This window comes from Alligator mississippiensis, chromosome 11 (assembly GCF_030867095.1).
Source record: "Alligator mississippiensis isolate rAllMis1 chromosome 11, rAllMis1, whole genome shotgun sequence".
In the NCBI taxonomy this organism is placed as follows: domain Eukaryota; kingdom Metazoa; phylum Chordata; order Crocodylia; family Alligatoridae; genus Alligator; species Alligator mississippiensis.
The window spans coordinates 61,100,866-61,171,091 of record NC_081834.1 but is presented as its reverse complement, the minus strand read 5'-3'; the positions used below and the strand labels follow the sequence as shown (position 1 = coordinate 61,171,091).

The window sequence follows — 70,226 nt, the reverse complement described above, 5'->3', positions numbered from 1 at the left end:
GACGCAAGCTCTACCGAGAGGTAACACGGTCACCGGTTACCTAAGGACTTTGGAAAGCTGAGCTTCGTTCCAGCCTCTGCCACAGCCTGCCCTGCTGACCTTGGGCACATCCTTTTGTCCGTCTGTGCCTCAGTGCGCTGACCGTGAGTGGGAATGCTCCTTCTCTACCTCACGGGGAAGTTGTGAAGATACATCCACCGTAGGCTGTAAGGCACGTGGGTGCAATGGTAATGGGAGTCAGATGAACTCCTAACATTCAAAAGATAAAATGTTAATCCTTCTGTCCCCAGACTTCTGCTTAAACTGAGTTTTTTCCAAGTTCGTAGTCAATGGCTGGACTCCTCATTTTAAATGTCATTCCAGTGTCCAAGCTCTGTGTTAGTCAAGTATAAACTGGAATGAAAAAACCAAAACAGCTGAGTTTGAAGCAGTGGGCTGTAGTCCTGCTACAGGTGTCTAACCGAGATGCTCCTTTGAGATTCAATTCTTGCAAAGCCCGTCCTGCACTTACATACTCCGGTAGTCTCAGTAAGCCTGTGACACTAGTTTTCCATGATGTGGATTTGAATTCTGCTTTTAAGCTCCAGCTGGATGAACACCGCATGTCGGCAGAGGGCAGCCCTGTGACACCTCGGGGCACGGCAGCAGTGCAGGTAAAATCGAGTCATGGCTCCTGCGGGAAGCTGAGGGAGGATCAGGACTGAGAGATTGGGGAGAGAGCGGCCCTCCTGTGAGAAATGTGCCCCCATCGGTAATTGGGTGTTTCTGTCTTTGATAGATGTCCGGTGTGCGTTCGTTCTGGTGCGCAGTTGTTGTCTGGACTCCCCACGTATTTTCCATCAAGGCATTTGGTGCATTGGATGAGGTATATCACATTTCTGGAGGTGCAGCTGTAAGATCCTGGGGTGCTGATGGCTGTGTTGTGGGGTGTAGTAATAGTGGGGGCGGTGGAGATGTGGGGGCAGGTTTTGCATTGCTTGTCCTGGCACGGTCTGGACCCTTTTGGTGTGGTCTGGGCTTAAGGAAGTTTGTTTCTGGTGAGGAGGTTGGCGAGGTTCGGTGCTTGTATGAAGGCTAGGATGGGTGGCTCTGGCAAGATCTTTTTAAGAATAGGGTCTTTTTCTAATATGGGTTGCAATTTTTTGAGGATTTTCCGTACGGGTTCGAGGGAGGGGTGATATGTCATAACCAGCCGTGTGCGATTTGTGGGTGTTTTCCTTCTGTACTGCAGCAGTTCTTCACGTGGTATCTGGCTGGCTCTTTCAAACGTGTGATCTCTCTCTCTGGAGGAGTGTCCTTGCTGGGTGAAAGCCTTTTTAAGATTGGTGAGGTGGCGATCCCGGGTGTGCTCTTCAGTACAGATGCGGTGGGATCTGAGGGCTTGGCTGTATATCACAGCTTTTTTGGTGTGTTTCGGGTGATTGCTGGTTCTGTGCAGATATGTGTGTTGGTCTGTGGGTTTCTTGTATACTGTGGTCTGTATTTTACCCTTCTGGATACTGACCATTGTGTCTAAAAAGGGGATGTTGGTGCTGGAGTATTCTAGGGAAAGTCGGATGGAGGGATGGTGACTGTTGAATTTCTGGTGGAACTCAATTAGAGATTGCAGGTTCTCAGTCCAAATGATGAAGATGTCATCAATCTATCGTAAGTACAGCAAGGGTTTGATGGTGCAGTTCTTGAGGAAGTCTTCTTCCAGGTGGCTCATAAAAAGGTTGGCATACTGTGGGGCCATTTTAGTGCCCATAGCTGTTCCCATCATCTGGAGGAAATGTTGATTATTAAAAGTGAAATTGTTGCGTGTGAGGATGAAGTGTATAAGCTCAGTGATATCTTTGGGTCTGAGGAAGAAGAGAGGCTCTAGTAATATATCTGATAGAGTGGGAGGTTTCATGTCTTTGCCAGTCTGTCTTTTCCCCTGGGGCTCCCTGTAGGATCGTGTGGGTCTATTCATCGGCCTAGAGTAGGTCTATGGAGGTGTCTGGTTAGTTTTACCTCCTCCTCCCCAAGTGTCAGCGGACATCACATCTTTAACAAGCTGAGCCCCCAACCCTGCGCAAAGAGAAACAGAAGCAAACCCGATCCAAGCCCTGGACAGTATTTGTACACAGATTTTACCTGCTCCAAATTCACGCTGGAGCCCAGATCGCTCGGGCTCTGCTCTTGAGCATATTGGTCAGGCTTAAACAAGCGTACAGCACAGCTCTCCAGTGCGTTCGTAACTGGGACATTCGGTTACAACAGGAACTATCCAGGCAAAAAAAGAGACAGGCGGCAATACAACCGTTGTCAAGTCTCAAGAAAACGAGCAGCTCCCATCCACGCTGCACGTGTACAAAAACAGTGTAAAGCAATGACGTGTACAAGTCTACTCTTCTTAACTTTCTGAAAACTACAACGAACACTGGTTTCTTTAGTGTGATACCTGGCATTGTTTTTGCCTGCAGCAGTTATCAGTCCCTGCCGGCACACTCGATGTGGCGATGCGGAGTACTCCAGATAAATGTCCGTCTGCCCAAAGTGATCTTGATTTTGTTTTTATGTTCTTCAGTCTTGAGAAAAGCTGCTCCCAGCAATACGTGCTGCCAAACAGGGCAATGAACCGAAGTGCGTGACTCTAGATCTGGGAAAGAGTGCCACGTAACACATTGACTATAACATGTCAGTAGGTCCTGTTCGGCAAAAGCTCTCCTCAAGGCACCGTTATTTGGGATGTCAATTAGTGCCATTTGGATCGTGCCAGGAACATCGGTGGCATCCGCTCCAAATGCATCTGCAAACAGGTCCAGCTCGTCGCTGCGTTCCCTGAAATCCGCACGTCTTTGTTTGAATTCGTCCAGCGGACGGCCGATCGGTGCAGAAAACTTGTCGTGGGTCACAGTCCCAGCACATCCCATTAACGGTATTGTGAGATGGGTGACATTCTTCTTATTCAACTGTTTCTGAAACAACTGCAGCTTGTGAATGAAGGCTTGGACGTGTGGATTGACTGTTTATCAGTAAATCTGCCCAAGCCATCTTTCACAAATTCTCCATCGGACAGTGGTTTCCCTCTCTTCGCTATTGCCTCGGATATCAGGAGACGGATCATGGTCGCTGCCTCCGACCTCTGCCTCACAGCTCTGAAAGCAGACGGCTGCCTGGTCATGCTCCGTGTTAGAGACTTCACCCGAGCAAGTCTACTGCGCCCCACCGCGCTGCCACATTTCTTTGTGTGTTTTGTAGAATAACGGCGCTCCACGTTGTCCTCCTTGCCGACAGCCACTTTCTCTTGGCAAATCAGACACAGGATGTTCCCGTTTTGTTCAACAACACAAAAATCAGCGGTCCAACTATCCCTGAAAACTCGACATTCAGCATCAATTTTCGTTTCCTCTGATTTGCCATTTTTTGAGCGTAGCGTAGGCCCTGTGGCTAATAGAGCCAAACTTAATTTTAGTCATAGAAAAACGAGTTTGGCAGAGACAGGTGAAGTTAAAAACAACTCACCAATTAAAAATCACCATTTTATTATGATATAGTGATACTGTGGTGTCAACATGGACCCCCACCCATCAGGTATAGTCATAATATGTACGGCACAGCCTGACACGTGCAGGTGCTGCCATCATATGCCAAGTGCACCTCAAATGCCGATGGGGAGTCAGGGCAGGACTAGGACTTTTGTCTCCTGGGGCCAGTCCCGGTGTCTGTGTGTCATGGCTGGGGCAGCCCAGCCATTACTGGGTTTGGGTCCCACATGGGCAGCGCTGTCAGCTAGCCCCACAGGCCAGTCAGTTATTATAACCCAAGACAAAGACCCCTTTACACCCTCTGTCCTGGGCTGGCCAGAGAGACCCTGCCTGTGCGGCCCTACTGCCAGGTTCATGGTAGAGGCTGGTGGGCAGGGGCAGGCGGGGAGGGACCCACTCTGCATCCAGCCAGCCCCTGCCCCAGAGACCGAAGGGGAGAAATAAATGGCTTCATATCCCCATCCCTCGAGCAGAGGAACCCCACGAGCTGGCGCTGCCCAAGGGGGGCCGGAGCGAGGCGGCCGCTGCACTGGAGCCCCTCGTCCGCATGGCCCCGCTCACCGTGGTGCCCGGCCGCCCGCGGGGGCGATGAGCCCAGCCCCGAGGGGTGAGCAGCTCCCCACCCCTCCCCCACCCACCTGTCCCCAGCGAGGGACCTCGGGACAGGGAAAATGGCTTGGCGGCCTGCGGGCCATATGTTCCACAAGCCAGATATATAGAATATATCTAATGTGTGTGTGCATGATGCTGCATCAATAAAGTTGCACTGTGTATTTGGTCTGTAATTAGCAGGTAATTCTTATTCCTTGCAATGGCTGTAATTTGGGATAAGTATGTGCTCTCCACCTAAGGTGGAGTCTCCATCTCTTGACATCTTCAAATCAGGATGGGATGTCTTTCTGGTAAACGTGCTTTAGTGAAACACAGGCGACTGAATTCGAGATAGGAGCGTCTGCTCGGGACAGCAGCCAAGGGAAGATGCCCCAAGTGGCGCTGCCCCGCACTTCGGCTGCCCGGGGCACGCGCAGAAAGGAGTACGGGAATTTCTGCCGCTGACTTCCGGCGGCGGGTGTGAGCTCGTGTCCTGGTGCGAGGACAGGGCAGACATGGCTCTTGGGGTGAATGCGATCTCTTTTATTGCATCAAATAAATAGGTGGGAAAATTCTTCTTTGCAGACCTTCAGGCACAAACTGCCTTGGTGAGGCTGAGGCCGCGTGTGCAGATGGCCTGTGCTGCTCCTGGGTGGAGCGGTGAAACAACACAGGCACACACAGCAGATATTTCACAGAAACCAACCTGGGGCCCAGCCTCTCCCCCAGGCTCGAAACAAGTCCCCAGCAGGACGTGGGCAAGCCGCAGGGGCTCGTCCAGCTCAGCGCTACCCACAGTCCCCGTGTCCTGCTTCCCCGAGGAGCAGGCAAGGACGAGCGGCATCACTGCTCCCCGAGGGAGAGCTCTGCTCATTCAGTGCCCAGGCGCTAGGACGGCCCAGGGAGGAGGGTGTGGGGGACTGGAGGCCTTGTCCTGCATCAGGAAAATACTCCAGCAATGGAGAGAGAGATCCAGATTGCAAGACTTGGCAGCCAGGAGGAGCAGACATGAGAAAACTCCCAGCAAGCTGCAGACCGGCACAGTCTGTGAACTGCTCCTTTGTGGCCAGGATGCTTAGGAAATAAGGGGGTTATTGTTAACATGATGGGCAACTATGTCCTCATAATGCTAATAAATATGAGTGCTAACTACCAACTAACTATACTAATTTGAAAGAATACTAACTCTAATTCCTAGTACTGCTAATACTACTGGCTATAGACACTAAAGAGAAACAATACAGATAATTGAATAAAAGGAACAAAAGACAAGTACGGCTACAATGAAATGCAACAGCCCGCTAACTTGACTCTTCTCCCCGTCCTGATTCTGCTTCCTCCACGTCACCCATTTCCCTAAGTACCGCAGGGCTTTGGTCACCATCTCCTGGCAAACCAGGTTTAAAGCCCTCCTCGCTAGGTTAGCCAGCTTATCTGCAACGTGACCTTCCCTCCTGTGTCCGGTGGATCCCAAGTCTCCCCAACAATGCGTCTTCTGGAACAACATCCCATAGCTGAAGAAGCCAAAGCCCTGCTGGTGACACCACCTGCGAAGCCATGCACTGCTCTGCAAGATGCGTCCACTCCCTGTAAGGCCCTTCCCCTTGAGCTCAAGGATCGAGGAGAAGACTACCTGAGCTCCTCACCCTTCAGCCTTGCACCCAGAGCCCGGGAGTCACTTGTGATCCTCTCAGGGTCTCCCTGGCAGCATCACTGGTGCCCGCAGGGATGAGCAGCGCGAGGGGTGGTAGGGGCAGCGTGGAGTCGTGGATGAGCACCGTGCAGTCAGAGCGCAGAGACAAAAGCAGAGCAGCAAGGAAGTGAACGGGCAATAAGGAGCAACCACTTTCACCTTGGCCACGAGGAGGAGGCTGAGTCCTAGCTCTGCCTCTTAAGGCTGCAGAGCCTGGGGCAGGTGGCCCTACCCATGGCTCAGCCTGCTCCGCAGGAGACCCCGTGCAGTCTGGCGACAGCACCTGGCTTGGACAGCCCCAAACCCCACTGCTGGTCCTGGCTGCCTGATCCCTTACTGCCAAGACAGCGCCTGAATCCAACCCTGGGGCAAGGGGGCGCGAGTCCATCCAGCAGCCTTGTCGAATGGATGAGGAGACGCATCTGTCTCCAAAATATGGTATCAAGAGGAAGTCCTACGAACCCTGAGCAGAAAGACAGCTCCATGCTTTCCTGCTCTCTGTCACCAGCCAAAGCCCCAAGCCCAACCCCAATCCCAGCATGAGCTTCTGCAGCAACCTCAGGCAGGAGACCCTGGGCAAGCTGCTGCCAGGCAGTAGCTGGGAAAGCCCCCAAGTACCCTGCGGAGGCCGACACCACTGCTTTCCAAAATGTAAGCCGACGCGAGGGGGTCCAGGATTCATCCCACTTCCACTCAGCAGGGACTGGGCAAACTGCTCGTGTCCTGGGAACAGCCCTCGGACAACTCCCATTGCCAAGGGAAAAGAGCTTCAAACCTTCCTGTTCTCTGCCCCGCCTGAGCTCAGCTGTCTCCAGGAGCCCCCGGGCCGTGACCACAATATCTGCATCCCCAAACCTGGGGAAAGCCCAAAAGCCCACCACTGAGCTCAGCTGGGAGATCCCTCCCTGGCAACACGCACCCGGAGGAAGAGGAGCCCTCCACAGCCAAGCCTGACCCCACCGCTTTCAACCTACCAGACCCAACCCCGTGCGGGGCCCAAGCTTCAGCCTCATGTGATTAGCACGGAGGAGGCTACCTACAGACGTCCTAAATAGCCCTCCAGGCATCCCACCAAGGCAGCTCTGAACTATCCCATTCCCTAACCCTAGCTCAGGCTACTCCAGCAGCCCCGTGCAGCACACTGCCAACTACCTGACTGAAGGGACCTGCTTGCAAAGGCCTCAAACCCCGGGGCAGAGCCCCACCAGGAGGTCCGGAGATCCCCAAAGTGCCCTGGAGCAAGAGGATCCCTCCAATACCCAAGTCTCACCCCGCTGTGAGGAGCGCTCCCAAACCCAGCCAAGGTGGGGGCCCAGGGACCCTCCCACATGAATTACCTGAAGCAAACCTACCTACCTGTGTCCAAAATACGACTCCAGGCGGCTGACCCATCCCCAGCACAAACACAGCTCAACGCTTCCCATTATCTACCCCTGCCCATCGCTCCTGCTGCTCCAACAGTTTCCGGCACACGTGTGTGAGAAGCGTGAGCAGAGGAAGAGCTCGGCACTGCGGCATGGGGGGTGTAGCCCAGGAGTTAGTTGCCCCAAGCACAGGGGTAGTCCAGATCGGCTCCCCAAGGTGCTAGGTTTCGGAGGGGCCGGGGTGGGACTGGGGTTGGAAGCTGTAGCCAAGTCAGGACAACCTGGGCTCAGACCGTGACCCAGACACAACGGCAGCCAAGGGCGAACCGGGAGCAGAAATGCAAACCCAGAGGCAAAGGGCAAACCAGCCTGAGGAGCAGGGAACGCCCCGGGTCTGCCTGGAGTCAGGGCCAGGAGGCAAAACCCGAGCAGGAGGGACGTGAAGGAGCCATGAGGAGCACGAACTCGCCTTGGCCTGGACGAGGAGACCGAGGCCTGTCTCTGGCTTTTACGGGCTGCAGAGGAGAGGCCGGGGCTGCTGCCTGTGGCTCCAGGGGACGGTGCCCGCACTGCCTCCCTGAGCCCAGCTGGCACCGCGGCCCTGCTGTGGACTGGCTGCAGGCGCCCCTTGTTCTGGGGATGCCGTGACCCCGTCTCCTCATGGCGACTGGCTGGGCCCAGGGTTTTGGTTTAGCCCCATGTCATGCTCAGTTTGTTAAAGATGTGATGTCCGCTGACACTTGGGGAGGACGAGGTAAAACTAACCAGACACCCCATAGACCTACTGTAGGCCGAAGAATAGACCCACACGATCCTACAGGGAGCCCCAGGGGAAAAGACAGACTGGCAAAGACATGAAACCTCCCGCTCTATCAGATATATTACTAGAGCCTGTCTTCTTCCTCAGCACTGCACCAAACCATGCAAAAACCCGAGCAAAAATCACCTTATGCTTCTCTCTTAGAGCAGATGATCCCAGGATGTGGGAAGTGTGTCACCCTGCAGTACGATATTCACTTAAACATATTGTTAAAAGCCCCAGCACAGTGGATTGGGAACCACTTCTCTAACACGTCACAAAAGAGCACCTTGTTTTTTCCTCGTTTTGTACCTAATTAGTAAGAAAAACATCAGGGACTTGGAAGACGTGAGCGTCTAGGCTGAATCAAACCAGTAATCCATCTCGTCAAGTAACCAGTCTCCAGCAGCGACCGGTATCGGGTGTTTTCGAGGGAGCAGGGAGGGAGGGGAGGTAGAAAGTGATCCTGCTTTTAGCGCCACAAGTCCAGACCCCTGCGTGGTGCAGGGACGCAGCGCACGCTCTGGACATGGACCTGACGAGACATGTACAGTAAGAGCCCCAGGAGGCTGCAAGAGCCGCTTTGTCTCCAATTACACCCGAAATACAGGTTTAAAATTTCTTCACAAAACACCCAATTACATTTTACTCCTTCACCTGATTTCTAATACCACTGAAAACAAAAAGCCACTTACGCACACAACCCTCCCTTAGATAACACGAATCAAAAATATGTGGAAGTGTATTTGAAGTCTTGTGGGAATATTACCGCTCTCAAGATTCATTAAAAAAAACAACACAGCGATCAAGTTTAGAAATGCCTTAATAACCCACACTTGGCGTTGCATAGTACATAATGACATCTGGAAGGGCTCGTGATGAAGCTAGGAGGGTCTTCACATGCAAACAAGATGCACGTGGAAAGGAAATACATTACCGGTAAAAACTGACAATAAAACGGAGAAGGGACAGAAATGACACGTGCTTTGTGGGAAGAAAAATTACTGAAATATATGAACAAACCTGCTTTTCCCTTAGCTTCCCGCAGGAGCCATGACTCGATTTTACCTGCACTGCTGCTGTGCCCCGAGGTGTCACAGGGCTGCCCTCTGCCGACACGCGGTGTTCATCCACCCGGAGCTTAAAAGAAGAATTCAAATCCATATCACGCAAAACTAGTGTCACAGGCTTACTGAGACTACCGGAGTATGTAAGTGCAGGACTGGCTTTGCAAGAATTGAATCTCAAAGGAGCATCTCGGTTAGACACCTGTAGTAGGACTACAGCCCACTGGTTCAAACTCAGCTGTTTTGGTTTGTCATTCCAGTTTATACTTGACTAACACAGAGCTTGGACGCTGGAATGACATTTAAAATGAGGAGTCCAGCCATTGACCACGAACTTGGAAAAAACTCAGTTTAAGCAGAAGTCTGGGGACAGAAGGATTAACATTATATCTTTTGTATGTTAGGAGCTCAGTTGACTCCCATTACCATTGCACCCACGTGCCTTACAGCCTACGGTGGATGTATCTTCACAACTTCCCCGTGAGGTAGAGAAGGATCATTCCCACTCACGGTCAGCGCACTGAGGCACAGAGGGACAAAAGGATGTGCCCAAGGTCAGCAGGGCAGGCTGTGGCAGAGGCTGGAACGAAGCTCAGCTTTCCAAAGTCCTTAGGTAACCGGTGACTGTGTTACCTCTCGGTAGAGCTTGCGTCTCCTCTCCTTTGCATGAAATGCAGGAGTAACCACAAACGCATGAAATACGCACCAGAAAGATAAGACTGAGGGCCAATGTTTCTATGATGAGGAATAGGAATGACTGGATCATTTCTTTTAAAAATTAGGGGAAAAGCCTCCATACGTTTCTCTTGCATACACCTCACTGCAGGATCACCATGCAATACAGCACAGCTTTGCTTCCCAAAGGCCAAAAAAACCCAACAATCTTTCTGCCTACAAAACAATACAATTTAAGTCTTTTCAAAGGTTTGGTTTCATTCAAATGATTTACATGTGTTGTTTCAGTACAAGACACAAGAGGCATGCAGAGGAAATGTATGAACTCAACACAAGTCGCACCTTCGACTAATTTAAGTTATAAAGTTAAAGTAAAAAAAAAAAAACGTTTTCTATCAATGACTAGACAGAGATCAATAGGATAATCAAGCTGCTTTAAAAGCCAACAGCAATCAACAGTAATTGAATATACTTTTGCTGTCATTTCATCATCTCTCATATTTTTAATTAGTCACCAAACTTCAACTAACCTTCAGCTGGGTTCTGGGTAAAAATTAACTTCCCTGGAAACCATGACAAGGTGGCTGACTGGTTAAGGCGATGGACTGCTAATCCACGTGTGGGTTCAAATCCTCGTCTTGTCATGCGTTACTTGTATAAATCAGGGCTGAAGCACTAATGACCTGATTGTCCCTCTGCTCACCACCCCGGGTGTATTGCCATTGACTTCGCCAGGGGGCAGATTGTCAAAGGGTGAAAGCTGGGCAATTTTGTGCACTGTGAGACCCTGGGCGTATGTGTGTTTTGGGGGCTTTGGGCTCCAGGCAAGTGGGGAAATGTTAGCAGCAGGCCAGTGCAGCCACACCTGCCATGCCTACACCAGGCCAGCCCACATAACACACATCCTACCTCAAAAAGTAGTCACTTCACAAGAGGTTGTGGTGGAGCAGCACAGTGGGAACACCAAGTGGGCACTGTGCTCCCCACAAACCTTGTCATCCCATTTGCAGTCTGGCCTTTCCCCTGGCGCGGCTTAGAAAGCCCCAGGAGTTTGGGGGATCTTGGGGCGGGGGGCACTTGGCAGCAAGCTGAGCAGCTGCCTGGACAGGCACCAGGAAGGAACAACCCTCCCCAGTAATGGGATTTCTCTGCCCTGCGCGCGGCAGGTCTCACCCCGCAGTGTTTTATCATGCACCCGCGTTCACCCCGCTGGCCCTTTTGCTCCAGCCTGACCCTCTGATCCCTGCGCGGCTTGGGAATGTCTTCCATTTTCTGCCGCCCAGGGGGGATTCCCTACCCAAGACGGCTCCCGTGAAGAGCACGATACCGCGTGGATGAGCCGCTGTTGGTGATGGACAGGAGGGGTTTCGGAGCAGGGGGGACCAAAGGGGTCACCTCGGTGCAAGTCCTCCTGTCCTTCCCACCAAGGGGATGAGAGGACACGCGCACTCAGGGCCCTCATTATCCCCCACGGGTGGTAAAAGGCTTTAAATTATTGTAGCCATTTCCCTGAGATGTTTGTCACCACCCTTCCCTCCGAAACGTCACACAGAGACATTTGGGGTGCAAGAGAGACGAGCGTACATTTGAGTACGCACAAGGAAGAGTTTTCCAGTCCAGGCTCACAGGTCATTTCCTGATATTTCGTACTTTCTTAAATCAAATGGCACTTTTTTTGAACCCGAGCATCCCTGGGGAGAAGTAAAACCAGGCCAGATGGCAAGTTTCAAACATCAGCCTTTTCATACAGACCACCATAGGCAGCACGAGTTACAATCACCTCCGAGGAAACACTGGCATTTCTGCCGAACTTGTGCAGAGCTGGAAGGGTCTTGCTCAGACTTCCCCAACAAACTCGGAAACATTGTGGGATGAGGCTTGTTGGGCTGACAATGTTTAAATCTTTGACCTCAGGAGGTGCTCCCCAAACTTTGCCTCCATATGAAGGACACTTACACCAGGAAACTACAGCTGTGGCCAGATTAACAGGCGCACTGTTGGACACAGGGTGAGAAGAGGTCTTGCCCGCTACGATTCAGCCGGTCTCTTGTCCTGGTAATGTCTGTCTGCTCCTGTCACCGAGCAAGTGAAGCTGAACGCTGGCAACTTGACCCAGGGCAGCTTACCTGTGAGTGACACGGGCTAAACTTGCACTTCTAGCAAGATTCATAGATTCATAGATTCATAGAAGGGAAGGGACCTCAATAGATCATCAAGTCCGACCCCCTGCATAAGCAGGAAAAAAGATAGGAGGGGACAGATGACACGGGTAAATTCAGCTAAAGAGTGGTACATTCCTGACTTCGGACTTGCAGATCTGTCCACCCCCGAATATTCTGGTTGCTTTGTTTCTTTTCTTTCTTTTTTTTTAAACGAAAGGGGAAGGAGACCAGATGAGCAGACTGGCAGCCTTGGGGTTTGAAGTCTTTCAGTCACAGATGTCCAGCCCAGTAGCATGAGGAGCTTTCCCACATCCTTTCCCAGCAAACCTCACCCTTGACAGTTTTTCCAGGCAAGCTTTTCCATTCAGGACGGACACCTGTCCAGTGGGAAGTGCACCAAGACGCTCCCCCGGGCGCCACGACAAGGCCCAGACAGCCATGCCTTTGGGGTCTCATTGACCTGCATGGGACCCCAGCCCTGAGCCAGAGGTGAACGTTTTTATAGCCACGTACTGAAATCCCTGGAGCCAACCACCTCGCCTGGCATGAAACAACCTCCCATCCCACAGTATACTTTTAAGAAAGAAGAAAGAGTGGCTGGCTATCAACACACACTGCATCTCCAGGAGGAGATACCTACCCCTGCGCAGTGAGCCGTGCATTTAGGTGCTCCTGTTGTACCAGACGATGAAGAGGGGATGAGTAAAAGGCAGAGGTTTGAACTCCAGCTGGGGAGCCTGGTCTCCTTTCCCGCCACCAAGGAAATCTTCTAGGAATACACTGAAAATAAGAGGGGGAAAACATAGTGGAGCAAGACTCCATCCTTGGCAAAGTCTTTAAAAAATTATCAAGGCTCACATATACGAGAGCCCGGCAGGACAAATTCTGCTGAGAGGAAACCAGCACGGGTTCGTGGCAGGCAGATCGTGCCTGACCAATCTAGTCTCTTTTTATGACCAGGTTACGAAACGCCTGGACACAGGAGGAGGGGTGGATGTCGTATACTTAGACTTCAGGAAGGCCTTCGATACGGTATCCCACCCCATACTGGTGAACAAGTTAAGAGCCTGTGACGTGGATGACTACACAGACCGGTGGGTGGCGAATTGGCTGGAGGGTCGCACCCAGGGAGTCGTGGTGGATGGGTCGGCTTCAACCTGGAAGGGTGTGGGCAGTGGGGTCCTGCAGGGCTCGGTCCTTGGACCGATACTCTTTAATGTCTTCATCAGCGACTTGGACGAGGGAGTCAAATGTACTCTGTCCAAGTTTGCGGATGACACAAAGCTATGGGGAGAAGTGGACACACCGGAGGGCAGGGAACAGCTGCAAGCAGACCTGGACAGGTTGGAGAAGTGGGCAGAAAACAACAGGATGCAGTTCAACAAGGAGAAATGCAAAGTGCTGCACCTAGAGAGGAAAAATGTCCAGCATACCTACAGCCTAGGGAATGACCTGCTGGGTGGCACGGAAGTGGAAAGGGATCTTGGAGTCCTAGTGGACTCCAAGATGAACGTGAGCCGGCAGTGTGACGAAGCCATCAGAAAAGCCAATGGCACTTTATCGTGCATCAGCAGATGCATGACGAATAGGTCCAAGGAGGTGATACTTCCCCTCTATCGGGCGCTGGTCAGACAGCAGTTGGAGTACTGCATGCAATTTTGGGCGCCACACTTCAAGAGGGACGCGGATAACCTGCAGAGGGTCCAGAGAAGCGCCACTTGCATGGTTAAGGGCTTGCAGGCCAAGCCCTATGAGGAGAGACTAGAGAAACTGGACCTTTTCAGCCTCCGCAAGAGAAGGTTGAGAGGCGACCTTGTGGCTACGTATAAGTTCATCACGGGGGCACAGAAGGGAAATGGTGAGGTTTTATTCACCAAGGCGCCCCCGGGGGTTACAAGAAATAATGGCCACAAGCTAGCAGAGAGCAGATTTAGACTGGACATTAGGAAGAACTTCTTCACAGTTCGAGTGGCCAAGGTCTGGAACGGGCTCCCAAGGGAGGTGGTGCTCTCCCCTCCCCTGGGGGTCTTCAAGAGGAGGTTAGATGAGCATCTAGCTGGGGTCATCTAGACCCAGCGCTCTTTCCTGCCTATGCAGGGGGTCGGACTCGATGATCTCTTGAGGTCCCTTCCGACCCTAACATCTATGAATCTATGAATCTATGAATCTGACCCCAGCCTGCTGTGTAGGGCTCTGGGTTTGGGAATTTGGCAGCAGGTGCAGGGTGGCACCATTTATTGTCAGTAACGTGTCCTAGGGAGCAGCCACGGCCTCACTCACTGCAGTCACCTCTAATGAGACGGTGCGACTCTATGGCTTTCCTGAGACAGACTTTTAAACTGGGACAAGAGCCCCATTTTTTAAAGTCATTTTATGTGCTGAGATAATCCTGGTTTTTCAAGCCAGGAGCATCTCAGTGGAAGCAGCGCACTTAGCTTTAGCCAAGATCTCTCCATTCCCGACACAAAAGGCCTCTGGTTTCCTTTATTCCACATGTTCCCATCACGAGGTCTGGGGTCAGACGGCCTGCTCGTATTGAAGATGGCCAGGATTTCCCTGCAGCTTTTCAATTTGGATGTGAAGCTACACCCTTGAAAAGACAGATGTCACCTCCCACCCACAAGCAAACGCCTGCCCTAAATTCTCTGTCTGAGTGAAGCAAGGCACGAGACTCCACTGAAAGACACATTTCACACGGGACCTTTTGAAAGCCACTTGGCATTCATCCCAACCATCAGGGAATGGCCTGGAAAGAATGGTGAAAACCTCACTGATCCTGGGAAAAGGGGTAACTGGAAAGGAGTAATATAGGGGAGGGTGTCTCCTGGCCTGAGGGAGAATCTGCAGTGAAGTGGGAAGTTATTCTGCAGCTGGCCTGGGAGAGAAATGCAAGGGGAGGGGAGTGGGGGCGGGAAGGAATTGAAGGGGCTTCAGTCAAGGGCATGCCCTGATTTGACCAGATTTCTTCCCTTCCTGTGACAATCCTTGGTCACAACCTTCCCTACACACTTTGGGCCCTGCCCCGTGATGCCATGCAGCCCCTCTGCTGTTCAGCACATCTCCCACGATGAGCGGAGCACGCTGGCCTGGGGGCAGGCGGCACTGCGGTGGTTGCGCTCCTGGCAAAGCCGGGGCCCCTTGCCCAGACAGCCCGTCTCACTGCAGTGCTGCCTGCTGTCCTCCTGCTGCAGGGTGCATTATCTAAGTCAAAATCTGCCTTCTTTAGATGTCCCCCATTTGCCTTTCCAGCTTTACTCAAGCCAGGGCCGTATGGCAAGAATATGGGTGTCTTAGTATTTTCAGTCTTCCCAAAATTGTCCCTGCTGAAAACCCTTTCCTTCAGCAGTGCAGACACCAGGCAGGGGCAGGGACTGGCTTTTCCTCTCTGCTGCTCACAGGACAGTGCTTCTCCCAGGCTGGCTACAGAGCAGGGGCCTGGGCCTGGGCCAGGCTGGAGCTGGCCACTTCCCTCCCCAATGCCTGCTCCTGCTGCCCCGTCCAGCCAGGCTCTCCCTTCCCATCTCCTTCACCCCAGGCTGGGACATCTCCGCCCTTGCCCATTCCCGGGGATGTCCACTTCCTAGGACCTAGGTCAGCTCCTGCCAGGGCTACTGGGAACAAGATCCTGAGTGCACGAGTGGATCTAGGATTTTGAAGAGAGCGATGCAGACAGTGTGGCACGTCATCACACGGTACACGACACGCATTTTCCTCCAGCTAAAGCAAAACAAGAAGCTTCTCTAATACGGTAGGGCAGAGGTTCCCCAATTTAGGATTCTCCGGCTCAGGAGCCGGCGCCGGGCTGCCCTAGAGAGCTGGATCCAGCCAGTGCAGAAAGGCCCAGATGCCCTGGGCTGGGCACCGGGGGCTGCAGTGCAGGCGTCTCCCGGCATAGCCCCAGCAGCACCTGCCTGAGCACAACCCTGGACTGTGAACACCAGGGGACTTCACAGGCCCAGGCCCACCGAGGAAACTAGAAGGCCGCACGTGATGTGTTCCTGTTAGGACAGAGGTTCCTAAACTTTTTCTTACTGCGCACCCGCTTCCAGATTGACCAGCTGCCTACGTACCCTATCAGCATACATTTTATAATTTAACCCCTTCGATGTCAAGGATTATGAGAATACACTGCTCTGTCCCCACCCTCCTGTGCATACACCCTAGCCCCTTTCCAAGTACCCCTGAGGGGTATGCATGCACCCAGTTGACAACCCCTATGCTAGAATATAGATCAGGTTTAAAAAACACAACAAACTAGGTTAACTTGTCAAAGGTCATTGCTTCAAAAGCCCTGCTATCATTAAATTTAAATGTACATCATTTATTCAGATTCATGAAACAAAATCTAGCTTTCTTGAGGATTTTGACAGCGCCTCCAATACTTCACGGTCAGTCATTTCTACACCCAAGTTAAAATAAGATGTCCACGCCTCAGTTGAAGTTTTTAGCTAATGCTAAACACAGTCTGCAGGGCTGTGAAACAGAAGAGAGTGGCTATCAGGCAGTGACATTGCAGAAGAAAGGATACTTGGAAAAGTGGATCTTCAGGACCATTAAAAAGGAGAGAGGGTCATTGACACTTGTGGAGGGGAGGAAGATTAACAAGAATTAGGAAGCTGATTACAGGCCATGAGATAGGTTGAGTCTCTCTGGGCAGATCTACATATTCATCAGTGCATGTTACATACTGGGCATTTAGGTTAGTACTTGTTTCTAAAATACTAACTAAAGGCACAGGAGCTAGCGTTACTGTGCAGTCGCACTGGAGCACAGTTATTTTGTGATGCTTCCTGCGCATGAGCCTAGTAATGCTGCACAGTAGGTTATTAGTACGGTTTTTAACCATCGTGCTACTGTGCAGTTTTAATAGGCGAATGCACAATAAGCACCTTGTATAGATGCACCCTCCAAGTAGAAATGATGCTGCCTCTCCCAGGCAGCTGGTTTGAAAGTTTGGGTGGAACAGGACCCAAAGCAGAGCAAGTGCGCCGCCTTGGATCTGCCCGTGCCCTGTATATCAGTGAGGGCAGCAGCTCTGGGATGCGCAGCCGTGCGGGGACAAGCGATGGGTGTGGAGGGGCCGCGTGTGCAGAGCCCCTGGGCTGCCAGCCCCCAGGTCTCTCCGCATGACTTGGAGTCTCTGGCTCAGGAGCTGGTGCCGGGCTGCCCGGGGCGCTGGTCCCAGCACTGCAGAAAGTGCCCCCAGGGCTGGGCATCGGGGGCTGCAGTGCAGGCGTCTCCCAGCACAGCCCCAGCAGCACCTGCCAGAGCACAACCCTGGGCTGTGAACACCAGGGGATGTCATAAGCCCAGGCCCATGGAGGAAACTATAAGGCCCTATTACTACTGGTGGCAGAGTGACATGTTACTAATTACTTGGGACAAATTATAATGAAACCAGGCACCAGAGTGGGGGTCAAAGGTTCAAAACCGGACTGACAACACGGTTGTGTCTTGTTGTGTTTTCCTTGCGCTGTCCCTTGAAGGCTAAAGCCTCATGCTCAGCACTGCAGGGCTCAGTTGCTTGTGGCACTTTTGCAGCACTGGGACTCCCTGTTCTCTGCCATGAGGAGCCAGAGGCATTTCTTGTTTCCTCTCCCTCCACAGGACTGGACTGAGTTGAGGCAGAGCAGGTCTCAGATCTGCATACGTATACGGATGCAAATGTTAAGATCCACCCTGGATATGATTTCAGAGAGTGATAATAATAAATGACTCTTAGTTCAACACAGCAGGGTCCACAGTGCTGTTGCAGAACCCACAACACATCAAACACAGTTCAGGAAGCAGCCGCAGCAGCCGCTGAAGGAGGCTCAACTCCGGTCTCCTGAGCAGAGGCAAGGCAAAAGCAACCTCATCTCCTTCAGTGGCAGCCAGAGCCCCCTCCCCCACAGAGAGAGGCCAGCACTGGAAGCAGGAAGCAAGCTGGACCCCAGGGCACCCAGCTGGGCATGGGCTGGGAGAGCTGCCAGCATTGGGGTTGGCATTTTGAGTGGCATGGACCTTTTGCCCTGGGCTTTGCCTTCTGGGGTTGCTGGAGCAGCCCGAGTCAGGCTTTGGGGGCAGGGCTGGTGCACAGCCCTGTGCCTGGTCCCCTGCATGTGTTCGCACAAGGGAGCGCAGAGCAAGCCCAGTGAGCCCGGCAGGGGTGCAGCTGTGAGAAGAGCCCCAGTGCCATGTGCACAGCTCCACACAGCGCACACCGTGCCTGTTTCTCGTGTTGGCACCAGTGGAAAAAAGTGGCTGTGGCAAAGTGGGCGACTGCACTGGGCATTTCCTCCCCTTGCCCTTGATTTGGGGAGTGCCCGGGCTGCCCTGAGGGACACCCATCCCCAGGTGCATGGGCAGTGGCCTCTGAAGAGCTGGGAATGTGATGGTGGTCTCCTGGGTCTGACCCCAAATAGAAGAAGTCTGTTCCCGTCCCCTCTGCCTTCACATGAACAAGGGACTGTGCCCCTGTCATGGGTGGAGCCAGGATCTGGCCAGGATTTCTTCTCATTGGTACCACTAAGGGGAGCTTGGCAGCCATAAAGAGAAAGGGATCCCAGGGCCAGAGCCTCAGGACAGATTTGGGAGCCTGAACCAAATGCAAAGAGGATTCGGAGACCGAATGTAAAAGGAGACGGCGAGTTCAGAGCTTACCATCAAGTTGGACAAGTTTAGCAGATGCCTTGTTTCTTTATTTGCTTTCTAGGGTCAAGAGCTGTCAGGGGCAAGGTTCCTACTGCTGCTGGTGCATTGCATGAGATGGGAGCTGAGCAAGGGGCCAGGCTGCAGCCAATAAGAAAGACCAGGAAGAGGAGAGCGGTGGGTGCAGATGACTGGCAGGCCTGGACGGCATATCATTCAAACTGCTGTGCTGAACTGGTCAGGAGGGTGCAGCAATGGCCAGGCTTGCAGAGATGTGCCGTGCACTTGCTGGACCACAGAGGCCACCAGCGAGGCTGAGGCATGGCGAGGCAGGCTGTGGAGATGCTGCTGGAGAGGGAAACGTAGCAGTCTCATAACAATCGTTACCCAGGAGTGCTGACCATCCTAAAGAGGTGCTTTGTATTAGCTCCCGTGCCCATACCTTCTTCCCTCTCCAGGCCCAGGCTCACTTACCCCAGGGTCAAGCTCAGGTATCCCATGCTAGGGCTCGGCTGTAGTCAGCTTGCTCAGGGGCTCCTGCCGGAGGCTGCTGGAGCAGCCTGAACTGGGGCAGGGGCAGGGGAAGGGGCAGGGGCTGGGTTTTGGCTAGGGGCTGAGAACAGGCAAATGTGGAGCTGTCTGTCTGCTCGGGATGAGTAGGACTCCCTGTTAGTGCTGTATTGCAGTGGGTCGCCTCCTCCACGCTGCTAAGAAGCTGGATGGAGCCTGAGGGCCCCACCTGGAGTTGGGTCCGGGAGGTGTTTTGGCAGCAAGGCAATTTGCAGCAGGACCAGTGACGGGGTTTTGGGACTTCTAGGCCGGTCACTGGAGCCAGGCTGTGCGGGGTCTCCTGCAGGAGCAGCTGAGCGCGGGTTAGGGTCAGGTTTGGGACCAGGGTTAGGAGCAGGAAAGGGATAGAGGTGTCTTCCTGCTTGGAGTTGGTTGGACTCCCGGAGATGTATTTAGGGCATGGTGGGAGAGGGCAGCCCACATGCACAAGCTGGACCCTAGAGCACCCCAGTGGGGCATGGACTGGGAGAGCTGCCAGCATTGGGGTTGGCATTTTGAGTGGCAGGGGCCTTTTGCTGCAGGGCTATTTTGGCACCTGGGGATGTATCGGCTGGTGTCTCCCATGCCACCTGTGGGTTTCCCAGGACAGGTCCTGTCAGGAGGTGTCTCAGGCGCTGCTTCCTGGGGTTGCTGAAGCAGGCTGAGCAAGGCTTTGGGGGCAGGGTTGGTGCATGGCCCTGTGCCTGGTCCCCGGTGTCTGTGCAAAGAAGGGAGCACAGAGCAAGCCCAGGGAGCCCAGCAGGGGTATAGCTGTGAGAAGGGCCCCGGTGCCGTGCACACTGCTCCATGCAGTGCGCACGGCAAGCCTGTTTCTCGTGTTGGCACCGGAGAAAAACAAAGTAGTTATGGTAAAGTGGGAAACTGGGCATTTCCTCCCCCTGCCCTCAATTTGGGGGAGCACCTGGTCTGTCCTGAGCGACACCCATCCCCAGGCACGTGGACAGTGGCCCTGGGAGACATGGCGGTGCCGCGGGGGGCTGCGGCGCTGGGTGCGGGGTGGGGGGCGATGGAGCTGGTCCCCGGGCGTTGCCGCGGCAGCGTTCGTATCATCGCGGCGCCGCGGGATTCCAGGCAGTTGCCGGCGGAGGCTGGAGCGGTGCTGCCGGGCGCCCGGGGTCTGCACAGACGGGTAAGTCGGCTGCGGAGAGCGCTGCCCCTCTTGTGCCCCCGCCTGAGGCAACGCGGGTGTCGAGAGGAGGCCTCTTGCCCCAGGGGTTGTCAGAGTCAGACGTGAAAGAGCCGCGGGGCCGGCGCCCTCCTGCTCCTGGACGAGGTGTCCCAGGGGGACGCGGCCCGACGGGGTGGGATTTGCACCAGCCCCACCAGCGATGGGACCGGGAAGGGCAGTGGGACCCGATCCTGCAGGTTGTGTTCAGCCAAGAGCGGGCACCAGGTCTGCGCCTTTCCCTCGGGGGTGGTTTGTGCCTGTGTAAAGCCCGGAGGGAGGAAACGGAGCCGAGCCCGGCCGAGCTGCCCCAGCCCAGACACCTGGAGATGGGGTTTCTCCTCCTTTTTAATGAAGGGGAGAATTGAAGAACAAACCCATACCGATTAATTTATTCCTTGAAATCACAGTCCAGGGGGAAGAGTAAGTATTTCCTCCATGTTCATGTGATTTTAATGTCCCGTCTTGTTTCTGTTAGTAATCATCAGGCGCCGTTTGGAGAGCGACAGCAGAACCGGTTTCGTGGAGGATTTCGCTCTGCGATCTCTCAGCCCGGAGTGAGCAGGTCAGGATCGGTCCTTGGGCAACGCTGCCGGAGACGCCGGCAGGGGTCGAGCTGGGAGGGGAGCGAGGGGCTCTTGTGCTTTCAGGCCTGTGGCCCGCGTCCAGAGAAAGTGTGAAGCATCAAGACGGAGCCGACAGGACCCTGCCCTTGGCGTGAGGGGCTGAGTAACGCTCCCTGCAGTCATGTGTGTAGGGTGCAGGAGCTGGGCATGCTCTGGATGCCACCCCCTGCTGAGGCCATGATGAGAAATGTTTCTCCTTGAACTCTGCATGTTTTATCTCCAATCCAGAACATCATTTCTCACACGGGTGTCGTACCTCTTCCCAAAGCTACCTGGGACAGGGCTCCCCTCCCCGCCAGGATGGCTGGAGCGCGGTGTGGACTGGACCCCGGTTACAATCCACTTAGAGCCACCAGTCTTGATGTCGCAGAGCAGGACACTTGGTCTTTCCTGGGCACCAACACGCATGGAGTAAAGCTGCAGGCACAAGCCAGTAGCGCCTGTGATGTGGAACAAGGCCAGCGCAGGGTGGCAGGACTTTCTGTTGGGTGGCAGGAAAGGACCAGGAAGAAAAGATCAGGGAAGAAGAGGGGTCCTGGCATGGGCAAACAGAGAGGGGACTGGGGGGGGGGAGGAGAGGTGTAGTTTTGTTTTGGGGGAAGAGGCTGTGCACAAGGATGGCTTCCAACAGGATGGCATAGTCCCTTTCAGGGGTAGGCGTCCCCCCATCGGCGGCAGCGACTGCAGCTTGAGGCAGCGAGGGACATCCATCGGAGGAGAGGCAGGAGACCTTAGTCCAGAGCCGGAGGGAGGAGTGCGGCGTCACCAGGGCCTGTGAGCACCCGCCCAGCAGCGCTCCATCCCCCAGGGCAGGTGAGGGGCCTGCAGCGCCGGGGGGGCTTCCCGTCTCTGTGCAGGAAATGTAGAAACGGGCAGAAAATCCAGCCCCTGCAATGTGGGCACTCAGCCCCTGGTGCTCCCTCACACCACTTCCAGCGGGTTGGAGACATCCCCAGGTGCTGAAGCTCCCCACCCCTCCCAGCCCAGCCAGTGCTGCCCAGACTGAGCGTGCAGGGAGCCCCAAGCTGTGGCGCTGCTGGGCTCCTGCAGGTCCCAGGCAAATGGCCCCTGTCCTCCTCTCCTTGGCATTCCCAAACGCATGGGCACTCAGCCCATGGCCAGTCACGTGGGGTGAGAGGGGAGTAGAGGAGCAGGGAGCTGTGTGTCCAAACCAGCTGCAGGTCTTGGACCCTAAGACAAGGGCTCTCCCCACCTGCCAACCCTAGTGCCAGGGAGGCTGTGGATATGGCTGTAACCCAGGGTTCACCTGCCTGTGTCTTGGATGAGCAGAGGAGGGGGTGGATACGTGTGAAGGGGATGCTTTGAACCCCAGTGATAATTGCCCCTGTTGGGTGCCAGGATGGACAGGCTGTGGCAGGTGCTCAGGAGGAGGTCGGCCAAGGTGCTCTCCATGGGAGAGGAGAGCAGCAGGGAGCCTGGGCAGGAGGAGCGGGGCCCCACCTGCCGTGAGGAGGAGGGGCCCATCAGGGCAAGGAGGTGGCTGTGCCCCATCTGCTGCCGAAGTAAACTGGCAGCTCCCAGCGGCAGGGGAAAGGAGGGAAAGAAATCAGCCACCTCCAAGTCCAGATGGAGGTGGCCATGGGTGCGCCTGGGGAGGCGGGAGCCAGCGCCATCACAGCTCCCGGCACCCGAAGAGCCGTGCAGCTCCCCTCCTGGGTCATGGGGCAGCCTGGAGCCCGGCCCTGCAGCCCCGCAGCAGGAGGCAGCCCCGTGCCGAGCCGGGGACGAGGGCCCAGCTGCCCTGGGGCAGGAGCTGAGCCAGGCCCACAGCAGCCCCTGCCTGAGCCGCAGCTCCTCCTCGGATGACTGGCACATGTCCCAGGAGTCCGGGAGCACCAGCCCCAGAACCAGCTCCTCCTCCTCCTCCTCCTCGGACTCTGAAAAGTCCCAAGAGGCCCAAAGCACCAGCACGAGCACGAGCAGCAGCTCCTCCTCGGAGGACAGCGATAGCTCGGAGGAGTCCAACACCACCAGTTCGACCAGCAGCTCCTCCTCGGAGGACTCCAGTAGCTCCCTGGAGTCTGGGACCAGCCCGGCCCCCGGTGCCACCTGCACAGGTGAGGGGAGCCGCTGGGGCCAGAGGTCTCAGCACCTTTCACTAAGCGAGGCCACTTGGACCCTCCATGGGGCCGGGCAGGGGGATCCTGGCCAAGGTGAGGGGGCTGAGCCGCACACCTCCCTGGCACGTCCTGGGGCAGACAGGGGACCCTAGTGCTGGTGGTGGGAGCACGACACCATCTCTTCCCCCGACACCCACTTCCCTTCCCCTCAGGGGCACACGAGTGACCTCTCCCCTTTCCTCCGTGTGCAGTGATTCCCAGCCCAGCCGGCGAGGAGCTGGAGGAAGAGGAGGAGGAAGAGGAGGAGGAGGAGGAAGATGGAAGGTCCCCGGAAGAAGCTGCCCTCCTCCTTGTGAAGAAACACCTGCAGGACCCCGGGGAGGTATGAAACTGCCCCAGCGGAGCCGGCACCCAGTCAGTCTTCCATTCCCCCGTGCGGCCCATGGCAGGAGGTCACCCCCTGGGACCCAGAGCCCGCAAGGGAGCCCCGGGGCGCTGCTCGAGGTGGGTGTTTGTGAAGCCCCAGCTGCGTCCCTCCCTCCACGGACACTGCCCTGCTCTTTACAACACCTGCCCCGAGGAGATGCATCTCAGCTCCGTGGGGGCAGAGGAGGCCTGAGTCCCACAGGGGGCTTGCGGAGGAGCAGGAGGCTCCTGGCTAAGAGCCTGCTTTAGCCCTGGTCTCGCTCCTGGTAGATGCTGGACGGGAAGGACAGGCAGCGCTTCCTGCTGGCCATCATCAGCCTGACCATCGCCGCGGACCAGAGCAGAGAGGTGGCTGTGGAGCTGGAGGACCTGAAAGCGGCCGTGCTGGAGAGGATCGTGGTGAGTAGCACGGGATGGTGTGGGGAGAGGGAAGGAGAGGAAATGTTGTCTCGTGACACCAGGAAGGAGGGGAGAGGTGGAGCGGGATAAGAGAGAGAATGGCAGGCGCGCCTTTTCCTGGGCATGACATGGGGGTACTAGATGAGGGAGATAGTGGTCGATTCCTGACCTGGATGTTGAGCGTTGGGCAATCCTGCATCTGGAGGGCAGGGGAGGGTGGGATCAGGAGAGGTTTGAGTGCCATGCTTGCAAGGCCGTGGGAGGCAGAGGGCCAGCCCAGCTGGGTGGGTGGGAGGGGGCTGGTTGGGATCCTGCTGCCTGCGCCTGCAGCACTGGGTGGTCTCCCGTGGGGGATGTGGCTGATCCTTACCTCCCTGTCCCCTTTGGGGCTCACAGGACCTGATGGAGACCATCTCAGTGGAGGGCGACCGAAAACACATCCTGGCGTACAGCATAGACGCCATCCGCTGCCTCAGGTACAGGGACCTCTGCCTGACTCTCCTGACTTTGCTGTGGGCCAGGGGGATCCCCACTGCTCAGGCCCAGCTTTCCAGGCTGTTTCCTGCCCACCCCAGTGCCACCGCCGCCCCACATAGCTCAATCTGACGCAGGCTCCTCTCTCCTCACAGCGACCCGAAGCTCAGCCTGGAGCCAGCGCTGGAGTCGCGCCTCCTGCGGGCCACCGTGGAGAAGAGCTTCCTGGCCATAGGGCGTGAAACCCATCGAAACCAGGTAGGTGCCCCTGCCACTGCCAGGTCCCACAAGCCACCCCCTGGCAGGAGTGGCCCCAGGCTCCGTGGCACTGACCCTCGGGTCTGCCTCCCCTTTCAGGTCGTGCAGCGACTGTACGAGGAGTACCTGGAGGGCCTGCTGTGCTGCGTCTTGTCCAGCGCCCCCAGCCTGGGCAAGCTCTACTCCATCTGGGAGGTGAGCACCGTGCAGAGGGGCTGGGCTCGGGCCGGGACAGCTCCTGCCCTGTGCACTGCAGCAAGCCTCTCTCAAAGCAGAAGGAAGATGGTCAAGCCCGAGCTTGAAACCTGGCTCCTGAGGAGGAGGACCCCAAGGCTGCTGGGTTCAGCAGGGCATGTGCCCTCATCTTAACATCTTCCTCCCACAGCACTTTACATCGTGGACTGAGGCGCCGGATGCCCAGCACCGTGCACTGGGCATGAAGATCATGACCGGCGCCATTGCCTTTGCTGTGCAGCTCCTCCCACAATTTGAGGTCAGTGAGCCCCTTCCTTCCCTAGTGTCCTGGTCCCCTGCCTTTGCCAGGGCCCTCCTGGGAGAGTGGGGTCAAAGCTGGACAAGAAGCTTCACTCCAGGGCTTTGCTTCTGCCTCAGTGGTGCCCCTGACTCTTTACGGGTCTCTTTTCCATGGCCTGCTCTGGGCATGGTCAGCCCTGGACATAGGGCCTACTAGCCCTGGAGCATGAGGCACGGGGAGTGATCCTGGGGCCCCGAGCAAGTCCCTGGGCTGCAGGTTCCCATGGAAAGAGAGGGCTGTCATGCTCTGGCACTGTGGTCTCTGCCTTCCTGCCCTCCTGCTGGGTAATGCGGAGAGGTGGAGAGAGAGAACTGTGCCTGGGGATGTATTGGGGAAGGAAGGTGGGACATGCATGAACTGCCTGATTCTCTCCCCCTGCTTAGGGCTCCCCTGACATACTGGAGGTGGGGGACATGGCAGCCCGCCTGGGTCTGTCCATCAACGACCCGGAGGAGACCATCAGCTGCAAGGCCAGGGCGTGCATGTATTTGCTCGCTCAAATCCTCCTTCATCAGAGGGGTAAGGAGACCCAGCTGGAGTACAAGGCTCCGATGCCAGCAGTTTCCCTCCAAAAGCCTGTTCCCAGGTGCTGGGCCAGACGCTTTGTCTCCATCTGTCCATTCCCAACCTGGGAACAACTCAGGGTGTCGGCGTTAATGATTTGGGCCTCTTCACCTCAGCGCCGAGCTGTGGTACTGCAGCCTGTGCTAATGCACCCATCCTGGGTGTCTTATGCGGGAACCAGGGAGCCCATCCCCAGGCCCCCAGCCCAGACTGGTCCCAGGACACGTGGTGTCCATTGACTCCTGCAGAACAATGACCTTCCTGCTGGGGCCCTGCCCTTCATGGTGCCAGAAGGGCAGCCAGAGCCCCACTGGGTGGACATTGAGCACCAAAGCTAGGATGGCAGCTCAGAGCCATGTGTCTCCACTTGTCCTAGGCCAAGACATGCGAGGGGCAGAGGAGCTGCGGTGCAAGCGCCAGAACGATCAGAGCCAGGTCCAGAAGTACAGGGACCTGGCGAGAGTGGGAGAGGTGAGGCTGGTGTGTGTGATGAAGGGGTTCGGAGAAAGGCTTGGTGCTTGTCTCCAGCTGGCAGGGGTCTTCCTGCGGTGGGTTACAGCCTTGCAAGTGTCCAGGGCAATGTGGTGCCAGCCCCAGAGATGGAGCCTGTGTGTGGGTTGTAGCCAGCCTTGTGTTCTCCTGTTTCAGGGGCTGAGAAAGATCTTGCTGGAGGAGCAAAGGAGAGCTTTCCTGCAGAGGGCCCTTCATGCAGTTCGCAATGGACCGATGCACATCAGCCAAGCTGGGCTGGTTTTCCTGTATGCAATCTTGGGGGAAGCCGGCCGCTTGATGGGGCACAAGGTCAGCAGCCACGTTGGGGAGTGCGGGGAGGGAGGAGAGTGAGCTCACGGCCCCTCGGCTCTGTTCCACGTAAAGTTGCTGTCGTCCCATCACGACCTGTTGTGTGGGGACAACGTGGAGCAGAGAGAGGTCACTACACACCGGAGTCTGAGCTCTAGCTCACGGTGGGGCCCATTTGTACTTCGCAGACTAACTCAATCAGTGACCTGCCCCTGTCTGTAAGGTGCAAATCTCCCTTGCCTTCTGAGCAAACTGGCCTTGAGGAGAACGGGAGGCCTGCCAAGTGCCTTGGAGAAAGGAATGAATTAATCTGCCTAGGCAGGATGGCACCAGCCTGTCCTTTGCACATGTCATGCCCCTGAGGGTCAAGGTCTCTTGCCAGGCCCAAAGATACACAGCGTGTTCCCTCAGGACAAGCTTCCCATTCCCAGTCTGCAGTCAGGAGTCTTTAGGAGGTGCACAGGTCCCCGCACGGCTCCATTTCTTCTCCTGCCCACGATCCTGTGCTTGCTCTAGGGAGAACGGAGGATTCAGGCACTTGGCGCTGCTGATCTGCCCCATTGCCCAGAGCCCAGAGCTGCCACCCTCTGTCTTTACCGCGATTTTCAGAAAAATGTTGCTCAAGGAACCTGCCCCCCATTTCCCTGAGCTGTTGCCAAGACCCCTTGGTTTCAGTCCAATCCCTGCCCCATGACCCCTCCCCACATCCCCTGTCCTTTCTGGGTGTAGGACAGGCTATGACCAGCTCTTGTACCTCTGCAGGAGAAAGAAATCCCCATCAGGGTCCTGAATAAGGTCTTCATTATCACCTACCTGAAGGAGCTGCCTAAAGATCTGCAAGGGCACAGCCTGCTGGTCACCTCCTCCAGTGCCATCGCCTCTCTCCAGCCGCCCACACTTGCTCCTGCAGGTACTGTCCTGTCCCCTCTGCCGCTGGGGAGCAGGGAGCAGTGGGAAGGGAGGGGGAGGCTCCTGGCACTAACACAAACCTGCTCCCTGCCGCGTGTGGGCAATTCTCCCCTCTGCCCTACAGAGTCCTGTCCTAGGATCCGTCCTCCGCAGGTCTTTCCTTTCTTTTCTCTCAATGGCAGGAGCCTTTCCTCGTGCCCTGCTGCCCCCGGGTAAACCTGCCCTCTGCCCCGGGTGGCATGGGTGGGCCTGCAGGGTGTTGCCATCTTTCATGAAGGAGCCCCGGGACCTCTCCCAAGTGGCTGAGCCACCCCAGGACAGGGGGGACCCTCTGCCTCCTGTTAAAGGCTGCTGTCACTCCCACAGTCGGAGACCTGCTTTCCCTTGCTTGTAGCTCTCTCAGCCATGGTCTTTTTGGGGCTGGGGTTGTCCATTCAGAGCATCTACCTCATCTTGAACGTGGCTGGGCAGTGATGCCTAAAGATGTTCAGCTTCTTCCAGGCAGGAGGCTAAGCACCATCTATTTTTTTTCCCCTCATTCAAATGTTCAGGCCTTTGTGTCCTGGGAAAGCTCCCAGTCCCCACTTCCTCACATCGCAGCCTTGTATCATGGTCCCAATGCATGGATTTAATCTTCTGCTGCTTTTTCTTACGCTGCGTAGCAACACCTGCAGACCACCTCAACCCTGACAGCACCTCCATGAGAGAAGATGACCTCCCCAACCTCACCGGGAGCCCGATGGCTACAGAGAAAAGCTGCAACAGCGCTGAAGCCACCACACACGTCACCGACTGACAAGTCATCATCCAGTCTGAGCCGTCCGCCACAGCCAAGTCAGCCTCTGCAAGAGGAGCAGCCTGAGAAACCCTCGTGGTGAAGAACTTGAATATCTTCCAGACCAGCTCTGCAAAGGGCTGGGGAAAGACCAGGCACCATGAGTTTGTAGTGCCCAGGTTGCCAAGTGGAGGATGCTCTTGTTGTGTGGATGGCATTTTGTGACCCCTGCCTCAGGGCTTTGGCCGGTCGCCATTTGGGGCCAGGAAGGAATTTTTTCCCCCTTCATTTATGGAACCAACTTCGGGGGGTTTTTCGCCTTCCTCTGAGGCATCGGGACATAATCAGACCATCCCGGCGTCTGTTGTGTTAGTAGCCTGTCCTTGAATCCATCGAGAGCCATTCAGGGAGTGAAGAGAGCAAAGGCATAAACCACGTGCACTGTTGAACATAGATTTAGTGTAATGTGTCATGTTGAACATAGATGTTATAGAAACTAAGAGGAGATGTAGGATAATAAAGTTAAGCTTTAGTTTTCTTTTCTTATAAGTGTTGGTGTTCATCTCAAATTCCTGTGTGAAATACAAGCTCATGACATGCAAGGTAAGAAAGAAGACAAGATGATCCATTGCTGTAGAGAACAGGGTCTACAACACACAGGAGAAACCTGGCATGTTTAGCTCAGAAAGTCAAGGTCGAGCTGCCTGAGAAACTGCTAATACTGTTCAATTGGAAACCACGTTTATTCCTCAACAAGTCAACGTTGGGTGGTCAGGGAGGTGTTTCAAGAAAGTGGCAACGGGAAAAGTTCTCTCTGCTCCAGGTTGCCGAGGTGCTTTGGGTAGATGTGATATGTCTTAGGAGATATAGTTGGAAAAAATGTTCTTTGTAAGCTTTTGGGCACAAACACCCACTGCCACAACCAATAACTGTTCTCTAGCTTGGTCTTTGTCAAGAGCAGAGGGAGAAATAGAAGAGAGATGGGGATGGGGAGTATGTTTCAGGAGCAATGGCTTTGTGGTGCTGAAGGCACTCAATGGGAAGGGAAGGACCCAGCTGTGAATCCCAGCTGGAACGCAGATTTCTCCAGAGTCTTTTCATTGGAATAAGCAGGGCCCTTCGCTACGCAGTATATTTTTCTGGTGAAAGTACAATGTGTACAAATGGGCCCTTGTAACAGGCTTCTCTGAATAGCAGGGGACAACCCCCTGCCTGCCCCACTCCCCCTGCGCGATCCATGGAGCCCATTCCAGGCTAATATTTGTACCAAGTCACTGGAGTCAAGATCTCTCAGTCATGGGGGCTGTGGGGTTTCTGGGGTTTTGAGCTGTGTTTGTTTGGTGTGGGTTGGGAAGACCCAGCTCTGTATCCATGCTGCAGCACAGGGAGCTTCCCAGTCTTTTCCACTGGAATAAACAAGGCCCTGGGGAATAAACCCACTTAGCCGCCCCCGGCACTCAGGGCTAGATCTGGCTTGCAGGGATCCGCACAGTCTGGATCCAGACCCCCGCCTGCACTTGTGGGAGCAGTGGCACCCGTGGTCGGAGCAGATCGGCGTCAGCTCAGGGAGCCTCAGGGATTCACGCAGCCGTCAGTCACCCCCCAGCGCTGCAGCACACGTCCATGGCGGCTCCGCACCCTGCAGTTCAGCGGCGGTTCCTCATCTTGTCCCACCCCAAATCCCTGGCCCCTCCAGGAGCCCTGCAGACCACAGGACATGGCTCTGGGGACTGGATCCAGCTCACCGGCCGTATTTTTGACACCCTGCTAGGAGCTGTTCTCACCAAGCTTTGAGTCACTGCTTTGGTTCTTATTGACGCCTCTCTCCTCTTCCCCCTTGTCCCACATGCGACCCCCAGACCTGGTTATGGCTCCCAGTACTACTCACACTGACACTGTACAAAAGACAGCATCCCTGCCTAACTCTGTTGCTTTTCCCTCGTTCAGCGTCCCTGGGACATTTCCTCCCAGCGTTGCACTGGGAGCTCCTGGCTGGTTGTTTGCCCCCCTGACCTCAAGCACGTGTTCACAGTCACTGCTCTCGTGTGACATGTGAGGAGCAGGGGTTCAATGCCCACCCAGCCCCCTTCAAGACCCAGGACACCCAAAAGAAGGGAACGGAAAAGCTTGCACTTGGTATCCAGGCCCGTGCAAAATCTCTGCTATGCTGCTATGTTTTCCCAGCACATTTGCACTGGTCCAGACAGATGGTGAACGAGCACAGGGAACAGTCCTCTGTGTCTGAGGCAGCTCAGCAAATGCATGGCACGCCGCGCACCAGCCTCCCGCACCGACCGGAGCCTGCAAACACTTTCTCATCTCCTCAGGCGCAGCAGCCTTGCCCTGGGCTCCCCGGCACGGTGGGTGTGATCAGTGTTGGTGGGGGAGGAGGAGGACGTCGTCGCTGAGGTGCTGCAATGTCCTGACACGGGAATTATATCCCTGGGTGCACATTCACCCCAGCCCCATGGAGGGGCTCTGCCTGCCCCAGGGATGTGCTAGTGCCCAGCCTGACACCTCGGGGCCACAAGTGATGTCCAACCAGCCCAGCTCAGCTGGGACTGATAGCGGCTCTCAGCCCGGCTAACAGAGGCTGGACTCGCTGGACATGACATGTGTGTCTTGGGGTCTCAATCCCGTGTCTCCCAGCACAGGGGCACTCCCTGGCTCTGCACTGAATGGCCGTGTGTCCCAGTGTGGCACCGGCATCTGAACCTCTCAGAAAAGGCTGTGCTGAGGGGATGTGGAAGGGGAGACTGGAGCCTGAGACTCTTTTCCTCCGAGGAGCAAACAAGAAGGGCCCTGACAAAAGCTTGGCACGTGATGCACATGGGGCTGCGGCTACGTAGCCCAGCCCTGCCCTAAGGAGGGCCCTGCCTGGATGCCAACAGCCCACGGCAAGCAGCTTGTCAGGGCGAGGGGTTGTGGGGTGGGGGAGATCCCCCAGGGAAACTCCAACTAGCAGCTGCAGAAGTGCTTGCCCTGCTGCTCCACGTGCCATGGGGCCAGCTGCGCTGCTGGGCTTGGCCTCACCCTGTGCTGCGTGGCACTGGCTGCACTGGTTCCTCAATTGAGTCCCTGCAAAGAGGATTTCTACGGAGGAGCTGAGCCCCAGGGGTTGGGTGTAGCAAACATAGCCAACATTTGGCTGAAACTGGGCATCCAACATCATTTTGCAACACTGTACGAGATCTGCAGTATGAGACTTACGGGGTGGTCAAACACTGGAACCAGCTACCTAGAGCAATCAGAAATTGATTGCTTATTCCCAGTTCCCTATTTCTTACTCCCAGTGCCCAGTTCCTTTTTCAAAGCTCATTGAGACCTAATAAAAGCTTGTTATTGATGAATTAAACATCTGAAACAGAGAGAATGTCATTAGCTATGCACATTTACTAATTAATATTGATAAAAATATTCTGCATCAAGTACAGAGCCCTAAATGATGGGTAGGTTTAAATGGGATTATGGGGCAAAATCCATTTTGGGACACCTCAGACTTCCTGTTGACTCCACTGAGGGACTGTCCTTGACATCTGTGACCAGAGACTTGCCTGGCTCAAAGCGTGGTTTGGCCGTCCCAGGCTGCCAATTGACAGCAGGCTAGCCACTATGCTAAGTAGATGGACCTGAAAAAGGACCTGGATTTGGGGCTGGGATTATAGCTACATATCCTGTTTTGGGCAACCTCATGGCACATCTCTGTGCCACTGGGGAACTCTTCTGGACATCTCTGACCAGAGACTTGCCCGGGCCAAATGTGGTTCGGCCATGGCAGGCTGCCAATTTACAGCCCCCTGCATTGAAATGGGATTATTTGGGTGCACAAATTTCTCCATGTGGGTAAACTGAGAAAAGCCACTGCCCCAGGGCGCTGGGAGCTCCTTCTGCAGGGATGCACGATATGAGTGCTGCTAGATTTGCAAACACCTACGTGAGTCCAGATAAACCCAGAGATTTTCACTAGGAGTCCACAGTGTGCAAAACATTTGACTGTTTGGAGTCTTCCTGAGTTCTTTGCAACTCAAGAATTGCTCCGTTGCTTTGTTCGAGTCCAACAGTGACTGAAAGCTGAGAGCTGGCGTATCATGCCATTAATTGAATGTGTGGCCAGGCATCCCTGACTCTTGGAGCCCTGTCAGGTAATCTGGGCTCTCAGCGTTGGGGGAACACCGTGCTGCAGATCACCATGGTGTGGATCAGCACTAGATCACCTGACAGGGCTCTCAGCTGTGGGAGATGGCTACCGGACACACCGGGCTTCCTCTGCATCAGCACTGATGCTCGATCCCACAATTATACCTTCTACTCTGCATGTGGCATGGCTAGAAGCACAGTTGTGTGGCTTGTGCAACAGATGTCCTTGTGCCTTTACTGAACATCTGGCAGGGGTCTTTTGGTCAGTTGGCAGCAGCAGTGGACTCCACATCCTGGGTTAGGAACAGAGGCTCCTTGTACAAAACCCAATGAGGGATAGGAGATATTGAATACAATCTACAACGGGCAGCACTGACCAGAGAGCTGTTGAGGGACAGCGAAGCATTGAGTCTGCCCTCCTGAGCGCTCTCATCAGCTCCCAGGTCATTGTGCTGGCCATTGTGGAGTCCACTCCATGTCTCTCAGTATAGAGAGAGCCCCTCACTCTGGTTGGCTTTTACAGGCTAGAGCCCATTGCTGCAGGTTGGTGTCTATGTGCTTTGGAAGGAAGGGAGCAGAGGTCAGTCTTCTGAGTAAAAGAGGGCCAGACGTGGTGGCCAGACATGGTTCCAGCCCTTTGCCCCTTTTGTCCAATAGTTTCCTGGTCTTGCAGCACCTACCCTGGGTGTGGGAGACCATGGTTACATTCCCTTGTCTGCCTGTTCATTGAAATAAACCAAACTAAATATTTTGAAGTCCTGATTTTTTCCCCAAATAAAATAAACTCAGGAAACAAAAAACTTTTTTTTCCCCATTGCATTCCTCTTCATTTAGTAAGTTTGTTTTAATTGAATGATGGTATAATAAAACCCAGGAGAGGACTAGCAAGTTGCAAGCTGCTTTTGCCTTTGACTATTAACTTTTTTTTCAATGAAATGCTCTAGGGATTCAAAGCCAGTTTTGAAATAATTTTTCAGTGAAATCATAAGCTTCACAGTTTATGCAAAGATCAGTGAAACAGAGAAGAGAATGAATCTCTTTAAACCTGGGTTCTTTGCCGAGGAAAAACAAGAGAAGTATCGTAATTGCAGAGATTGACATACGGTGACTTAAACGACGATAAACCAGCTTCCCATGTGCTTTTAATCTGATCAAACTAAAAGTTAAAAATGTTACTTTATGTTCATATTCTTTTCAAACAGAATGTAGAACTGTAGTTGGTTATGTCTTGCTATTCAATTTTAATTTACTGGTGTGTCTAGTAGCATCCTGCTTAATTTCTCATTTTTAATTATTATAATTTTTTCTTGAACTGCGGAATGTGATTGGCATCCAGGCAAAGCTTTTCGCAAGTAAAGAAAGCTTTAGCAATGTGTGAGGACCATTTTCTCCTTAGCCTGAAGGATTAATTTATGAAGATCTATTGTCTGGTACATCTGGATCATGAATTTTGGTAGCTGAAGGAACGATCCTGCTCTCTTAGGTGGAAAAGGAGAATGAAGGCAAGTGGCATTTCCTATGAGCTTTGTTGGCATGAAAATACCAGATTGAGGGGTGTAGACATTGAACAGTAAGGGTAGAGAAGAAACAAATCGTTGGCATTAGTGAAGATGAGGGACAGAATACAAGCCTATCTCCAAGTATTGGTATTTAGTATAGGTTTTCTTTGTGACCCTCTTGCTCCATAACTGTCCCCTCGTCCACATCCATAATTGTCCTCCTTCCTCTCCTGCAGCTGGTACTGGCTACAGTTGGAGGCAGGCAATCAGATAAGGTAGATCAGTAGCTTGGTACAATTTGGGAATCCCTGTGCTCCTACAAATAAGTAGTGAGGAGCTGGAACGGGCGGATGACTGGTCTAATCCAGAAAGAAAGGGCAAGGGGAGATGGATAGTGCTGGAGTGAATAAGCACTGGAGTGAGTTTCAGTACTGAATCCAATGGAGTGTATGTCCTTCATTAGCGGGTCTTCCATTGAGCGGCCAGCTAGTCTGATTTATGTTGCTGTTCCTTGTGACCACTGCGGTGCCTCTCTGCTCTACTCAGCATCCTGTTAACAGTTTCGTGTACTTAGGTGTGTTTCTGCCCAACTGCAATCCTACATCGTGGGTCAGAGTCAGTGAGAAGTGATGAGTGCATTGATTCACATCACTGTGCCAAGGGAGCCATTACCTAGCTGTTTCTGAGACAGGTTTGCAGCTGCTTTGGGTCAGTGGAGAAATGTAGGGACCCCTGAGGAGAACAGGGAAGTGGCTCCACTTTGGTTTGCTGTTGACCATCCCAGCAATGGAGTTAAGACTGTCAAAGTGGAGATGTCTTTAGGGAATGATCTGCTTAAAAGCATGGGAAGACTGCAAGACTATAGCAGGTCAGAAATACTCCAGTAGCAGTTGGCGCATCTGCATGTTCCCGGGACTGCGCATTTGGTACTGCACAGTTCTGGCAGTGCACGGTTACTTTTAGATGCTATGTTGCTGTAGCAATGAGCTACGGTGGTGTAGCTGACCACTATGCGATGCAGCATTGGCATCACGGTTTGTGCCTGCCAATGCTGCATTGCCATAACTCGTCACAACAATGATGTAGTGTCTCATGTAGTCACTCCCAGGTAGTCTGGGTTTTTTTCCTTCAGCAGTAAATAGCATGATTTTTGGAGGAATTCACGAACAAATTAATGAATCATTTAAACGAAGCAATAGCCACAATTTTTTCAAGGCATATATGCTTTCTCAAATAGCTCTAGGAAGACCTGGCATGCTGTTTTGGCTACAGTAGTCCAGGATATGTGAAAAGCAAAGTCTTTTTTGGTAATCTCTTTTACTGGACCAACTACTGTATAGTTGAAAGAGCTGTTAGACAAGCCTTTGGGCACAAAATCAAGTTTCTCTGACATTTCTTCCAGATATGCCGTTGGTCCAATAAAAGAGATCACCGGACAAGCCCTTGAATCTAGGAAGAAGAACTTTTTCAGGATGATGCGGGACAAGGTTGTAGTCATTCTTTTGTAGCTATTCAATGTATGTGTACATTTTTCTGAAAAGACAGCTCTAAATGACCTGATAGACTTTTGTGTCTGACATTCTGCCCTTCTATCAGATTGTGTGTCCATTTGCCCAGGCACCATCATCATGGTATCTGAGTGCCTCATGAGGCTTCAGCCAAGGTCCAGATGTGAAAAAAAATCCATGAATATTAGAAAACATTAATGCAGCATCTGTCCCCACCAGCTAAATTTGCCTCAGGGAAATGACTGAGAGGAGTGGCACTGGAATGGGACATTGGAGACTAGGATGCTGCTTGCAGCTGTACTAGTGACTTTGTGTGTTTCTTTCCTCTCTCATCCTTTGACTCCTGTCAGTTGAGAGAGCGAGCTCTTTGGAATAGGAGCTGCCTATCTATGTCCAGCATCTGCTGTGGCAAGGGTTTGAACTTTGTTGGCAAAGGAAAAATTGCCTTCACTATGGCATGTCTGGCACTTCATCCACCTGATCCCTCAGTACCTCAGAACTGAAATGGGCTGCTGGGAAGCTGAGACCCATTGCTAAGTGGGAGTTAGTTACTTAGAGAGAGGCTGTAGTCTCCTTGGGCTTATTCCTGCTTTGCTTTGCATGGCTAAATGGCATGTATGCAGCTGTGTAACTGCAGCTTTGGGAACTTGTGCAGAGTTTGCAATTCTGTTTCCTACAGAAATGGGGGTTGAAATTGCCCTCCATGTGTACTGTCCTGAAGGAAGTTCCTTCCTTTTTTAACCCCCAAACCTAGTTATTAGGCTATTAACCCAAGAAGCAGGAGACCCCAGTTTAAACTTCCTTCCCAGTGCCTCTCAGCACAGTCTAGAGTATTTTCCATCTACCCTTGAGCTGATAAATAGCACTGGGAAAATGTCTTCACCGGTTGCTTTCTTCCCATCCAGGAAAGCAGCCACCTCACTGACCACTGCATTTTTTAGCTAGCTGGCTTTCTTCTGGTTTCCTATGTCTCTTGGCTGCTTCGTGGGCCAGCAGGATTGGAGAGGCTGCACACGTGTCTGCATTGTACTATCTGGTAGCTTGGTGGCTAGAGCCGCATCAGGCTATGGGCTAGTACCAGTGGGAAATGCAGATTCCAATCCCCAGCTTAAGGGCAGGCTGAGCACCAAAGACTCCTGATCACTGAGTGAGTGCTTCAGCTGTGCAGTTAAACCATGAAAGAGCCCTTTGTGAGTAGTCAGTATGCTTAATGGACATTTGCATAATTGCAAGCCCAGAGGTGAATTTCAAACTGTGCATAAGTGCCAAAATCCGTAGTCATGCAGCTGTCTGCTATCAGGGGTGCAAAGAACAACAGAATCTAGCCTTTTTCTACTGTATCCTTCTGAGTAATTGCTTTTCTTATTGCTCCCTTTTGTTCCTAGGTCGGACATGATGAGGAATCTCTCTGGGGGAACAGCACCTCGGTGTCGGAGTTCATCCTGCTGGGGTTCTCCAGCCAACCCAAGACGCAGCTGCTGCTGTTTGTGCTCTTCCTAACTATCTACCTGGCGACCCTCTTTGGGAACAGCCTCCTCATCACACTTGTCATTAATGACTCCCGTCTTCACACACCCATGTACTTCTTTCTGGCCAACCTTTCCTTTGTAGACATCGGCTACACCACCACCACTGTACCCCAGATGCTGGTCCACCTCTTCTCCACAAAGAAAAGTATTGCCTATACTGCTTGTGTTGCGCAGATGTACATCTTCCTTTGTCTGGGGATAATTGAATGTATACTCTATGCTGTAATGGCCTATGACCGGTATGTGGCCATTTGTCACCCTCTGCGATACACGGTCATCATGAACAGGTCAATTTGTGTCAAGATGGCCATCAGCTCCTGAGTATCTGGCTTCCTCTCTGCAACGATTCACACAGGCTTCACCATGAGGTTGCCCTATTGCAGCTTCAGTGAAATCAATCACTTCTTTTGCAAGGTGCCAGCCATCCTGAAGCTGGTCTGTGCAGACACACACCTCGCTGAGCTGGTGATTTTTGTGATGGCAGGTATACTGCTCCTCACCCCACTGTCTTTGATCCTAATCTCCTATGTATTCATCCTGGAAGCCATCCTGAGGATCAGCTCAGCTGAGGGGAAGATCAAAGCCTTCTCCACCTGCACCTCACACATCACTGTTGTGACTCTCTTCTACGGTGCTGCCATGTTCATGTACGTGCGCCCAGCCTCCAGCTACTCACCCGAGCGGGATAAAATGTTTTCCCTCTTGTACAATGTGGTGTCTGCCCTCCTGAATCCTCTTCTCTACAGCCTGAGGAACAAGGAGGTCAAAGCCGCCGTACTCAAAATGATGGGCAAGACGGACCACTGAGTTACGGTGGAGGAGGAATGGTCCAGTGGCTCTACAGGATGAGAGTGGAGGGGAGGGGATTTTAGTAATTCATTTCCAGTGGAGAATAAAAGTCATAATGTGTGCCTATCTTTCCATTTCTGGAAGGTAGAAAGTAGGGCTGTGTGAAGCTTCGGGTGGTGACTCGATTCGGAGGAGATTCGGCCCGATTCGGTGGCCAAATCTCCAAATCCGAATTGAGTCAGGGGACCAATTTAAAGGTATGAATTGATCCAACGCTCTCCGAATCTTCGGCAAAGATTCAGAGAGCTTTGATGATGTGGACAGTCTCTGGTGACAGCAGCAGGAAGCCGCAGCCACTCCGAGCTGGTAAGTACTAGGGGCAGGAGAGGTGGGGGCTGGGGGAGAGGGGAGGGGACCATGGGGGGACCCCTGCCAGCCCCCCGACCCCTGTCCACTCCCCCAGCGCCCCCATGGCTGCCCCTGCCCGCCCCAGCTCGGTACTTTTAAAAAAATCCCCGGTGCCCAATTTGATGCTCCTGGGCGGGGGGTGATCCTCACTGCCCCACGCTGCATGGGGCTCTGCATGAGCCCCCTCAAATCCCCCAGCCCTGCTCCTCCGGTCCCCCACGGCTGCCCCACCGGCCGGGGCTTTGGCTTCTTAAGCAAAAAAAAAGCCGAGAAAAGCCCTGGGACTTAGCGCTCCTGGTGCAGCCTTGGGGCTTTGGGGGCTGCTGCAGACCCCCCACATGGAGGGGGGCAGCGGGGATTGCCCCCCCCAGCAGAAGCAGTGAGTCCCCGGGTTTCTTCAGGTTTTTTTTTTTCTTAAAGGGCCGGAGCTGGCCTCTGTGGGACACCGGTGAGGGGGCTGGGGGTGGGGGTCTCATGCAGAGCCCCCCATGCAGCGTGGGGCAGCAGGAATCAGCCCCCACCTGGCAGCACCAGCTGAGCTGGGCCTTTTTTCCCCCCAAGTGCTGGGAGCTGGGGCGGGCAGGGTGGCCATTGCCAGGCTGGGAGAGGGGCGGGGGGTGGACCTGGCCTGGCTGATTCAGAGATTCAGAGAGTTTCAGAGATTTTTCATAGAAAATTCGGATTGGAAGGGACCTTAGGAGGTCATGTAGTCCAACCTGCTCAAAGCAGGACCCTCCCCAACTAGATCATCCCAGCTAAGGCTTTGTCTAGCCGGGACAAAGGATGGAGCTTCCACCACCTCCCTGGGTAACCTGTTCCAGCGTTTTACTACCCTTCTAGTGAGAAAATCCTTCCTAATATCTAACCTACACTTCCCTTGCTGCAACTTGAAACAGTTGCTTCCTGTTCTGTCATCTGTCACCACTGAACAGTCCAGCTCCATCCTCTTTCAGACCTCCTTTCAGGTGAAGGCTGCTATTAAATCCCTTCTCAGTCTTCTATTTTCTGGACTACATAAGTCCAGTTCCCTCAGCCTCTCCTCATAAGTCATGTCCCTCGGCCCCCTCACCATTTGTGTTGCCCTCCACTTGACTCTCTCCAATTTGTCCACTTCCTTGCTGTAGCGAGGGGGCCCAAAACTGAACACAGGACTCCAGATGTGGCCTCACCAGTGCTGAACAGAGGGAAATAATCACTTCCCGTGACCTGCTGACAACACACCTGCCAATGCAGCCCAGTATACTGTTAGCCTTCTTGGCAACAAGGACATGCTGTTGGCTCATATTCAGTTTATTATCCATTGAAACCTCCTGGGCCTTTTCTGCAGAGCTGCTGCCCAGCCAGTCAGCCCCCAGCCTGTAACGGTGCATGGGATTCTTCCCTCCTAAGTGCAGGACCTTGCATTTGTCCTTGTTGAACCTCATGAGAGTCCATTCAGACCTATTCTCCAATTTGTCTAGGGAACGTGTAGATGAAACGGGGGTTTACTTCATCCGAAATTTAAGTGGTGGGTTTTTAGAAACACCGCTTCAATGTAGGGCAAAGTAAACCCCTGTGTCGTGTACACCCATGTCTTACCTGCCTCTCTGGCGGTGGGTAGTGGAAGGCGAGCTGCTGGTGGGTGGAGAGGTCCCTGGGTTCAGGGGGGGCGAGGGGCAGGGCTAGTGCTTCCCTCTGTGGCAGTGGCGGCCCCCCCCCAGGCAGCACCTGCTCGTGGGCACCCGGCTTGGGCGGTCCTGGGGCGCACCACGGCCGCAGAGGCAGGGATCAAGTGCCTGCACAGCTCATGCAGACAGGCAAGCTCCAGCGGGAAAAAACAAAGAAGATCAGGCTCGCCACTTTTTTTTTTCTTTGCTGGAGCCTGCCTTTCCAGACTGCTGCGAGGCTGCCTGCATGGGCTGCCTGCACAGGTCCTGAGCCGCACAGAGCCCGGGGCTTCTCTCCACAGCTGTAGGGCAGCAAACTAAAAGTCTTCAGATGTGTTTTAGTTTGCTGTGCCCCAAAATAATTTAATGCACATTATGCCTCTGAATGTGCTACAGCGGCTGGAATTAATGTGCAATACGCTGCCAACGCATGCAAACACCAACGCCATTGAAGTGGTACAAAAGCATTTAACTCACCTTCAAGTGTTGTGCACACATGCCTCTTGTTTCATCTACACACACCCTAAGTCACTCTGAATCCTAGCACTACTACCCTCCAGGACATCTACTACTACCCACAGCTTTGTGTCATCTGCAAGCTTGCTGCGGGGGCACTCTATGGCATCTTCCAGGTTGTTGATGAAGGCATTGAACAAAACCAGCCCCAGGACCGATCCCTGGGCCACTCCACTTGATACCACCTGTAAACTAGACATTGAGCCACTGAGTACTACTCTCCAGCCAGTTTTCTACTCACCTTACAGTTCATTCATTTCACCTGTACTTCCTTAGTTTGCCTGCAAGAATGTTATGGGAGGCTGTATCAAAAGCCATGCTAAAATCAAGGTACACCACATCCATTGGTCTTCCTGCATCCACAGAGCCAGTCATCTCATCAGAGAAGGCCATCAGGTTGGTCAGGCATAAATTGCCCTTGGTGAATCCATGCTGACTGTTCCTAATCACCTTCTTCTCCTCCAAGTGCTTAGAAATGGATTCCTTGAGGATCTGCTCCATGATATTTCCAGGGACTGAGGTGAGGCTGACTGGTCTGTAGGCCCCTGGAGTCTCCTGTTTTTCCCTATTCTTTAACATGGGCACTATGTTTGCCCTTTTCCAGTCACGTGGGACCTTTTTTGATAGCCATGAGTTTTCAAAGCTGATGGTCAGTGGCTCTGCAGTCACATCAGCCAACTCCCTCAGCAACCACGGATGAGTCCCATCTGGCCCCACTGACTTGTATATGCTCAGGTTTTCTAAATAGTCCCTAACCTGTTCTTTCACCACAGTTGGCTGCTCACCTCCTCTGCAAACTGTGCTGCCAGGTGCAGTAGTCTGGGAGCTGATCTTGCCCGTGAAGACTGAGGTGAAAAAGGCATTGAGCAGTTCAGCCTTTTCTGCATGGACCTCGACACAGTTCCAGTGTAACTTCTTATCTGATGCTTGCTGGTGCTCAGGGCACAACTGGATGCCTAATGGATGCCTTTTCTGCATCCTTTTCTGCATTTGGTGAGCATATAACCTTGGGAGCAGAATTAATGTTTGGGTCCCGTTGCCATTTGTACAATCGTTTAAAATTGACATGAGGGAGCCAGCCGAAAACCATCTAAGGCAGAACTGTTAAGTTGCAGCTCCTGCTTTTCCTCTTAATCCCTCCAGATTCACTTTTTGCTTTTTGGCATGTCATCTTGTTATTCCCCCTTTCATTGACTGAATAGGAGTGTAGGATCTTGTTGGATATGAAAACAGACGCGTTACATACAAAGAGGTGCTAAAACAGGTCACAAACCCTTTAGGGCTTTTGATGTTTGACGTAAGACTGAATTCCATGGAGACATACAGGATTTTACATGCAGTCGCACCCTCAGCTACTAGACTGGGAACCGTCCCAGGAACAGCAGATGGTTTCATGCCTAGAGGTAGGACCTGATGCTGAGTTCCTTTGATTGTCTGTGGTTGAATTAAAGCTCTTCAAATCCAATTCTGCTAGGTGTTATCAAGCAGGGAAATGAATTCCTAAAAAGTATTCTAGTGCTGGAGAATATTCAAAAATGCCCTGGTGTGAATACCTGCCTCCAGGCTGCTCATTTCATTGCATTCTTGGTGTATTACGTGTGAAGCAGTGTCATAAAACAAGGAGGATTACTGAGTGAAAATGATATGGTAATTATTGCTGGCATCAATATGTTTGAGATTACATACCTCACAAGTCTGACTCCCAGCTTATTTTGAAATGTGCCTAGAGCTCAGGCCTCTCACTTCCGGAGAAAATGCTCTAACAACTGGCCCATGGTGGGAGGGGTGATGGTAAGCAATGGTAGCTTAGGGCCTATTCATTAGAAGACATAAAAAAGACACGACAAGCTCAGACCAGTGCTTATGCTAAGCAGTTTTTGCTCTGCAGTGACAAACCAGTATGGGAAATACAGAAATTCAACTTGGGTGACTAGGGGATGAAGACATGCAGGAGATGAGAATGGATGAAGTTCATGGAGGCAGCCCGGCATCTCTAGGGCCCAGAGATCTCAGTTACTTACTTAAAAGGGAAATTGAGAAAGAAAGCCGAAGTCCAGAAAGGGACTTAAATGTCTTGATGTTGAGCTGTAAAGTGCCTGACTTTGGTCTCTGCCACATGTTACACTTAAGACATGATTCACTAGTTTATCACATCTTAACTTGTTACCGGTTGCATGTTAAAGAAATTAAAGGCGTCACAAAACAAGGAATGAACCACAATATAATGCCACCAAAATGTGTAATAATGTTATGGCTGGTTCCTATCATGCCATTAATTGAATGTGGATTTCACACTGTGGGTTAGGAATGGAGGTTCCTTGTGTAAAACATGGTGAGGAGTAGGAAAATGAAAGCTCAAGTCCAGAAAGGGACTTACATGTCATGATGATGAGCTGTAAAGTGCCTGGCCTAGGCCTCTGCCACATGGTATACTTAAAACATGATTCACTAGTAAATCACATCTTAAGTTGTAACTTGGCTGTATTTAATAGCACCGTAAATCAAGGAATAAGGCACAGCGTTATTCCGCAAAAAATGTGTAATAACTTGATGATACACCAGGCTCCCCCTCCGTTGTTAATTTTGCATGGTGGGGTCTGATGTTCAATCCCACCATCACACCTTCTGCCATGCATGTGTGTCATGGGAAGAAGGGTGATTGTGTGGCTTGTACATCAGGTGCCATTGTGCCTTGACCTAAACATCTGGCAGGGGTCTTTTGGTTAGCTGGCATCAATAGTAGATTCTACATCCTGGGTCAGGAATAGAGATTTCTGTTTAAAACACAGTGAGGGGTAGGAGACAGCAAATGGAGTTTACAACAGGCAGCACTGACCAGAGAGCTGCTGGAGGCAGAAAAGCACTGAGTCTGCCCTGCTGGGTTGCTCTCTTCAGGTCCCAGGCCTGGGTGCTCGCTGTTGTGGAGTCCACTCTATGACTCTCCATACAGAGAGAGCCCCTTCATCCTCCTGGCATTTACAGCCCAGAACCCACTGCTGCAGGTCGGTGCCTATGTGCTTTGGAAGGAAGGGAGCAGAGGTCAGTCTTTTCAGTAAAATAGGTTCAGACATGGTGGCCAGCCATGATTCCAGTCCTTTGCTCCCATTTGTTCCATAGTTTTCTGGTTTTGCAGCACCTACCATTATTTTCAAGCATCTAGTTGGTCTAATAAAGATATCACCTCTACCATGAGGCCTGATTCCTTTTTTTTGTTTTGCCATTGCATTCGTCTTAATCTAGTAATTTTGTTTTAATTGAATGATTGGATAATAAAACCCAGGAGAGGACTAGAAAGTTACAAGTTGCTTTTGCCATTGATGACTGACTTTTTTAAATAAATGACTTAGGGATTCAAAGCTAGCTTTGAAATAATTGAAAACGTTCTTGAGTTAACTCATAAGCTTTCCAGTTTATGCAGAGAGCAGTGAAACTGGGAAGAGAATGAATCTCTCTAAACCTATATTTCTTGCTGACGAAAAAAAAGGAAGGATAATAACCCCATAGATTCACATACAGAGGACTAAAATTGCTAGCTCCCCAATATGCTTCTAATTGGATCAAACTAAAATTTTTAAAAGTTATAATTTTAACTTTGTGTTCTCTTGAAACAAAATGTAGCTATGAAGTTAGTAATGAGTTTGCCATTCAATTTTATTTTACTGGTAGATCTACGAGTAAGCTGCTTCATTTATCTTTTGGAATTATTATTATTTTTTCTTTAGCTGCCATATATGATTGCCATCCAGGCAAAGTTTTCCACAAGTAAAGAAAGATTTAGCAACTATTTTGTCCTTGGTCTGAGGAATTCATTTATGGTGATCTATTTCCTGGTACATCTGGATCATGGATTTTGGTAGCTGAAGGAAATATCCTGCTCTCTCAGGTGGAAAAGGAGAATGAAGGTAAGTGGCATTTCCTGTGAACTGTGCTGGGATGAAAATACTAGACTGAGGGGTGTAGATACTGAACATTAAGGTTAGAGGAAAAACAAAGAATTGGTATTAGTGAAGGTGAGGAACAGAATACAAGCATATCTTCAAGTATGGGCATTTAATATAGGCCTTTTCCGTGGCCCTCTTGCTCCATAATTGTCCTCTTGCCTCTTCCTCTCATGCGCTGGCACTGGCTACAGCTGGAGGCAGGCACTCAGACAAATAGACCAGTAGCTTGGTCCAGTTTGGGAATTCCTGTGCTCCTATGAATAATCAGGAAGGAGCTGGAATGGCTGGATCATTGGTCTAATCCAGAAGGAAAGGACTAGGAGAGATGGATAGTGCTTGAGTGTAGGTGCATTGGAGTGAGTTTCAGTACTGAATACCGTAGAGTGCATGTCCTTCATTAGAGGGTCTTTCATTGAATGGCCAGCTAGTCTGATTTATGTTGATGTTCCTTGTGACTCTTGCAGTGCCTCTCTGCTCTACTCAGCATCCTGTTAACAGTTCCTTGTACTTAGGTGTGTTTCTGCCCAATTGAAATCCTGCATCATAGGTCAGAGTCAATGAGAAGTGATGAGTACACTGATGCACTTTGCTGTGCCAAGGGAGCCATGACCTGGCTGTTTCTGAGACAGGTTTGCAGTTGCTTTGGGTCAGTGGAGAAACGCAGACCTGGACCCCCAAGCAGAACAGGGAAGTGGCTCCACTTTGTTTTGCTGTTGACCATTCAAGCAATAGAGTTAAGACGGTCAAAGTGGAGATTCCCTTAGGGAATGATCTGCTTAAGAGCATGGAAAGACTGCAGGACTATAGCAGGTCAGAAATTTTCCAATACCAGTTAGTCGGTTTTTTTCCAGTAACTATCTTGATTTTCTGAGGAACTTGTGAACAAATAATGAATCATTTTAATTAAGGAATAGCCACAATTGTTCCTTCAAGGAATATATACTTTCTCAAATACCTCTAGGAAGACCTGGAGTGCTATTGTAGCTATGAAAGTCCAGAATATATGTGAAAAACAAGGCTTTTTTTGTTAACATCTTTTATTTGACCAACTGTATAGCTGAAAGAGCTGTTAGACAAGCCTTTGGGCACAAAATCAAGCTTCTCTAACATTTCTTCCAGGTATACAGTTGGTCCAATAAAAGATGTAACTGGATAAGCCCTTGATTCTAGGAAGAAGAACATTTTCAGGTTGACTACCAACAAGGTTGTATTAATTCTAGCATATCTATTTAGTGTATTTGTACATTTTTTCTGAAAAGAGAGCCCTAAAGGACCTGATAGAGATTTGTGTCTGACATTCTGCCTTTCTGTCAGTTTGTGTGTCCATTTGTCCAGGCACCCAGCATCATGGTATCTGAGTGCTTCATGAGGCTTCAACCAAACTCTAGATGTGAATAAACCCAAGAATAGTGGAAAACATCAGATTGGCATCTGCCCCCACTACCCACATTTTCAGCAGGAGAATGACTTAGACGAGAGGCACTGCAATGGGACGTCGGAGACTAGGTTGCTGGTTGCAGCTGTACTAGTGATCTGGTGTGTTTCTTTCTCCTCTCATTCTTTGACTTCTATCATTTGAGACAGCAAGCTCTTTGGAACAGGAGTTGCCCATCTAGGTCCAGGATCTGCTGTGGTGAGGTCTTGATCTTTGTTGGTTAAAAAAAATAGCTTTGACCATGGCAAGACTGTCACTTAATCGGTGCAGTATCTCAGAATCGAAATGGGCTGCTGGGAAGCTGGAATCCTTGCTAAGTGAGAGTTAGTTACTTAGATAGAGGCTGTAGTTTCCTTGAGCTAATTCCTGCTTCGTTTTGCATGGTGAAATGTCATGTATGCAGCTGCATAACTGCAGCTTTGGGAACTTGTGCAGAGTTTGCAATTCTGTTTCCTACTGAATTAGGGGATGGAATTGCCCTCCACGTGTACTGTCCTGAAGGAAGTCCCTCCCATGGTTTACTCCCAAACCTAGTTATTAGGGTATAAGCCCAAGGAGCAGGAGACCCAAGTTTAAACCTCCCTCCCATCTTCTGTCCTTCAGCATTGCCTAGAGTATTTTCCATCTACTCTTGAGTGGATAAATAGCACTGGGAAAGTTTCTTCACAGGCTGCTTTCTTCCCATCCAGGAAAGCAGCCACCTCACTGACTACTGCATTTTCTAGCTAGCTGGCTTTCTTCTAGTTCCCCATGTCTCTTGGCTGCTTAGTGGGCCAGAAGAATTGGGGAGGTTGGGGAAGTGTCTGTATTGTACTATGTGGTAGCTTGGTGCCTGGAGCAGCAACAGGTTATGAGCTAATACCAGTAGAAAATGCAGATTCCAATCCCCAGGTTCAGGGCAGTCTTAGCATGGACTGAGTGCTCCAACTGTTCAGTTTAGCAATGCACAATGTCCAAATTAGAGACAAGAGATAAGAGACAAGAGCCCCCTGTAAGATTTGAAAATCATAACCTGGGGGCTTCTCTGACAAGATTGCTCCTTCATTTAGGTGGACTTGTTAATCAATGAAATCCAAGTCCCCCTGCCCCAAGAGTCAAAGTCTAATTTGAACTTTGGCCATGGGAGAGCCCTTTGTTATCATTTGTTACTGATTAATGATACATTTTTCCCAGACTACTATTTCGGGCTTTCCAGGCTATGTGCATACCTGCATAAGCATAGGATACTGTGCATGTGTGTAGTTAGGATGCTCAACACACATGTGCACGCTTGCAAGTCCCAAGGTGAATTTTAAACTATGTAAGTGCCAAAATCTGCAGTTACATGGCTGTGTAAATGCCATTGTGGGATGCAAAGCAAAACAGAATTTAGCCCTTTTGGGTTTTATCCTTCTGCGTGATTGCTTCTCTCACCACTCCCTTTTCATCTTAGGTGGGAAATCATGAGGAATATTACTGGGGGAACAGCACCTCGGTGTCGGAGTTCATCCTGCTGGGGTTCTCCAGCCAGCCCAAGACGCAGCTGCTGCTGTTCGTGTTCTTCCTAACTATCTACCTGGCGACCCTCTTTGGACACAGCCTCCTCATTGCCCTTGTCAAGACTGACTCCCGTCTCCACACACCCGTGTACTTCTTTCTGGCCAACCTCTCCTTCCTAGAGATCAGCTACACCACCACCACCGTTCCCCAGATGCTGGTCCACCTCCTCTCCACAAAGAAAAGCATTTTCTATGCTGCCTGTGTTGCGCAGATGTTCATCTTCCTCTCTCTGGCAATAATTGAGTGTATACTCTATGCTGCAATGGCCTATGACCGGTACGTGGCCATATGCCACCCTTTGCGCTATACCATCATCAGGAACAGGTCAGTCTGCGTCAAGATGGCCATCAGCTTCTGGGTATCTGGCTTCCTTCTTTCCATAATGAATACAGGCTTCACCATGAGGTTCCCCTACTGCTTAAATGAAATCAATCACTTCTTTTGTGAGGTGCCAGCCATCTTGAAGCTGGCCTGTGCAGACACACGCCTCACTGAGCAGGTGACCCTTTTGATGGCAGTTATACTACTCCTGACCCCACTGTCTTTGATCCTAATCTCCTATGTATTCATCCTGGAAGCCATCCTGAGGATCAGCTCAGCTGAGGGGAGGTTCAAAGCCTTCTCCACCTGCACCTCACACATCACTGTTGTGACTCTCTTCTACGGTACCGCCGTGTACATGTACATGCGCCCAGCCTCCAGCTACTCACCCGAGTGGGACAAAACGTTTTCCCTCTTGTATAATGTTGTGTCTGGCCTCCTGAATCCTCTTATCTACAGCCTGAGGAACAAGGAGGTCAAAGGAGCCGTACTCAAAATGATGGGCAAGACGGACCACTGAGTTACGGTGGAGGAGGAATGGTCCTGTGGCTCCCGGCTCCTCGGTTCTGGATCCTGGTCTGGGAGGGGAGTGGGGTTTAGTGACTTATAGCCAGTGGAGAAAAAAGTCAGGACGTCTGGCTATTTCTCCGTTCCTGGAAAGTACAAAGGTCTCACGAATGAGGGCAGGGTGGGGATGGGAGTCAGTACTGTTGGATTGTCTTCTTCAAAATGAGAGAGAAATTGTATCTTACAGGCTAGAGTCACGGGGACTGCAAATCAGATCACCTAGATCTGGGCCAGACTGACAATAACACTTTCAGAAAGATAAAAGTCTACCTTCAAAACCCAGGAGTCCTGACTGGTTATGCCTGTGAACCACACTGATCCTCAGGCTTGATCCACTCAGGTTAAATGATTTGAATCGTTATTCAAGTGGTAGAACATTTTCAGAGAAACTCTCAGGACATATGAAAATCACTACTGCAGTCATCTCTTTTAGACTTAGGTAAGGTCACATTTTTGCCAGTGTAGCCATGTTGGCTGGGGATGCAAAATAATCATAAGCAAAATCCCTCTTTAGGACACAGGGGGTGCATCTACACAAGACACTTAGTGCACAGCAGCCTACTAACACTGCGCAGTAGTGCATCACAGCATGGACAGTGCTAATACGCTCCTGTGCAGTATTATTCGGCTACTGTGCAGTAGTGTCACTAAAAAGGCATTCGCTGGCACTCCTGCACAGTTCCTCTAGTTTCTGCATGTTTAGCTAGTACTTCATTAAGCAAGTACTAAATTAAATGTGCAGTAACTACTGAGCATTAATGTATGTGTAGACACACCCAGAAATGCTTCCAAAAGAGGGCTTTTTCCCAGCTTTGACTGAAGTTGTTCAAAGACGTTGTGTAGCCAGTCTGGTGATAAAGCCTCTTCTGTCAGTATATGCTCTGTCCTCACAAACCAACACCAGCCACTCTCAAAATGTCTCTCTTTGATATGCTTGCAGGCTGCTAAGGTGGGTGGTCTCACAGTGGCTTCACTGCTTCATTTCTGGGTTTATCGCATGAGACTTGGTGGGATGACATTATCCAGGAGAGCGCCCCTGGTAGTGCCAAGGGTCAGGTGTAGATGCACCCATTATGGCACAATATAACTGGGCAGGTACAGCTACTGGGGCCAAGGCTTTATACTGAAAGCAAACTCTGGAGAGCCTGAGTTGGTGTTGGAAGCAATATATGTCCTTCTTTGTTCCCCCAAGGCTGAAATTCACCCTTCTGCTAAGAACCCAACAAGATATATAGTCCATTGACAGGGTTCTGCCCACCCAGAACTTACCTGGTTTTATAATAGGAGGAAACTGCTGCACGGACACAAGGCATGTTCAAATTAATGCAATGGTGCCCATGTACGAAGTTAGACCGCAGTTACTAAACGTGTAACCAAAGTGGTGCAACTTTCTGTGTTTATTGGTTTTGTATTTGTTCAGACATAACTTCTCAGAACAGGAGCAGCATGGTACCTAGTCTTTTTTTTGTGCTCTTGAAGAGGGAAACACATTAATGAAGCTGAACTTCATGAAAAGAGAAATGTCCATTAATATATTGGTTCAGCTTATTCTAGTTGGTTTCTGAGACTTTTGATAAAAATGGCACAAATATTTGGTATTTGCATGTTGCAGCCACTTGTGATGTTGCAGCCAGGTATTTGTGATGTTGCAATCATGATGATCTAGGAATTACGTGAAAGGCAAGGGTTTTGGAGGGTGATATCTTTATTTACTGCAGAGTTATTCCAGATGATTGTTATGCATATCCTTGGGCTATTAAAACACGAAACATAATTTCATAATTGCCAGGTGAAAAAAATGTTTTCGAAATGTACTAGCTATTATAAAAGGTCAATTTTTCACCTTTTATATTTCCTCCTTTTTGCAATTCAAGGTAGTGGTAATGATGGGGAAAAATGCAAATGCAAAACTTGAAATTAAAATAAAAAGTGTTTTGTAATCTCAAAATGAACTACTTTAAGTAATGTTGCACAAGTTTGGGGCATCGTTTGAACTTCATTATTGGTGCTTGTGCATGGATGACATTTGCAATCAAGAGAGCTCAAAGTAAAGGAAAATACAAGAAAATCTCAGCTGGATAGTGAACCAAGAAATGTATATTTCAAGTTGTGTTTTCTCAGAAAGGGCACATACGCTACCCTAAGGATGCTGCAGTAGAAACACCAGTACACTTAACTCCTTCTTTTTACACAATATAAAAAAGAGACATCACAGGTAATTATTTCCTACATATATAATTCCAGTGTTGGTTACATTACATATTCAGTGCATTGGCCTTTGTTAATTTTTCATATGCCTTCTCCAACTTCATGATGTATCTGTAAAAGCCTTGTATAGGGAGGTATTCGCTTTTTAGTGGATGACACTTTAGATGAGGGATGTCAAGCATACAGCTCTTAGGCTGGATCTAGCCTACAGCACCACTCTATCCAGCCTGCCCAGGTACTATAGACTGTAAAGTGGATAGAAAACTGGCTGGAGCATCAGGCTGAGAGGGTAGTAATAATGGCTTGATGTCTAGTTGGCAGCCAGGATTAAGTGGAGTATGCCAGCGGTCGATCCTGGGGCTGGTTTTGTTCAATATGTTCATCAATGACCTGGAAGGTGGCACAGAGTACACCCTCAGCAAGTTCATAGGTGACACCAAGCTGTGGGGAATAATAGATATGCTGGAGGGTAGGTCTAGAATTCACAATAACCGAGACAAATTGGAGGACTGAGCCAAAAGAAATCTCATCTGGTTCAACAGCACCAAGTGCCACGTCCTGCACGTAGGACGGAACAGTCCCATGCACTACTACAGGCTGGGGGCCTTCTGGCTGGGCAGCAGCTCTGCAGAAAATTGCCTGGGGGTTACAGTGGACAATAAGCTGAATGTGAACAAACAGTGTGCCCTTGTTGCCAAGAACGCTAACGGCATACTGGGCTGTATTGCTAGGAGTGTTGCCAGGAGGTCAAGGGAAGTGATTATTCCCTCTATTCAGCACTGGTGAGGCCATATCTGGAATAATGTGTTACGTTTTGGTCTCTCCTCTACAGAAAGAACGTGGACAAATTAGAGGAAGTCCAGTGGAGGGCAGCAAAAATGGGTCGGGGGCTGGGGCATATGACTTCTGAGGAGAGGCTGAGGGAACTGGGCTTATTTAGTTTAGGGAAGAGAAGACTGAGAGGGGCTTTAATAGCAATCAGTAACTACCTGCTGGGTGCTTCTAAGGAGGATGGAGCTAGCCTGTTCTCAGTGGTGGCAGATAACAGAACAAGGAGCAACAGTCTCAAGTTGCAGCAAGGGAAGTTTGCTCTGACTCTTATTCACTTGCACAGTTATGACTTGCCACTAGAGGTTTGGTGAGCAGGGGCAGGACTTGGAGCAGGACCCACTCACTAGTCCTGCTGGACACGGAGCGTACCCATCACTGCATCAGTTGCAGTGAGAGAAGCTTCCCTGGGGCTCTCTGGTCTCACTGAAACCAACTCAGCAGCTCTGCACTGAGGGCAAGGCTGTCAGGACTTAAGCCTGCCGGCCCTGCTCCCATTACAGAGCCACTGGACTGTTTCAGCCAGACCGGTGTGCTCCGGGCTTGCTGCCCTGGATCGTGCTTGCTCTGAGCTTCATGTAGCCTGATGCTTTTTTCTTTGGAGCTCAGGTAGTGCTTGTCTCCCGTGCCTCCGCTTTTGGGAGGCACCACTCTGCCCAACCTCCCCAAGGGGTGAGGCGCTGTGCCCAGCTCTGCTGTGCCCCAGCATCTCTGCTTGCCGTGAGTCAGGAGCAGCCACTGCATTCTGGGATACTGGTGGACTTAAACTTGGGCGGAATAGCTGTAGGAAGCGGCTACACAGCAATGGAACAGGAACAACATTAGGCGGATTGAAGATAATCCTGCCCTGGAGTTTCATAATTGTAAATGGAACAACGAGTGCTTTAAGCCACTATAAGGTATTAACATGCGGCCAGCTCAGGGGTTCAAAGATCTAGATGGGAGAGTCCTGAAATGTAAACATCAAGTCCTGGCTAAATGACCGCAGAACAGCATTTGTCCCAGATTTCCCTCGACGCAGTTCAGCTGGAAGACGGTGCTGGAGGGAGCGAGTGCCAAGCCCAGCTCCAGTGGCGGTGGCAGCCAGGAGGTTGCAGAAGCAGCAGTAAATGGGGCTGGGGTCAGCTGGGTGCAGAGGGTGCCCTCTGGGGTGGTGGCTGTGGTGCAACCTGTCCCTGGTGGCTGGGACACTGCCCCTGACTCTGCTGTGTCGGCAGGTGGGCTCTTGCTGCCCGTCTGCCCACCCCTATTGCTTTGTGTGCACTCAGGTGGGTGGCACGGGGGCTGTGGGCAACCTGTTCCCCTGGGCTGGCAGCAGCAGTGACAGCACGGGGGTGGATGGGGGAGATGTGCTCCGCTCTGCGGGGGTCAGGGCAGGTAGTGGGGTGGCACCACATGACACCCCTACCTGGCCACTGGCCTCATGTGTCCCTCTTTTGCATTTTGAAAAGGCGGTCACTCTAAAGACATGTTCAGGAACAGAATTCCCTGGGCGTGTAGGCATCTGAAGTGCCACACAGATGAGCACAAACAGCCACTGAGATGACCCAGGAGGAATAGACCGTCACCCTTAGAGCCCCGTCACATCAAACTTTGAGCGCATGTTTTATCTGAGATGACAGTAACCATTACCGGGCCGTATTAAATGTTAGAACGTGTTCTGAATGTTTGCAGGGGGGCACGTACTATGATTTCAGCCTGTTCTGGGCAGGGCTGGAGCCAGCTGTCATGTCCCCCTCGCTCCCCCTGGACACTGAACCCAACACAGGTGCCACAGCTCTCACATCTGCCTGTGAGGATGTGCAACCCCTGCACCCAGAGCCCATGCTCTCCCTGCCCCATACCCGGCACTGCCCAGCCTAGCAGTGCCTTCCCTGGCACACAGGGGCAAGATGAGGCTCTGCCACTGGTAGTCCTGAACTGGCTCAAGTGAGGTGGCAGATCTGGAACTGACAATCAGGAATCCAAAACTCTGATGCTGTCCTAAGCCTGGTATCGACCAAAAAATATAAGTCAGGAGCTTGAATTTCATAGATTCATAGATGCTAGGGTCGGAAGGGACCTCAATAGATCATCGAGTCCGACCCCCTGCATAGGCAGGAAAGAGTGCTGGGTTCAGATGACTCCAGCTAGATGCTCATCTAACCTCCTCTTGAAGACCCCCAGGGTAGGGGAGAGCACCACCTCCCTTGGGAGCCCGTTCCAGACTGTGGCCACTCAAATTTAGATGAGAGAGACAATTATAACTACAGTTAGACAACAGTGGTCAACCAAAGCCGTCCTGCTTCAGTCTGTTCCACTGTTTCAGCAACAACAGACACTTTTCCTAATTCTGAAATGAACTCATTTGACTTTACTGCAATTTCAAGCCATTGCTATTTGACTTGCCCTCTGTTTTGATTTCATTCATTACCAACCCTTCAGACATTTGAAAACCGCTCTTCTGCCTCCCTTCAGTTGCTTTTTCTGCAAGCTAAACATGCTTATTTTTTCTCAGCCTCTCTTTGTAGAGCTTCCCTTTCAAACCCTTTATTATTTTGTTGGGCTTTCTTTAGCTTCTCCACATCCTTTTGAAAATGCCCAGAACTGCATACAAGCCTTCAGATCAGGGGTGACCAATCTATGACCTGTGTGCCACAAGTGCGGTGGGTGGCCTCTATGTGGCATGTGGCAGATCGGGGGGGGACAGGCAGCAAGCACAGTGGTAGATAGGGCAGGGAGCAAAAAACAAAGCAGCAAACTGGGCAAGGAGCACAGGAAAGGAAATAGAAAGCAGAGCAGCAGATCAGGCAGGGAAACACAGGCCTGGGAACAGAAAGCAGGATAACAGACTGAGCAGCAGGAGAGGACTGGCAGGTGGGGAGGGTGTGGGGGTAATTTTGTGGCATACTTGCCCAAAAGGTTGTCCCCCAGTGCTCTAGATGAGGCCTATCCACCACTGATTAGAGCGGCACTACCACCTCCTGTGTCTTAGACACTTTTATGCAGCTACGTCATGTTGTTGATTCAGACTGGATCACAGGATCCACCAAAACACCAACTCTTCTCAGCAGTGCTGCCATCCAGCCAGTTTTTCCTGTTCTTTATTTGTGCTTTCAATTGTTTTTCCTCAGCTGTAGTGCTTTGACTTGGTCTGCTTTGAACTTCATTCTGTTGTTTCTAGTCCAGATCACCGATCTATGAAGATTTTTCTGAATTTTGCTCCTTCCAGGGTGTTTGCAATCCTTTCCAGTTTCAAGCCATTTGAAAATTTGCTCAGAAAGCTCTCTGTCCCTGCATTCAAATCATTAATACTCCTTTTCAGCAGCACTGGATGCAGGATGCAGTTGTAAGACTCTGCTCAAAACCTCCTGCTGTTCCAGCATCGATCCATTTATAATTACTTTTTGCTTGCAGCTTTTAATTCAGGTGTCTATCCACCCTGCAGTAAGTTTACCTAGTCCATGTTTCCCTGATTTGTCTAGGAGAAGTTTGTGTGGAACTTTGTTAAAAATCTTACTGAGATCTGAACACAGCATGCACGCTGCATTCGCTGCCCTCACCTAACTAAATACTTTGTTGAAGAGGGAGATCACATTTCTTTGATGCCATTTGTTCTTAGCAAATTGATACTGGCTGCTTGTGATCAGCCTCTCCTCCAGATGCTCACATATTAACGTCTTAAAAATGAGCTCCAGTAACTTCCCAGGTATTGAAGTTGGGCTGACCTGTGTGCAATTCCATGGGTCCTCCTTTTTTAAAGAAGGGACCAATGTTGGTCCTTCTCTAGTCCTCTGGTACTTCACCTGTTCTGCCTTTTGATAAATATAATAATTGCCATGGGCTCTGAGAGCTGTTCTGCCAGTTCCTTCAGTAGCCTGGGATGAAGTTCATCAGGTCTGGCTGACTTGCTTTTTTTTTTAAATCAACCAAAAACTCTCTTGTTATCCCTTAACTTTTTCTCTCGTCTAATTTTTATTAGCTGTCTTGTTTCAGATTTTTATTTTTTTTTTTTAATAAGAGTGAGGCCAGGTAGCTTTTCAGCACTTCTGCCTTATTTTCAGCCTCTGTTAGTAGCACAGCCTGGCTCTTTAGCAATGGACCGACAACTTGCTTAGTTTTTCTATTCTGACCAGTCTATTTTTAGAACCCCTCCTTGTTGCCCTTAACTTCCTTCACCAAGTGTAACTCATTTTTCACCTTTGCCTCCTTGATTTTGCCCATGACATTTTCTGCTAGTTATTGCTATGCTTCCTTCGTGGCCTTCCTGTCCTTCAGTTGCCTCTACATTTTCCTTTTGATTATAAGGCATCTAAAGAAGCTCCTTGTGCAGCCACATTGGTCACCTGCTGTTCTTTTTATGCTTCCATCATGTCAGAATAACTTGTTATTGCACCTCCAATTCATGCTCTTTAGAGTCTGCTAGACATCCTGGGCCACCTTATCCTTCAGTCTGTCCTCCCAAGGCATCTCACATACTATTTCCCTGAAAATTGCCCTTTTGCAATCCAGTGTCTTTATTCTGCTGACCTCGTGCTTTCCCTGTCTTGGAATGATGAAGTCTACTAAACTCCCATTATCCTCACGTCCTCAACCAATTCTTCCCTGTTGGTCAGGACAACCTCCAAGAGAGATGATTCACTAATCATATCCTTCACTTTTAGGAATAGAAAGATGTTTTCCAAATAATTTAGGACCTTGCTTGAGATTTTACGTTTGGCTGTATCATTCTTCCATCAAATAACTGGAAAGTTAAAACCTGCCATGAGGGCTATGTAACAGAGCTGGGGGTGTGCTTTGTTACTCACAGGGCCACAAGCAGTAGTAGGGCAGCTGGCCACAATCCCAATTAGGCAGCACTGCCTGATTGGGAAAAGGGCCCAGCTGTTTTCTATAAGAGCAGGGCCCTGAGAGGAGTGGTTAGCACTTTGCTGTCAGCAGGCAAAGAGACACCGTCTGGCCGGAGCAGCTGCTGGTAGGAGCACCCTCAGAGGTCTGGGGTGGGGGGACTATGGGGATGGCAGGAGGTTCCCTGTCCTGAGTATGACATAAAACTGCACCCTGCTGGGGTAAGGTGGTCTGGTGGGTCTGCCTGTGGTGGGGTAACCTCTGGAAATGCCAGGCTAGTTGCCTCCCCAGTGAAAGGCAAGTCTGGGGCACCTTATAACCCCATGCCCCCAGAGCCCTGTGGGTATTAGGGAGCCCTAAATGCTGGGTGTGAGGTTCCAGGGGAGTTGTGAGACCCTGTGTAGGACAGGGGATTGTAGCCTGTGGGTTTGGCAGGGGCTGGGAGCCCTGACTGGGGGGACTGCGAGGGTTTCAAGCTGGGCTTGGGGCCTGTGGGAATGGTAGAGGCTAGGAGCCCTGAGTGAGGGGACCATGAGGGTACCAGAGCTGGGCTTGGAGCCTGAGAAAATGATAGGGGCTGAGAACCCTGAGTGGTGTTATCTGCACCGTGTCAGGCCCTGTTGAAGCTGGGAGGCCGGGGACTAAGCCAAACAAGTTTGGGCTGGCGTTAGGCCATGGATGGTATCTGGAGGCATGGGACATAGTAAGGGTTGGTTGAAGCCATGTACATGGGTCCTTGTCATCAGGGCAGGTAAATGGGCAGCCTCCCACCTGATTGACATTGTGGCAGCGCACTGGGTGTGCCTGCCACTTTAAGGGCCTAGAGGTGGCAGCCACCAGGTGCCTGACGAGGGCAGCCATTATAGAGGCAAGGGCTGCCTATATAAACAGTGCAGTTTAGCTGCTGGAGGCCAGGCAGCAACATTGCCTGGCCGGAGGGCTGCTGAGATCACCCGGAGGTAAGGGGGAGTTGCAAGGGGTTGGTAAGGAGGCTCCTGGTCCTGGGCATGACCTGAAACTGCACCCTGCCGGGAGTGGGTGGCCTGGTGGGGCTCTGTGGTGCGGGAGCCCCCAGGAAATGCCAGGCCAGTGACCACCCCGGTGAAAGGCGAGTCGGGGCGCCTTAACCCCTAGCTCCCACCACCGGGTGGGTAACCCTGTGTTAGTTGAGCGGCCCAGAAGGCAGACCCCGAGAGAGAGTGACGAGGGCGTGGTGCTGCGGTGAACCCCGGGAGAAAGGGGGTGAGCTCGAAGGGAAGAGTGAGGGGCTAGAGACCCAGCCCGAAGGAGAGAGTACCCTCGACTGGCCCAAGCTGGGGCCAGGACTAGGAGGGTCAAAAGGGCCAGGGGCCCACCGCGAGGGATGCCCAAGAGCCGGGGGCCTGGGGTCCCGACTGGCCTGGAGGTGGGCCAGGGCTAGTGGCCAAAGATCCCGGGGGGACCACACCTGAGAGGGGAAAATGGTTTCGGGGGGGCTAGGTAGCCTGGATGAAGGTGGAGAGGCCGCCTGATGGGAGGGATCATAGAGGGGTCCTGTATAGATGATTCTGGGGCCCAGTGTGGGGCCGGTGACTATGTGAACACCAAGATGCCATCTGCGAGGCTTGGGCTGCGGTATTGGGGAGGATAGGAGCTGCAGAGAGCGCCCCCTGGCATCGGGGCACTAAAATGGGCGGCCTCCCGCTTAATTGACATCTGTAATTGAATCAATTAACATGAAGGCGTGGTGGGCAAGATAGTGGGCCTTTGTCCAAGGACAGGTGGGCGGGCCACAGAGATTGGCCCCGAGGAGCTCCCTGCCACAGAGACCTTCAGTATTGTCCATCCAGTTGTGGTAGGTGAGGTAGGTGGGTGATTTGCCCAGAAGCAAGAGGTTGGGCCTACATTGAGACCGGCCCCAGGACACCCACTTGCTACAGACTACCACATAAGTTTGGGGCAATTTTATCGTCTTGAAGAATGCCTTGTCCACCTATTCTCTCTGACTTGGTAGGCTACAGCGAACCTCTACCATGGTATCACCACCATGCTTCCCCCCCCAGATGCACTCGGACCAGGACCAGAAAATAAATGCTGTACCACTTCCTTTATGTTTTTGCAAAATTTTTAAGAGCTAGCTGTTTTCTGTGAGGCATGTATCAATTGGTAAAGTCTCATATATTTGAGGACTCAGTTGATCATTTGAGTTGAAACATGGACACTTCTGATGAATAGAAATTTTTCTCTGGGGCCTTTTGTAGAAGAACACGGCACAGCTTTCTTGATCAAGTTACTGGTATTCAGCTCTGTTTCTTGTTTCACATGATGGGTTTGGTTTTTTTTTCTTTCTCCATCATCTTCCTTTCTCACCCCACTTCTCCATCTCTCTTTCAATTAATTTCCCCCACAAATGGTTCCTTTTATTTAAACATGGCAGCACAAATTTTGGGGAGAACAAACATCACTGTCATATTTTGGGTTACACTTCTTGGCTATTTCCATGTGGGATACAATTTTAATAGTGCTGTTGAAAGCCTTGACACAGTCCTTGAATTCAGCTGAGGTGGTCAAAAATTGTTGAGGGATGCTCGGGGAGGGAGCATAGCCATAATAACTGTTTTTCATGCGTGTTCATGAGTGCTGTCATGTTCCCACAAGTAAACTTCAAATTCATGGATAAAGACCAACTGAATTCATCCTTTCCAGCCTTCACAGTCTTTTTGCCCCTTCTAACTGGAGTTCTCGGCAGTGTAGCAGTCAGTATCCGAGCCACTCTCAGTCCTTCTGTACTGGTAAGGAATAACTGAATCATGTCGGGGCTGAGGGGCTGTGGCCAGCAGCCCGGGCACGTGGGCAGGGAAAGCAGGCACGATGGACTAGAATTAGGCACGGACTCGTAGCGGTTGAACAAAGAAAACTTTACTTGCATCGTAGGTGGTCGCGGTGCAGGCTGCAACGCAAGCAAGTCTTTCTGTTACAGATGAACACACGTGGAGTTTGCTAGGCTCCACCGAAGCTGCACACAAACGGAGTTTGCTAGGCTCCACAAAACGAACAGAGCTCTGGATAACGAACGAAATGAGAGTCCGAAATATGACTCTCGACGAGCGCGCAGGGTAGGATACGTTGGGATGGTTCGGTGACGGGGAGTGATTCTTGGTAGCCGATCAGACCACCAGTCGGTCCGAGATTTACGTAGAAGTCCACGAGGTAATCGTGGACTCCTTGCCGGAATTCTCTCAGATTTCTCCCGCAATTCTCGGAATTGGGCTTCTCAGGATCCTCCTGAGAGTCTCGGAGATCTCCGGCTTGGGCGGAAACTGCTCAAGCCTCTTGTACAGCTAGCAAGCCAATCGCCACGTGGGAATAATTTAGAAACAGCCAATAATGAGGTACGAATTTGCATGTGTGTGGTGGGAACTCCTTTGCACCGGGGTCTTCTCTATGCAACTGAGAACTGCACCGTTCAAAGAAAGCTCCATGTGGCAGGAAATAATTCTGCAGTGCCGAAGCGCGCACAATCATTGGGTCATGACATCCCCCCCCCCGTTGCTGAAGGCACAGCTGAATTATACCACATGCTCGTCATTCAGGTCGCCAGTAGCTCTTACAACGGGTTGTTGAACTAAATGGGTAAACACAAAATCAGACAACATAAGAAGTTCGTCCTCCAGGGACCGAATCAAACAATAGCCGACACACACACACACACACACACACACACACACACACACACACAATCAGGTTCATAACAAAGAATTGAACTATCAGGGCTTCAGTGGGTGTCATGGTGAAGTCGTGCGTCAAGCCCTCACTTCTTCGATGATGTCGTCCTTCTTGGGGCTTCTCTCCGCCACGCGCTCTGAATTCCGGATCTGTGAAAAGAATTCTCTTAAAACAGTCATTTCACTAATATTTACAAAATTCACATGGAACCGCACGACAAGGCGGTCAATTAAACTCACTATCACTCCTAAAACATATAATACAGGTGTTTGGACACAACTCTACTCTGGACAACCCTCTCTTGAATCCTCAACGCTTTCGTCTTGTTGAGTGTACGTCATCCAGTTCTTCTAAATAATGAAAACCTCTCTCATACGCCAGTTGCCATTGGCCTGTGTCCCCTAAAATCCGAAGTTGCCGTTTACTGAGTCCAGAACGATGTAGGAGAAATCCAAACATGAATCGCTCCTCTGGTGTTCTCTGTGGCAACGGTGGGAGATCGGATTCAAGATGTCTTGCGCCTTGAGCCTCGATCGGGTATCCATGTTCCCGATCGCTGGATATTCTTGGCTCCATCAGGATACGCAGTCGTGACAACTGACGAAGAAGATTACCCACAGGTTGATTAACCATTGGGTTAAGCAGAATCCAAAGGACAACGATGTTCTTTCGCCCATAAACCTCAAGACAACTATCTATGCTGTGAACGGTTACTGGAACGGCTCCAGGGTTTTGTAGATGACGGTGAGGCCATGGTCTTATTTGCTGAAGTGGTGTCAGTCCCAGCGCACATGTTCTGGGATTCCAGGCACAATACGAGACTCCGATAATCGCTAGCATAAGTTGCTCTGCGCCGGTATGTTCTGGCCGTCCGTCATGCCATGCGTGGGCTTTTTGACCAATCAGTCCTGCAACAAGCGCTAGAAGCGGAATAGGCCAGTGAACGCTAAACGTCACCATGTTGATGTCAGTGACATGGTCAGACAAGCTTCGTGGAGTAGAAAACAAGAAGCTTGCTTCTTCCCGGTTCAGCAGGTCGGACCCAAGTTCCACAACCAGACGTCCCAACCATACAGCTAGAGTTTCTTCAGGTTGGATTCTTGATTCTCTGCACAACTCCTGTCGTTCAGTTCTGGTGCGAGCGTCATAGGCAGTGGCAACTCGACTGGTGGTTGTTCTAGGACGAACTGCTTCTGCGGGAGTGGATGCTGTTATTGTTTCAGGCAGGAGGGGCGGATGCACTCCTCCGCTCGATGCTGCCTCCCGTCAGCAAGAAGGCGTGGTCGCCGGAAGGGATGCGGGGTCGCCGGCCGAACTCTCGCGTGCTCTTCCGAAGCTCCACCCTTCTCTTCCAGTTCTTCCATGTGGTCTCCCTCTTGCTCGGCGCCATCTTGGAGTGGCGTCTCAAGATTTTCTTCCGCAGCCACTTCTTTGACCGCTTGAACGGCCATACGCAGCTGGGCTCTCAAACTTGCATTTTTCTGCATTAGATCAGTTGCAGTACGAAAAGTTGCAGTTAACATTCTCCCCTTGCCATACCTCGGGGCTACCCTCTCATCTGCGGCGCGCTCCTCCATCTCCAGATCTTCGCGGAGCTCAGATAGAAGCTTGCAACCCCTCAATCTAGACACCATCATAAAGGGGGTGAACCGGTCGATTGGCACCGTTCCTCACTCTCCCAAGCACATAGCGAGCAACAGGCATGCTCCTGGGTGAGGGCTGGGTTTACTGCGCCTGCCGGGTTGACTCTGGCGAGGGACACAGTCTCGAGGGGCCTAAACAGAACCCGCTCATCATTCATGATACACCCGAATGCCGTGGGGTGAAGATACACTTCCCTCTCTCTTGGGGCTCCGTCTTCGGAAGCTCCCTCTTCCTTATAATAAAAGGTGCCAGAGGCTATGTATAATTGCAGGGTGGCAAGTATTTAGCCCAGCCCTTCCTGGTTTTCCAGTAAGAGTTTTCCAGGTGTACAATGATATGTATGAAATATATTTTACATTTCCAGGTAAATTTCTCAACTGGGCTGGTAGATACCAGTTCAGCATGATCAACAATAGAACCAAAAATGTTTTTGTTGACCTAGGAAGTATTTCAGAGAAGAAAACATCTGTTTTCTCTCATTTTTTTTTTCATGGGGAAATTATAAAATATAATTGCAACAACAGGGGAGAAAATGTTTCATTTTTGAGGGGATATTTAGCCTTTCAAGAGAACTAGATTTAAATGTGCATTTGTGTTGACTTTCAGAAATTGGTAATAAAAATCAGTTTTCCAATTGTATTTTTATTGGATAGATGGTTTTCCCTCCCCCCCCCCTCCCCGTTTTCTATTTTTAGGAGAAAAAATTCTCTCATTTTTCCCCCTTCTTTGTTGCAAACAAAGAAATGGAGGGCAAGGTACACAAGTGGGGAGAAAAAGAAGGGAAACAGAAATGTGTTTTGGGGAATACAGATATACCCAGTGTCCCACTCCTAGCTCTCCCCCCAACAGATCCACCCTCATGCTTTAGGAAGGGATTAAATGTATAAGTAGCCCTACTCCTATTCATTCTACCCAGCATGAATATAGGAGTCCATATAGGACTGTAACATCCTTCTACTCCCCTCATCAGGTAAGAGGTATGGTGTAGCCTTAATCATAGCCTAACCAGTGGTTCTCAATATTTTGAGACTCCACAACCCTTTAAAGTTTGCCTTCCCACGTTCTAGCAACAGGCAGACCTGTGGACAGCTTATTACACTTCTGTCAGGTCACAAACCAAGCTGCTCCACCTCACTGAGTGAGGAGGTGCTCTATTGGGTTTCATCCAGAGGGTAGTAATTGATGGAAGTCACTCATCGTGGTGTCCTGTGACCAGTGGGGTCCCCCAGGGCTCTGTCCTTGGACCCATACTGTTCAACATCTTCATTAATGATGTGGACACTGGAGTCAGAAGTGGACTGGCCAAGTTCGCCGATGACACCAAACTTTGGGGCAAAGCATCCACACCAGAAGACAGGCGGATGATCCAGGCTGACCTGGACAGGCTCAGCAAGTGGGCGGATGAGAATCTGATGGTGTTCAACGCCGATAAATGCAAGGTTCTCCACCTTGGGGGGGAAAAAAAAACCCGCAGCATCCTTATAGGCTCGGCAGTGCTATGTTGGTTAGCACTATGGAAGAAAGAGACTTGGGGGTCATCATTGACCACAAGATGAACATGAGCCTGCAATGCGATGCTGCGGCTAGTAAAGCGACCAAAATGCTGGCTTGCATCCATAGATGCTTCTCAAGCAAATCCCGGGACGTCACTCTCCCCTTGCACTCGGCCTTAGTGAGGCCGCAGCTGGAGTACTGCATCCAGTTTTGGGCTCCACAATTCAAAAAGGATGTGGAGAAGCTTGAGAGAGTCCAGAGAAGAGCCATGCGCATGATCAGAGGTCAGGGAAGCAGACCCTACGATGACAGGCTGAGAGCCCTGGGGCTCTTTAGCCTGGAAAAGCGCAGGCTCAGGGGTGATCTGATGGCCACCTACAAGTTTATCAGGGGTGACCACCAGTATCTGGGGGAACGTTTGTTCACCAGAGCGCCCCAAGGGATAACGAGGACAAATGGTCACAAACTACTACAAGATCGTTTCAGGCTGGACATAAGGAAGAATTTCTTTACTGTCCGAGCCCCCAAGGTCTGGAACAGCCTGCCACCGGAGGTTGTTCAAGCGCCTTCATTGAACACCTTCAAGATGAAACTGGATGCTTATCTTGCTGGGATCCTATGACCCCAGCTGACGTCCTGCCCTTCGGGCGGGGGGCTGGACTCGATGATCTTCCGAGGTCCCTTCCAGCCCTAATGTCTATGAAATCATGGGTGACTGGTGCCACCTTAGTTAGCGGGGGGGCATGTGCCGCCCCCATGACTCTCGCCACCCAAGGGGGAAGGTCCCCCTGCAGCCAGTCATGCTGACAGGGAAGTGGCCACGGTGCTTCATCCGGCACTCCCACTCCCCAGCCAGTGCTTGCAGGGGGGACACCGGTACTCCCGCCTGTTGCCTAAGTGGGGAGTGCGGCCTGTCGGGGTGCACCTGCACTTTCGGGGTGGGGGGGTTGCATGTGCACCCCCTACATGTCGCCACTGGGTTTCATGCAGGGAAGGGACTAGTCATGGCACCAGAGCACCTGACGGAGAAATGGTGGAGAAGGAAGACACGCTCCCCTTCCTCACCCCTTGTGATGTGGGCACTTGTCCGCATAGTGGGAGACATGAGTCGGGCAGGATTAGGGGTTTCTATTCCTGGCAGCAGCACAGGAACCCCTCCCAGTTGATTTCCCCCTCCCATCTGAATGCCCTAGCTACTAGGTTGCAGACTCGGGTCCTCTTGCTTTCTTCCTGCACTGTTTATGCATTTTGCATTATATAGTGTAACCCTAGCCGTGGTGCTACCCGTGGCCACATCTGGATTCAGGGTCCTGGGGTGTCGAAGAGCCTCGGCCATCCTCCCAGCCCCTAAGGCTGGGGCCACCTCTCGGTGGAGTGCTTTCTTGTGGTTTCCCCACACGCTGGAGTACATGCAGTTTAACTGTTTACACAGTTTATTATTTATAAAACAGCCAACTAGTGAATGAGGTTAATAGGACAGGATATCAAGAGTCTAATTGTCAAAGGTAGGTATCAATGAACTAAAACGCTCTATACAAATTGAATTCAAGACACCCTCAGTACAAGTCCTCAGCTTAAACCTTCGGACTCCAGTGACTTTCAGGAGGAGCACACAGGGTTAACAAGATATCAGCTCTCCACACTGGCAACACAGTAACCATGGCTGGTGCTGCTGCTTCAGAAAGTCCTGCTCTTTGCATGGGGAAGAGCAGCTCTCCTCTGCTCCAGCTGTCTGTGGGATCACCCTTTTTCCTTCACACAGGTCCCTCTGCCTCATGGAGAGAAAAAGGATCCCAGGTTGGTTATCTTCTCCCCATCACTAAGTGCTGGTTCACTTCACAGGCAGGCTGCAGGATCCTCCTCCCCAAGCTCTGTGGTCCCTGCACCTTCCCTTCTCTGAGCCTGGCTGAATCCTTGGGGCTGAGTTCCCTCCCCTCTCCTGCCTCCGGAGCCAATCAAAAACGTGTATATGCTCTGGCAAGCAACAACTTTCTGTAAACTTTCCTGCTTTGCCCTTGCAGGGATCCTGAGCCCTGCTGCAAATCCAGCAGCAGCTGTTAAAATAGTTATCGACTAAAATACATAACCAGTATTGGGAGCAGGAGCTAGAACCCAGGAGTCCCTTCCTCCAGCTCGCTGGGCCATTAAGTTTCTGCTTGTTCTCCTTCTGGCCCCATGGCCATCTCACTCTTGCCTGTCCAGTGGCCCAGCCTTAATAGGAAGTGAGAAGGATCCTTTCCAAGCTGCCTATTAAGACACTGTCATAGGAAGTAGGAGCTATGGCTTCAAATCCCCCTTAGGATGTGAGAGGTCTGCAACCAAGGTCTCCAGTCAGCTACAGAAATGCCCTAACTACCAAGATCTTGAGCAAGAGTGGGCAGCACTTCTTGCCATACACTTAATTTCACTGTCAACCAGTCAATGTGTACAGTCCTCTTCCATGAAAGCATTCTGGGGCTTGCATGGACTGTACTTGCATTCCTGGATTCAGTGGAAGTGGAAGAGAGTACAGGTCCAGTTAGGCACCCTGGTCGGCTCCGAGTGTTGCGTTCTGAACTGTATGGTTGCGCAGACTTCCCCAAGACACTCGGAAACATTGTGGGATGAGGCTTGTTGGGATGACATTGTTTACATTTTTGACCTCAGGAAGTGCTCCCCAAACTTTGCCTCCATATGAAGGACGCTTACACCAGGAAACTACAGCTATGGACCGCACCCAGAGTGGTGGTGGATGGGTCCTTCTCGGCCTGGAGGGAGGTGGGCACTGGGTCCTGCAGGGTTCGGTCATCGGACCGATATTATTTAATATCTTCATCAGCGATTTGGACGAGGGTGTGGAGAGCACTCTCTCCAAGTTGGCTGATGATACCAAGTTATAGGGGAAAGTTAGTACACCGGAGGGCAGGGAGCAGATTCAGGCCGACCTGGACAGTTTGGATCAATGGGTGGAGAGAAATAGGATGCAATTTTAATAAAGATAAATGCAAGGTACTCCACCTGGGAAGGACCCCCAGCACACCTATAGGTTGTGGAGTGTCCTTCTCAGCAGCTCGGAGGCAGAGAGGGATCTTGGAGTCATAATTGACTCCAAGATGAACAGGAGCCGGCAGTGTAACGAGGCCATCCACAAGGCCAATCGCACCCTGTCGTGCATTAGCAGGTGCATGACTAATAGCTCAAGGGAGGTGATGCTCCCCCTCTACGCGGCACTGCTCAGGCCGCAGTTGGAGTACTGCATCCAGTTTTGGGCGCCGCACTTCAAGAGGGACGTGGGGAATCTGGAGAGGTCCAGAGGAGGGCCGCTCGCATGATTAGTGGCCTTCATGATAGACCCTACGAGGGGAGGTTGAGAGAGCTGAATCTCTTCAGCCTTCACAAGAGACGGCTGAGGGGAGATCTTGTGGCCGCCTATACACTTATTAGTGGACGTCAACGGGGAATGGGGGAAGCGCTGTTTCCTAAGGCGCCCCAGGGAGTGACTAGGAATAAACGGTGTAAACTAGTTGAGAGTGGATTTAGGTTAGATATTAGGAAGAAATGTTTCACAGTAAGGGCGGCCAGGATCTGGAGTGGGCTCCCAAGAGAGGTGGTGCCTTCACCTAGCTTGGAGGTCTTCAAGAGGAGGCTAGATAGTCACCTGGCTGGGGTCATCTGACCTCGGCCCTCTTTCCTGCCGGGGCAGGGGGGCGGACACGATGATCCATTGTGGTCCCTTCCGACTACAATCTATGAATCATCTTCTCTCCAACAGGCCATGGTTTGCTGTCCGGTGAGCCCACACAACCCCAGACAGCCTCAGGCTTCCTGGGTATAAGCAAGAGTGGATTTTGGCCAAATGAACATCTCTCTTCACCTGCCGGGCCAGTAGAAACACATATAACATGTTCCTGCCCCAGCAAGTTCCCTTCTCCTTCTTTGCGTGGAGAGGACATGAATCCAGGAAGATGCGGAGAGACCCAGAGGCCAGCTCTACGCTGGGCTCCAAGCCTGCGCCCCAAACCCTGCAGGATCCCTCGGTGCGGGTACTTAGGTCTCAAGTGGACTGTGATCTTCAGGGTTCAGTAATGTTGCCGAATCTGGACTCCATTTCCTCGTGGTTTACCCTTGAGGTTTCGAACAAACTCCGCAAGAGTTCATGTGCGACGTAGTGAAATATCTTTGAGCACGCTCGGTAGTTTCCCCGCGCGGTTATGCGCTTTGCCGTTGTAAACGACAGCTTCACCCGAGAAGATCAGCTTGGGCTGAATTTGAGAGCACCTGTCCAGCGCGCCCTGAGGAAGAAAGAGAAAAGAGACAAACAATTGCACCATGAATCGCTGCAGGGGGATCCACTGGTGCTAAATCCAAAGCCAGTCTCAAAGGAGCAATAAGGGAATAAGAGGGGCCACACACATGAATAACATTAAAGCACTGACTGCACCTGTTCTTTCCACCCCCGCCCCCAACGTTTTGATGACCAGTGGTTTGGTGAGGGCCAACCCTTCTCATGATCCAGCATCTGACTCAGCCACTTCAATACTGCAGGAATCGCCCAAGACCTTCCAGCACAGGTGCGGCTTTTTGGTATCGAGAAAGATTTTTTTTTTTTTTTTTTGTGGTGGGAGTTGTAACAGGCATGACAAGGTGGCCGAGTGGTTAAGGCGATGGACTGCTAATCCATTGTGTTCTGCATGCATGGGTTCGAATCCCATCCTTGTCGTGAGGCACTTTTGTGGAGCGAGGTGGGCACGCTGGAGGGGAGGAATAGGATCCAGCTAGCTCTGGACAGGTTGCAGAGGTGGGCGCATGAGACTAGGCTGGGATTCAACACAGACAAGTGCAGGGCAAATGAGCCAGCAGCACACCTATAGGCTGGGAATCACCCCTCTTGCCAACACGGTTGCAGAAAGGGATCTGGGAGTCATCGTTGACTCCAGGACAGACATGAGCCACCAATGCGAGGAAGTGGCCAGCAAGGCTAACCGCACCTTGTTGTGCATCTACAGATGCATCACAAGCAGGTCCAGGGAGGTGATCCTTCCCCTCTATGCGGTGCTGAGCACGCCGCAGTTGGAGTACTGCATCCAGATGACGGAGAAGGAGACGCATGCATGCATTTCCAAATCGCAGACACAGTGCGTGAGGCAAGCAGCCTGCACATGGAAGATCTTGCATTTGTTTTAATCCGAGAACATTTAACAAGGATGGCCGCATATGTAGGGAACAGATAAGAAAGGCTAAAGTGGCGACCAAACTTAGATTAGCAACAGAAATCACGGACAACCAGAAGTCCTTCTTTACGTACGTGGGGAACAGGAGGAAAACATGGGAGTGTGGGGCCATTGCTCAACAACACAGGAGAGCTGGTTACCAGCACCCAGGAGCAAGCTGAACTCCTGAATGACTACTTCGCCTCGGTCTTTCACTGGACCACGGGGAAAACAGCGCCAGGTGGAGTACAGGATGAGCACAGCAGGAATAACTGCCTTCCTACTATTGCCGTAGAATTGGCGTGTGATCAAGTAAAAATATTAGACATGGACAGGTCAGTGGGACCAGATGATCTTCATCCAAGAGTGCTGAAGGAGCTGGCCGAAGTCATTGAGGACCCCTTGGTGAAACTCTTCCACAACTCGTGACGCTCTGGAGAAGTCCCTGAGGACTGGAAGAGGGCCAGTGTTGCGCCCATCCACACGAAGGGCAGGAGGGAGGACCCGGGTAACTACAGGCCACTCAATGACCTTCAGTCAACTGAAATGTCAGAGGTATTGCCAATTAGCAACAGATGCAATGAATCTCCTGCTCTGTTCAGCATTGCTGAGGCCTCCCCTGGGGTCCTGTGTCCTGGTTTGAGCCACACGATTCAAGAAGGCTGTATCGGGAGTTGATTATGCACCAAGTGCTGAGATGCAGCTGCTTGTGGGGTGGGGCATGCTGGAGGCTAGGTCTACAGCACCCCCTGTCATGAAAGAGCTAGGTGCCTGGCATGGGTCATGGTTGATGCTCTCCCAGGGTAACCCTGGCAGCATCGTCATCCTCTGCTGGGGGCATGGGGTAGAAGGAGCAGTTCTGCACAGGAGGTGGTAGGGATTGTTTGGGGTCCTGCCCCCCCCCCCCCACCTCAATGGCGTGGGCAATGCCTTTGGATCCAATGCAAGGAGGCCAATATTTCCCAGCTACCTCCAAGCCTTTTTAAGAACAGCAAAGCTCACAGGGATGCACTGTATTGCCCAAGGATGCATTTAGGGACACGGTTCAAAGGAACCTCAGCCAGCTTTCTCTTTTGTGTGCTTATAACATTACAAACGTTACAAACATTATAAAAGTTACATTTTTATACCTCTCATGAACAAGATTCCATTGTGGCAATCTGTGATTGGCTACAGTTTCCCTAAAAATTTAGTACATGCGTAGTCCTAAAACGGGCAAGTAACAAGGGTTGCAAAATTTATGTGCAAAGCAGGCAGTAATTAATCTTTGTGTTCCCACAGGAATCAGCCTTATCGCAAACTGAACATTTGTTCGGACTGTTCCTTATTATGCTACTGATTATCTAATGCAGGAAGAAAGAAGAGAAAAAGAAACAATTTGCAGTTCTCAGCTGTGAGGCCTTTTGTGTAGTGAGATCATGAGACATTTTTGCCACAAGGGTGACCAATAACAGTGTCCTGGAGATCACCGGGGATCTTGCTCCAGAGGACCAGGCGCATGGGAGCTCTGTCACCCTTCGGACGTATGCAACCACTCGTGGAAGCGTGCAACCCCCAGCCGCTACACGAGCTGGGCCTGGGACCCGGGAGTCCAGGGGTGGGAGCTGCGACCTTGGTGCCCATCGAGGGCAGCCACAGCTGTCCATGCCCTGCCATCCCCATGGGGCCCCTAATCTGCATGGGCTTTGCTCAAGCCAGTGGGCACCAGCCCAGCGTGAGTCCTCACCCACCCCAGGCGATCTGCCCCAGCCCAAAGCATGCTGGGAGATTGCACCAGGCAGCAGAGCCAGGGGGCCTGAGTTATCTCCCTGCTCTGGGAGAGGGAGTCGGGGGCAGGCCAGGAGCCCGGACCCCTGAGCTCCCCTTGCTCTGGCAGGGGCTGGAGGGTTACGCGGGGGATCGGGGAACCCAGGCACCTGGGTGCCCTCCCGCACCCCAGCAAGCGCTCACCCACCTGAGGTCGGTCTTCAGCTCCCCCGCCACGTCTCTGCCCCCCACAGGGAGAAGAGAAGGGGAAGCAGAAAAGCTGGATGGGGAAACGGCAAGAGGGGCTGAGCCCAGGGCAGGGCACAGAGCACCTCTGCCTGGACGCCCTGCCATGCGCTGGGCACCAGGGGCGCCCGCCCCAACTACATCATCCCAGCCAAGGCTTTTTCTAGCCGGGGCTTCAAAACCTCCAAGGATGGAGATTAGAGAGTCTCTGTGGGAGCCTGTTCCTGTGCTTTACTACCCGCCTCCTGAGCTTTTCCTCTGATCTAACCTAAACTTGGCTGGATGCAACCTGAGACCATTGCCCCTTCTTACACCTAGGCCAACGTCTGCCCCAAAGGCCAGCCACCTCTCCTATCCCCACTATACCCAGCCTGACACCCCCACAGCCAGCCGCAGCTCCTGTCCCTGTTATACCTAGCCTTACACCC

At 51.7% G+C, this 70,226-nt stretch overlaps 2 protein-coding genes, 1 non-coding gene and 1 pseudogene across 3 annotated transcripts; all 4 read left to right on the top strand.

Annotated features, from left to right (window-relative positions):
• The first annotated feature begins 21,978 nt into the window (after positions 1 to 21,978).
• LOC132244173 (uncharacterized) lies at positions 21,979 to 28,625 on the top strand. The gene is made up of 12 exons (XM_059715216.1): positions 21,979 to 22,932; positions 23,187 to 23,317; positions 23,632 to 23,760; positions 24,157 to 24,236; positions 24,390 to 24,492; positions 24,592 to 24,687; positions 24,878 to 24,985; positions 25,411 to 25,546; positions 25,968 to 26,062; positions 26,240 to 26,392; positions 27,155 to 27,302; positions 27,964 to 28,625. Exons 1-12 carry the CDS (start codon positions 22,215 to 22,217, stop codon positions 28,095 to 28,097), a joined length of 2,031 nt encoding a protein of 676 aa, XP_059571199.1. The 5' UTR covers positions 21,979 to 22,214; the 3' UTR covers positions 28,098 to 28,625.
• Positions 28,626 to 36,395: 7,770 nt separating this feature from the next.
• LOC132243737 (olfactory receptor 2K2-like) lies at positions 36,396 to 37,629 on the top strand (annotated as a pseudogene).
• Positions 37,630 to 44,004: 6,375 nt separating this feature from the next.
• On the top strand, positions 44,005 to 47,947 carry LOC132243736 (olfactory receptor 2K2-like). Its single transcript, XM_059714128.1, has 2 exons — positions 44,005 to 44,010; positions 46,917 to 47,947. The coding sequence occupies exons 1-2, from the start codon at positions 44,005 to 44,007 to the stop codon at positions 47,862 to 47,864; spliced, it is 954 nt and encodes a 317-aa protein (XP_059570111.1). The 3' UTR covers positions 47,865 to 47,947.
• A 19,287-nt stretch (positions 47,948 to 67,234) lies between these two features.
• On the top strand, positions 67,235 to 67,316 carry TRNAS-GCU (transfer RNA serine (anticodon GCU)). The gene has a single exon. It is a non-coding gene; the product is annotated as a tRNA-Ser (tRNA).
• Positions 67,317 to 70,226: the final 2,910 nt, after the last annotated feature.

Excerpts from the sequence above, each read along its gene's own strand:
- LOC132244173 (XM_059715216.1), top strand. The coding sequence starts at position 22,215 with ATGGACAGGCTGTGGCAGGTGCTCAGGAGGAGGTCGGCCAAGGTGCTC. Across the intron at positions 23,761-24,156 it reads CCGTGCTGGAGAGGATCGTG|GACCTGATGGAGACCATCTC; the intron begins GTGAGTAGCACG and ends TGGGGCTCACAG. Across the intron at positions 24,986-25,410 it reads AGCTCCTCCCACAATTTGAG|GGCTCCCCTGACATACTGGA; the intron begins GTCAGTGAGCCC and ends CCCCCTGCTTAG.